This window comes from Salvelinus namaycush, chromosome 32 (assembly GCF_016432855.1).
Source record: "Salvelinus namaycush isolate Seneca chromosome 32, SaNama_1.0, whole genome shotgun sequence".
NCBI lineage: Eukaryota > Metazoa > Chordata > Actinopteri > Salmoniformes > Salmonidae > Salvelinus > Salvelinus namaycush.
The window spans coordinates 13128799-13186905 of NC_052338.1; the positions used below are offsets into that span (position 1 = coordinate 13128799).

At 42.4% G+C, this 58107-nt stretch overlaps 3 protein-coding genes and 1 pseudogene across 5 annotated transcripts; 3 read left to right on the forward strand and 1 right to left on the reverse strand.

Annotated features, from left to right (window-relative positions):
* The first annotated feature begins 18203 nt into the window (after positions 1 to 18203).
* Positions 18204 to 22368, forward strand: LOC120026875 (translocon-associated protein subunit beta). Of its 2 annotated transcripts, none has more exons than XM_038971603.1 (6): positions 18204 to 18328; positions 19371 to 19528; positions 19745 to 19843; positions 20169 to 20277; positions 20889 to 20966; positions 21669 to 22368. In XM_038971603.1, the coding sequence occupies exons 2-6, from the start codon at positions 19371 to 19373 to the stop codon at positions 21777 to 21779; spliced, it is 555 nt and encodes a 184-aa protein (XP_038827531.1). In that variant the 5' UTR covers positions 18204 to 18328; the 3' UTR covers positions 21780 to 22368. The 2 variants fall into 2 exon arrangements, with proteins under 2 accessions (XP_038827531.1, XP_038827529.1); XM_038971601.1 differs by having other exon boundaries at positions 18324 to 18351.
* On the forward strand, positions 21266 to 21395 carry LOC120027548 (annotated as a pseudogene).
* LOC120026874 lies at positions 22236 to 31134 on the reverse strand. Its single transcript, XM_038971600.1, has 9 exons — positions 31021 to 31134; positions 29151 to 29353; positions 27905 to 28080; positions 26467 to 26556; positions 26205 to 26379; positions 25801 to 26013; positions 25318 to 25696; positions 23051 to 23199; positions 22236 to 22867 (listed from the first exon to the last, which is right to left on the reverse strand). The coding sequence occupies exons 1-9, from the start codon at positions 31046 to 31048 to the stop codon at positions 22706 to 22708; spliced, it is 1575 nt and encodes a 524-aa protein (XP_038827528.1). The 5' UTR covers positions 31049 to 31134; the 3' UTR covers positions 22236 to 22705.
* Positions 31135 to 35171: 4037 nt separating this feature from the next.
* Positions 35172 to 55386, forward strand: LOC120027368 (death-associated protein kinase 2-like). 2 transcript variants are annotated; one of them, XM_038972285.1, is made up of 12 exons: positions 35172 to 35300; positions 44136 to 44313; positions 44726 to 44947; positions 47310 to 47448; positions 47927 to 48056; positions 50293 to 50341; positions 51033 to 51059; positions 51249 to 51401; positions 51853 to 51898; positions 52012 to 52101; positions 53411 to 53497; positions 54027 to 55386. In XM_038972285.1, exons 2-12 carry the CDS (start codon positions 44249 to 44251, stop codon positions 54099 to 54101), a joined length of 1083 nt encoding a protein of 360 aa, XP_038828213.1. In that variant the 5' UTR covers positions 35172 to 35300; positions 44136 to 44248; the 3' UTR covers positions 54102 to 55386. The 2 variants fall into 2 exon arrangements, with proteins under 2 accessions (XP_038828213.1, XP_038828212.1); XM_038972284.1 differs by having other exon boundaries at positions 35174 to 35300; positions 54021 to 55386.
* Positions 55387 to 58107: the final 2721 nt, after the last annotated feature.

Here is a 58107-nt window from a genome sequence, read left to right on the forward strand (position 1 = left end):
AATGAGAGAAGAGAGAGACGACAGGGTAAAGGAGGTTGAATGAGGGAAGAGAGAGACGACAGGGTAAAGGAGGTTGAATGAGAGAAGAGAGAGACGACAGGGTAAAGGAGGTTGAATGAGAGAAGAGAGAGACGACAGGGTAAAGGAGGTTGAATGAGGGAAGAGAGAGACGACAGGGTAAAGGAGGTTGAATGAGAGAAGAGAGAGACGACAGGGTAAAGGAGGTTGAATGAGAGAAGAGAGAGACGACAGGGTAAAGGAGGTTGAATGAGAGAAGAGAGAGACGACAGGGTAAAGGAGGTTGAATGAGAGAAGAGAGAGACGACAGGGTAAAGGAGGTTGAATGAGAGAAGAGAGAGACGACAGGGTAAAGGAGGTTGAATGAGGGAAGAGAGAGACGACAGGGTAAAGGAGGTTGAATGAGGGAAGAGAGAGACGACAGGGTAAAGGAGGTTGAATGAGGGAAGAGAGAGACGACAGGGTAAAGGAGGTTGAATGAGAGAAGAGAGAGACGACAGGGTAAAGGAGGTTGAATGAGAGAAGAGAGAGACGACAGGGTAAAGGAGGTTGAATGAGAGAAGAGAGAGACGACAGGGTAAAGGAGGTTGAATGAGGGAAGAGAGAGACGACAGGGTAAAGGAGGTTGAATGAGAGAAGAGAGAGACGACAGGGTAAAGGAGGTTGAATGAGAGAAGAGAGAGACGACAGGGTAAAGGAGGTTGAATGAGGGAAGAGAGAGACGACAGGGTAAAGGAGGTTGAATGAGGGAAGAGAGAGACGACAGGGTAAAGGAGGTTGAATGAGGGAAGAGAGAGACGACAGGGTAAAGGAGGTTGAATGAGAGAAGAGAGAGACGACAGGGTAAAGGAGGTTGAATGAGAGAAGAGAGAGACGACAGGGTAAAGGAGGTTGAATGAGAGAAGAGAGAGACGACAGGGTAAAGGAGGTTGAATGAGAGAAGAGAGATGACAGGGTAAAGGAGGTTGAATGAGAGAAGAGAGAATAGTGAGAGAGGCAAGAGATTGGAAAAGAGGGGAAAGAGAAAGCAGTGAGGGACAGAGGGAGTGTAGGAGAGATAGAGGAGAGAAGGAGCCTTGAGGGACGGAAGAGAGAAGGGTGAAAGAGAACAATTCAAAGGGAAAGAAGGAAGAGGAAATAGCAGAAGGAGGAGCAGAGCAGAGGGAGGGAAGAGGCTGCTCAGAGAGGACAAAGTTTTAAAGAGGTTGAAAAATGTCACTGCATTTGTTTATTCATAAAACACACCTAATACAATATAACTCAAACAATGATGTACTATCACTGTAATATGAAAAGCATCTCATATAAATACAAGCTAAAACATCAGGTGAATTGTCAGAGAGCTATAGTGCAAAGATTTGCAACCAGTACATTCAAATTCAATGTCTTATATAAGCTAGCCTATATCTTGTACATGTGTATCCTACAGGTGGATTCAAGTGAGAGGGTACGACAATGGGCATGGCACCTTTCATTCACAGTAACTTTAAGCACAGACCATCACTGAGATAACTTTAGGGGAAGACCGTTTCAAGTTCAAGTCCACTATGTGGCACAAAAATATTTAACCCTACAATTGAATTCCATTGTAGTAGCACATTGAATATATTGTAATAGCACGAGACACAGCTTTATGTAACTGAGCTAAGATCTAACTGTAAACTCACTCCACAGCTAGCTTTAAATGCCAATGGAGCTATCCAATTGGATCTCTTTGTACAGCTCAATCGGTTCACATGTTGTCAAGTGGGTGTTCACATGTATTGACGAGGTAGAGGACCCTGGTTCAAGCCCAGTCAGACGCAAGTTAAGGGAGGCAGCACTATATGCCAAGCTATTACGCTGAGGCCGGTTATATTTACACATTTGAAACCTACTACTATGTTATAGCCATCTAATATCCAAGACTGTTGTCCCCTCATTAAGTCATTTAGATTACATGTATATAGGGGTGTAATCTTAGCACCCCCACATTTCTGTATGGCACCTCTGGACACACATTGATAATACAGTGGCAGACAAGAGTGACAGGGACAACTCTAACCCTTTGCAAATCAATAGCGGCTCATCAACCGAGGGGGTTCAATAAAGACAGGCACGTCCAGAGACGGCAAAAAAAAAAAAAGCGACGGTGACATTTCACTCGCAACATTTTTTATTTTTTGTTTTTTTAAATTTTTATCCCCTTTTCTCCCCAATTTTCGTGGTATCCAATCGCTAGTAATTACTATCTTGTCTCATCGCTACATCGGGAGAGACGAAGGTCGAAAGCCATGCGTCCTCCGAAGCACAACCCAACCAAGCCGCACTGCTTCTTAACACAGCGCGCCTCCAACCCGGAAGCCAGCCGCACCAATGTGTCGGAGGAAACACCGTGCACCCTCCCCCCTCGGTTAGCGCGCACTGCGCCCGGCCCGCCACAGGAGTCGCTGGAGCGCGATGAGACAAAGATATCCCTACCGGCCAAACCCTCCCTAACCCGGACGACGCTAAGCCAATTGTGCGTCGCCCCACGGACCTCCCGGTCGCGGCCGGCTGCGACAGAGCCTGGGCACTCGCAACATTTTAATGGAGAAAGATTAAAAAATATGGGTATTGACATGTGACATGCGGCTAAGACCTCCTGGTGTTACCCTCAGTCATTGTTAGAGCTTGTCTCTTTTGCATGACTGACGAGTTGCCTTGTACCTCCTCCAACTCCCACTTCTCTCGTGACACAGCCCAAGTAGTGTAAAGTACAACGCAGACAGCTACAGTATACAGAGCAGGAAAAAATGCCATTGAACATGATAATTCAGTTATTTTCTGGTTGTAAATTTCTTTTTTGGTTGTAGAGACGTCAGATTGACTTACTTACTTAAACCTCTTGGCCCCCTTGGGAGCATAGGGCATCCACCATGGCTCTCCACCTGTCACACCCTGACCTTAGAGATCCTTTTTATGTCTCTATTTTGGTTTGGTCAGGGCGTGAGTTGGGGTGGGCCTTCTATGTTTTGTTCTATGTTGTCCTTTTCTATGTGTTTGGCCGGGTGTGGTTCTCAATCAGAGGCAGCTGTCTATCGTTGTCTCTGATTGAGAACCATACTTAGGTAGCCTGTTCCCACCTGTGTTTGTGGGTAGTTGTTTTCTGTTGTGTGTCTGCACCAGCCAAAACTGTTTTGGTCGTTCACTTTGTTATTTTTGTTATTTCAGTGTTCATTAAATAAATATGGACACGTACCACGCTGCACCTTGGTCCTCTCCTTCCAACAGCCGTTACACCACCTTACTCTCTTCTGTACAAGGGCTTTTTCCTCTTGCCAGGAGATCCCCGCTTTACTTTTCTTTTTCCTTTGTGGGTTTTCCTTGTGAGTTTCATTGTGTTTTTCCTGAGTGTTTGTCCAATCCATATCCATTTCCTTCTCCTGATCAGACTGCTTATGGCCTCTTGTTTTTCAATTTCTTCCAGGTCATGGTTGGTTATTTTATCTGGCCACCATATCCTCAGTATGCAACGTAGGTAGTAGTTGATGAAGACTTATATTTTATTGATTAGGGGTTGTGTGGTTTTCCAGGTTTCGCAGCTATAGAGGTGGAACAATTTTACATTTGTTTTAAAGATGATGATCTTGGTGTTTGTGTTTCAGAGATGTCAGATTACCAGTTTACAACCATCTAGAATAAATGTCATATTTTGGGCATGATCTTTTCCAGGGCCGGCCCTACCAATAAGCGACAAAAACGGCTGCTTAGGGCCCCGAGGCCGGTAGGGGGGCCCCCAACTTGAATTTTTTTTAATAAACTCAGTCGGGGTCTCAACTAACTGTTGAGAGATAGAATAGTAGAATACACAAGCCCATGTCAGCATTATTTCTATTGCTAGGTAAGCTGTCTAGCCAGCTTGTAGTAATCATGGCCGAATTAATGATTGGGCATGCAGGGCACTTGCCCAGTCCTCTAGGGGGCCCACATTGATTTAGTTAGTCACTCAGATATCATATGAAAATGGCATTTGTTTTGGAAAAATCTGTAGATTTGCAGGAAATTTGCTTTAAAAATGCAACATTTTCTCTTCATCCTATGGCAAAATGTGTAGACTTTCAGGAAATTTGCAGAAAACTGTAAAATGTTCTCTCCACCCCATGGCAAAATGAGCAGAATCACATTTAATTGGTTTTAAAATGGTTCCATTATCTCACCATCTAATTGCAAAATGTGAAGAATTGCAAAAAACATTATTTAAAACTACAACATGTTTGTCTACACAAAATGTGTAGAACTGCAGGAAATGTACTCTAAAATATATATATTTTTCTCTTCACCGCCAAGAGGGGGGCCTTTCAAATGTGTTGACAGCGAGGTGGGGGTGACCTCCAACCAAATCTCGCTTAGGGCCCCAAAAAGGCTAGGGTTGGCCCTGATCTAGTCAGATAACAAGAATAAAACCAGTTAAATGTTTATATTGTTTTACAATCAGTATGCGACCTGACGTCCCTGTAAGTAAAGATAGTACGGTAAAGTTTGGGGTCAATTCAGGAATTAGTTCAAAGTTCTATGTTGCAAAGAATGGGTACATTTAAGTTCATGATTTAGTAGACAAGATGTTATAGGATCATACACCAGGTTAATAGATGTATCTCTAATTTTTAGTGAGATTCCTGGTCATTATTAAGATTATTCGAAAAAGACAGTTCTGTCACTACTAGGCCTAACTCACTTTCAAACCAAGTTGCATAAACTATGGAGCAAGCTGAAGATGGAAAGATATTCAGCAACTCTTGGTAGGACAATGGATCTTTCCTTTAAAAATAAATAGTTGTGTATATGTTACACTACCAAGGTGTAAGATCAAAACACATGGACCCAGATTTACTAAGCATTTGCACCAAGTACAGATGTCTGTTTAAACAGCAAGGGATTAAACACGTTAAAACATGAAATTGTGATTATTTAAAATGTAACTTACTGCTTTATAATTTCATCTGTCTTCATTTTACCTTAACATGTTTACCTTTTGATTATGCAAACATTTGCAAAAAGAATTGTGCAAACATTGATTAAGTAATTTCATCCACCATGATCCGACCAAGATAACTCTAATCACTAATAAACCCCATTAACCTCTCATACAACTGTCCTCCAGTAAGCATATCTGTCAATGGTGAAACAGTTCATTCACTCCTGAAAGAAAGGAGAAGAAGAGGAATCACTCCCTCTACTGGGTAAGCAACACTTCAAGCAGCAGTAATAGGAAGCACTCCCTCTACTGGGTAAGCAACACTTCAAGCAGCAGTAATAGGAAGCACTCCCTCTACTGGGTAAGCAACACGTCAAGTAGCAGTAATAGGAAGCACTCCCTCTACTGGGTAAGCAACACTTCAAGCAGCAGTAATAGGAAGCACTCCCTCTACTGGGTAAGCAACACTTCAAGCAGCAGTAATAGGAAGCACTCCCTCTACTGGGTAAGCAACACGTCAAGCAGCAGTAATAGGCCCTCATCCTTTCATCTCACCAACAAACCAAATTGTCACTAGTATCAGGGAATGCTAGAAAGTGGAACTGTTACGTGAGGGATTACTTGATAAATAAGAATAACTAATGTAGCCATACTATACCACTTTTTTTGTATAATGAGGTGAGATTCTCAGAGCTAATTATTAAAAACACAAGTTCATTAAAACCAGGAGCAAGAGAATAGTAGACATAGTTACAATGCAACAGTAGTCAATTTCATTTCCAGTTCCCCAAGGAAGGGACCTAAATGTTATAGAGCTCAGATTAGTAGGTCAATCAACGATGCACCTACATCTTTTGAATCTTCTTTAGACATATTTTGGCACATTTTGGAAACATTCTTGCTTGGCCACTTTATAAGAGGTTTTAAAGGCAGTTTCTTAATAGAGCTATTTGCACTCCATTACAAAAACTCTGAAGGTGATCTCCTTGTTGCTGCTACTTAATCTGAGTTTCATTAGAGCGACCAATAATGGGTCCTCACAGCTCAGACATCCACACCCTACTTCCACACTGTTCTTTAGATTGTTGAGAATCCATTCAAAAACTGCAGTAGTCATACCAGTGAAAACAGAAACTACAATCCTTTTTGTTAAATAAACCTAAAAGAAAAACGTACATTTCTGAGCGTTTCTTTTAGTTTGATGTTCTCGTCTTACATTAAAATGTTGGTCATTTAGCTGGCCAGACGCTCTTATCCAGAGAGACTTACAGTCAGTGTATTCAACTAACCATGTTTCTAAAGATCAAATCACTGAGAACAATTGTATAGAAAAACATACACAAATTTAAATTATAAAACACCCATCTAAAATAGTACTTCTGTGGAGCCTTGTCAGCTGGGGTAGAGCTACCACCATAAGTGCAAAGCCTGAGACAGAGGGGATGAGTGAATGTGGTCTGAACTCTGTGGAGGAGGCTGTACTGTAGATTGGACAGAGTACCTGCCTTGTGATCAATCAGTGACTCAGCAGGAATGGTGCTGGAATGTACAGTACCAGTCAAAAGTTTGGATACACCTACTCATTCAAGTGTTTTTCTTTATTTTTTTACTATTTTCGACATTGTAGAACAGTGAAGACATCAAAACTATGAAATAACACATATGGAATCATGTAGTAACCAAAAAAATGTTTAAACAAATGAAAACGGTAGTAGGCTTAATTACCAACAACGACGAGACAGCCTACAGGGAGGAGGTGAGGGCTCTCGGAAGTGTGGTGTCAGGAATATAACCTCTTACTCAACGTCAACAAAGCAAAGGAGATGATCGTGGACTTCAGGAAACAGCAGAGGGAGCTCCCCCCTATCCAAATCGACGGGACAGCAGTGGAGAAGGTGGAAAGTTTTAAGTTCCTTGACGTACATATCACTGACAAACTGAAGTGGTCCACCCACATAGACAGCGTGGTGAAGAAGGCGCAACAGCGCCTCTTCAACCTCAGGAGGCTGAAGAAATTTGGCTTGTCACCTAAAACCCTCACAAACTTTTACAGATGCACAATTGAGAGCATCCGGTCGGGCTGTATCACCGCCTGGTACGGCAACTGCAGCGCCCACAACTGCAGGGCTCTCCAGAGGGTGGTGCGGTCTGCACAACACATCACCGGGAGGAAACTACCTGCCCTCCAGGACAGCTACAGCACCCGATGTCACAGGAAGGCCAAAAAGATCATCAAGGACAATAACCAACCGAGCCACTGCCTGTTCACTCCGCTTCCATCCAGAAGGCGAGGTCAGTACAGGTGCATCAAAGCTGGGACCGAGAGACTGAAAAACAGCTTATATCTCAAGGCCATCAGACTGTTAAACAGCCATCACTAGCACAGAGAGGCTGCTGCCTACATACAGACTTGAAATCATTAGCCACTTTAATAAATGGAACACTAGTCACTTTAATAATGCCACTTTAATTTTACATATCTGGCATTACTCATCTCATATGGTTTCTATATTCTATACTATCTATTGCATCTTAGCCTATGCCACTCTGACATTGCTCATCCATATATTTATATTTATATATTCTTATTCCATTCCTTTACTTAAATTGGTGTATTAGATATTTGTTGTGGAATTTTAGATATTAAGCACAAGCATTTCGCTACACATGCAATAACATCTGCTAACCATGTGCATGTGACAAATACAATTTGATTTGAAGAGAAATTATAGATAAAACGTATCGGTGCTCATCGGCCATTGGACATAAACATTACACAAGTTGTAATTCGCAAATTCACAAATGAGTGGTTTGTAAGGAATCAGTGGCTAACCGCAGGCGTTGCAAAGCAATCACTATTTTACTTCCCCTGCCTGCTATTCGGTGGAGAGTGTGTGGTCCAAATCTGTCTTTAAGGGTCTTTTCCAAGCTTCAAAGGATAAACATTCACATGCAACACCATGGGGCAGAAAAGGTTGAATACATTGGCCATGCTGTCAATCAAGCATGACTTCTGCCGGGTTCAAAACAATTGGAAACTTTTTTTTGAACGGTCATCCAAATCGGGAACTCTGGCCTCTTTCTAGAGCTCCGACCTGAAGATCACTGACGTCATGATTTAACCTTGTTTTTTTCTGAGTTCCAAGTTGTCTTGAAAGCACCATAAATCCAGAGAACAGACTTTGATGACAAAGTTTCATGACAAAATTTGGCCACAAGGAGGACCGGCGCGCCACATTCCTATTCAAGTAAGCACAGCACAACCACGTGAGTCCAAAAATGTATTGTATAATGCTGCATAAATTATGTGATATGCTAGAGAGATATGTATACTGTAGCTAAGAAAGTAATATTAAGTGTATGTTGTGTAGTAAGCTGTTAGTAACCCATGTGCCTCACCCTAATAATTTGATCCCTTTCCCCCTCATAACTTAGCCTACTGTTCTGAGTTGGTGGTGCACATTTAGCCTATAGCCTGTTTTAGAGAAATGTCATCATTGAATATTGTAAGAGCTTTCATTGTCTGCTTATATGCCCCCTTTATTTATCCTCCGGTTCTGACTTGGTTTACAGGGAGAATACTGTAAGAACGGCCCATGTTCTAAATTCTGTCGCTGTACATTTCAAAAGTGCTAAACAAATAGTTATATTGACTACGTCCGTCTTAGCTCGCTCATTAATGTCTTAATCGAAATTACAGATTTCCTCTTATCTGCTCATCGTTCCATTATGCCATAGTTTGTACATCTAAATTGTCAGTAGAAACCACATTTGTTTAAACAATTCAGACCCATCAGCTGTGTTTTTAAAAAAGGCAGTAAATGAGGCTGAATGAACTGTTTCGCTGCCAGACAAGGCTCCGCTGAAAGCCAGGTGTTCACTCCATGGTGTGGAAAAGAAAACTCTGCTATTGGGACAGCTTTATTTAGGCCCTAACAGTTTGTGGGCTCCGTTTGTCACTGTTATAGTTCAAATAATGTATTGTTTAGTATTCTGTTATGTAGTGGCTTTGCTGGCATGCATAAAAAATTGTTTGCCCCACCAAAATGTACATGCTAAAATCATCAATGCTTCTGCTAACTAGCTTGGTAAGAGATAGGTTTGTACTAGCTATGCTGATGATCATTAATGTTTTTTCTTTGCATCAGTTTTCACTGAGACTGGATTCCCCAATAGACATGCTATTCAGCTGCCCATGATTGTCTGATCTTAGTGTAAGTAGATCCCATTGAAATAGCATCGCTTCTAACAATGTGTTTGTAAACCAAATAAAATATATTTTTTAACTCGCCTTCTTTTTCAGGTGCAAAACCCTTGTCCTGATTCAACAGACACCTTGGTGAGTCATGTAAAGTTTCTCCCCTTTCTCTTTTGCTCATTCTCCCTGTCGCTCACTCAAACTCACACATGCGCAGTTGGAGAGAAGAGGAAGAGGTTTGCCAATTACACCCATTTTTTTAACAATGCTTGTTGCTGGAATGATTATGTAACTTTTGAAAAATATAATATTTTATTGTCTCTTTACTGTCTCTTTACACATACTTGCATTTACCTTTCTTTTTTAAGACTACCAAGGTGTTCTCAGTTGGGGGAACCTCTGCCCGGGACAATGTCCTCAGGATTATGTAGCGGTGTTTATAAAAAAGTTGTTTGAATATTTGAACAGGATTAAACAAAACTTGAACATTTAGAGATTAGTAAAAAATGGTCATTATCTAACTACTGACTAATTTTGATATCCTCTTTCTTAAAATGTTTGAGGTTGATGACCAATGAACTATTGTCCCACTTCAATACGAAGGGAGAGAGGAGCAATTTAGCAATTAAACACTGGAGTGATAGATGTGCAGAAGATGAATGTGCAAGTAGAGATACTGGGGTGCAAAGGAGCAAAAAAAAACAAAAAAAAATATGGGGATGAGGTAGTTGGATGGGCTATTTACAGATGGGCTATGTACAGGTGCCATGATCTGTGAGCTGCTCTGACAACTGATGCTTAAAGTTAGTGAGGGAGACATGAGTCTCCAGCGATTTTAGCAATTCGTTACAGTCATTGGCAGCAGAGAACTGGAAGAGGAAGAATTGGCTTTGGGGGTGACCAGTGAAATATACCTGCTGGAGCGCATGCTACGGGTGGGTGCTGCTATGGTGACCAGTGAGCTGAGATAAGGCAGGGCTTTACCAAGCAAAGACTTATAGATGACCTGGAGCCAGTGGGTTTGGCAACGAATATGAAGCGAGGGCCAGCCAACTAGAGCATACAGGTCGCAATGGTGGGTAGTATATGGGGCTATGGTGACAAAGCGGATGGCCCTGTGATAGACTGCATCCAATTTGCTGAGTAGAGTGTTGCAGGCTATTTTGTAAATGACATCGCCGAAGTCAAGGATCGGTAGGATAGTCAGTTTAACGAGGGTATGTTTGGCAGCATGACTGAAGGATGCTGTGTTACGAAATAGGAAGCTGATTCTAGATTTAATTTGGATTGGAGATGCTTAATGTGAGTCTGGAAGGAGAATTTACAGTCTAACCAGACACCTAGGTATTTGTAGTTGTCCACATATTCTAAGTCAGAACCGTCCAGAGTAGTGATGCTGGAGGGATGGGCAGCGATTGGTTGATGAGCATGCATTTAGTTTTACTTGCTTTTAAGAGCAGTTGGAGGCCACGGAAGGAGAGTTGTATGGCATTGAAGCTCGTCTGGAGGTTAGTTAACACAGTGTCCAAAGAAGTGCCAGAAGTATATAGAATGGTGTTGTTTGCGTAGAGGTGGATCAGAGAATCACCAGCAGCAAGAGCGACATCATTGATGTATACAGAGAAAAGAGTCGGCCCGAGAATTGAACCCTGTGGCACCCCCATAGAGACTGCCAGAGGTCTGGACAACAGATTTGACACACTGAACTCTGTCTGAGAAGTAGTTGGTGAACCAGGCAAGGCAGTCATTTGAGAAACCAAGGCTGTTGCGTCTGCCGATAAGAATGTTGTGATTGACAGAGTCGAAAGCCTTGGCCAGGTTGATGAATACAGCTGCACAGTATTGTCTTTTATCGATGGCGTTATATCGTTTAGGACCTTGAGCGTGGCTGAGGTGCACCCATTACCAGCTCGGAAACCAGATTGCATAGTGGAGAAGGTACGGTGGGATTCGAAATGGTCGGTGATCTGTTTGTTAACTTGGCTTTCGAAAGACCTTAGAAAGGCAAGGTAGGATAGATATAGGTCTGTAACAGTTTGGGTCTAGAGTGTCTCCCCCTTTGAAGAGGGGGATGACCGCGGCAGCTTTCCAATCTTTGGGGATCTCAGACGATACGAAAGAGAGGTTGAACAGGCTAGTAATAAAGGTTGCAACAATTGCAGCAGATAATTTTAGAAAGAGAGGGTCCAGATTGTCTAGCCCAGCTGATTTGTAGGTCTCCAGATTTTGCAACTCTTTCAGATCAGCTATCTGGATTTGGGTGAAAGAGAAATGGGGGAAGCAATGAGATATTTTGTAGATTCTGTTCAAGATATTTTTCTGTGCGTTACTGTTCTGTCTTGCATATCCACATTATGCCAATCATGAATGTATTTTATCCTCTTTTTATGCTTACAGTAAGTGTCATAAAAAGCCAGGAAACTCAGGAGGTTGATTGTTACGCACGCCTCTATGAAGAGTGAACGCAACTCCCTGCTACAACTCAACTCTCCGTGAAGTGAAAGAGGTATGGACTGTAGGTGCGAGTAAGGATGACAAAAAGGCAGAATTTACCATTTACTAGGATTTATTCCTTTACACAGTAATATGGGGAAAAGGGGCTGGACAGAACCAAAGCAAAGAAAGTAAATGTCAAAGCCTCCCCCTTTCCTATCTAACCTGCCTACCCACTACTTACCTAACTTAGCACCACCTGGTGCCCTAACCAAAATACAGGGGGTGGTCCACCCAGATCTTACCTAGTGTGCCTAGACAGTGAATATACTACGGGTATATGTATGCCCACGGGCCTCTTGCCTAAGCACTCCCAAAGTGCCTTCACCTTCCCCCCTGGGAACAAATGAAACAGAATAACAAACAATCCAATTCACAACAAAACTGAGAACTCAAGTCACTAAAGAAGCTCTGACAAAGCAACAAACACAGAACATAGCAAAGCTGCTACCAACAACAACTAACATAGTACATACTCACGACCAACATGCTACGACCAACATGCTACGACCAACATGCTACGACCAACATGCTACGACCAACATGCTACGACCAACATGCTACGACCCTCAGCCATAAACCTCTCTCTCAGCAATGATCTCAGCCTGCCTATCGCTCAGCCAGCAATGATCTCTCTCTCCAATCATCTCTTTTATAGCTTCAGGAGTCTAATTGGATACAGCTGCATCTTGACGAGGGGGCGGGGTCAGCTCCAATTATCAATTGGGGCCGACCAATCAGCTGCTTGGGAAGAATTCAGGAAGCCATCTCCTGAAACACACACACTCAAATACAAACTAAAACACAGAAACTGGGGAACGTAACATTGATGTGTTGCGGGCCCTCTGGAAAGTCCTCAAATGGTGAAGGATGAGAAGTATGTACTGTATATAAGCAAGTTGCTCTTTTCTGTAGACATTTCTAAGGTATAACTGCCACAAACTTCTTCAACTAGTACCATTGAAATACTTTTAGCCAGCTGAGTCCACAAAGTTTCTTCAGGAATGTCCTCTCTTCATTGCAGATTTGACCCATCACACCACTCACTAATCAAGAGGGCCACTATGCTCCAGATCGCCTTCTGTGCCCAAGGGTCCTTCATGAGGATCTACCCCATCACAACACTCTTACTAATCATTAATAAAATAAAATAATGTGTCTTTCTATGCATATGTAATGTCTGTGGGTGAATTATGAAACAATTAGTGTATGAAGATGTTCCCAAAAAATGTGCTTGATCTATTTTAAATGTAAGAATATGTTGCAGATTTTCTGCAACAATACTTCCTCAACAAAACCTTTTTTCAGATCAGGTAGCGACTACTCTTTTCATTTGGAAGGGATGTAAATACAGCACTAATTTTTTTTATAAAAAAAAAAAGGTAAGGACGCCACCCAGTGCTCTCACTATCGCCCTCTATCTTTTATAAACACAGATATTAAACTATTTTCTAAAATTCTTTCGTCACCTCTCGAAATATGCTTAACTAAATTGGTACATCTGGACCTGTTAAACTATCCTCAGATAACCTCCGTCATCTATTACATATCCTACATGCTTCATCAGAAACCAAAGCTCCTTGGGCAGTTATATCCCTCAACGCAGAAAAAGCTTTTGATAGACTATAATGGTCATATCTTTGATCGACGTTGGAACATATAACATCATTAATATTATTTAAGTACTAAATGCCAGTGCCTCAGCCATAGTAATAACAGACAATACCTGCTCTGCTCCGTTCAGAAGAACTAGAAGTAGCAGGCAAGTTCTCAGGCCAAAGCATTTCAACAATTGAAAGAAATTACACCAATATCTCTCAATTCTACAGATCACGTCATCTCATTAAAACGATATATCTTACTTTATCTAGAAAATGTATCTCAATCCCTCCCAAAGACTTTCATGATCATAAACATATTCCGCTCCATCTCAAGTTATACAATGAATCTAACCAAATCGACCCTACTGACCCCGATGGAGGACTCCATCTCTACTTATGGAATCCCAATCGTTTCCCATTTAAAATATTTGGGAATAGATATATTTCCTTCCTTAAATATCCTAAAATCATTGCCAGAAAAACTTTAACAGTAGATGGACTAACGTCCCAGTTACGTTAACTGGCAGAATATCAATATATCATCTATTGTCAAAATGAATATATTGCCACAGCTGAATTTCTATAGTTCAATACTTCCCTAGTCTAACGCTCCTGGCTATCGGGGGAAAAAAATACATAGTGCGGTTTTGAAATTTATATGGCAAGGTAAGCAATCCCGGACGGCACAACAGAAGGTTATTCACCTAGTCTGCTCAGTGATTCAAACCAATGACCTTTTGATTACTGGCCCAATGCTCTACGCTAGGCTATCTGCCTGCCGTATCCTCGCTGATATCATGGTCAGTAAAGGTTTGAGAACATTCCAAGATTTGAAAGACCCATACACAACTCCTTTTCTCAATACTTACAATTTACTGTAGGTCAGCTATGCTGGCCAATGGAGTCCCTTGGGAAACGTAACTACCGAATCATCCAGTGATGGGATTTATAAATAAATGATCTGGGCTCCAGAAAAAAGGACTTCTCAGTAATATACAAACAACTTTTGGAAAGCTCATATTCTGAGCTAGCCATTAAAAAGTATGGTCCACAGATCTAAGTGAATATGAACAACCCTTTAACTGGAACAGAATATGGAAAAATATGACCTTGGCATCGCGTAGTCCAAACCATGAACTTTGTTCACAAACAAACCTGTCCCACCGCTCATTGACTCGGTGCTGGTACCCCCGTATATAGCCTCATTATTGTTATTTTATTGTGTAACTTATATAGATTTTTTAAACTTTTGTTTATTTAGTAAATATTTTCTTGAGTCTTATTTTTCTTAAAACTGCATTGTTGGTTAAGGGCTTGAATGGGTGGGGTTGGGGGAATAGGGTGGGGGGTTGGGGGAATAGGGTGGGAGGTTGGGGGTGGAGGCTGACCTATTTTTTCCTCTCTGTGTATTGTTACTTTTTGGCTCTGTGATGCATTCAATTATATTAATTTCTGTATTGTGCATGTAGCCCCCCCAACAGGAATAATTTAGAAAAAAAGCTAATAAAGATTTGGTCAATATCCAACTTTATCATCTGCAATAGTTTTTACAGTAGGCAATAATCTACAGTCAGGTGGTCATTACCAGGTTATCATGAGGTCTTAATCAATCAAATGTATTTATAAAGCCCTTTTTACATCAGCCGATGTCACAAAGTGCTATACAAAAACCCAGCCGAAAACCCCAAACAACAAGCAATGCAGATGTAGAAGCACGGTAGCTAGGAAAAACTCCCTAGAAAGGCAGGAACCTAGGAATAAACCAGGCTCTGAGGGGTGGCCAGTCCTCTTCTGGCTGTGCCGGTTGGAGATTATAACAGTACATGGCCAATATGTTCAAACATTCATAGACGACCTGCAGGGTCAAATAATAATCACAGTGGTTGTAGAGAGTGCAACAGGTCAGCACCTCAGGAGTAAATGTCAGTTGGCTTTTCATGGCCGAGCATTCATAGTTAGAGACAGCAGGTGCGGTAGGTGCAGGCAGAACAGTTGAAACTGGAGCAGCAGCACGACCAGGTGGACTGGGAACTGCAAGGAGTCATCAGTCCAGGTAGTCCTGAGGCATGGTCCTAGAGAGAAAGAGATAGAGAATTAGAGGGAGCATACTTAAATTCACACAGGACACCGGATAAGACAGGAGAAAAACTCCAGATATAACAGACTGACCCTAGCCCCCCGACAAAAACTATTGCAGCATAAATATTGGAGGCTGACACACTGTGGCCCCGAACGACGATACCCCCGGACAGGACCAACCAGGCAAGATATAACCCCCCCCACTTTTTATAGCCCCCACACCACTAGAGGGATATTTTCAAACCACCAATTTACTATCCTGAGACAAGGCCGAGTATAACCCACGGAGATCTCCCCCACGGCACGAAACCGAGGGGGGCGCCAACCTGGACAGAAAGATCACGTCAGTGACTCAACCTACTCAAGTGACGCACCCACCCCCGTCCCAAAGCACTCACAAGCGGCCCAGTCCTCACCCAGCAGTCCCTCCCAGCTGCAGTCAGAGCAGGAGATGTTCACCCCTCTGCGTCCAGACTGCAAATGAATCGCGCATGCGGGAAACCGACGCTGGCTGATCCCGCCCTGGCTTACGTTCAGGGTGGGATGTAAATGTAAAATGTTCTTTGTCTAAAATAAATCACTGCATTTGACTCACACAGCCTCAGTCACTTACTCACCTTGTCCACTGTGTGTGTGCCTCTCTGTGACATAAGCTAAACATCTAGCTGGCTAGCTCATCATGTCGCAGTCTAAACTGTACACTCAAAAATACAGAAAGGAGTGGGAATCAAACCCTGAATTCAAAGGCTAGTTGAAGCCGTTTATTGGAGATGATACACGGGCATACTGCCTGTACTGTCAGGCCGATTTCTACGCCAAACTTAGTGATGTAAAAAAACACATGACAACTCTAAAACATACTCAAAAGGCAAAGCCTTATAACAGTTCCACCCAAAACAAGCTGCCATTTATGGTTAAAAAAAATTGACTGCAAAAAAGGCTGAGGCCACCATGGCATTAGCTATCGCTGAACACTGTTCCATGCTGGCATGTGATCACATTGGAGAAGCATGTAGAGCTGCTTTCTCAAGACTCCACTGCTGCTACCCACTTCAAAATGCACAGGACAAAGTGCACAGAAATGATAACTGGTGTTCTAGCATCATACTTTCTGAAAAAGTTGGTCGCAGATGTGGGTGACCAGCGGTACAGCCTCCTCCTCAATGAGTCCACAGATGTAAGTGTTTCTAAGTACCAGGGGGTTGTGATTAGGTACTTTAGTGACACCAAGCAGACAATTGTATCAACATTTCTGGGGCTTGTTGAGTTGGAGGGAGGAGGCTTTCCTCGAGAAGTGTTGTCTTAAAAAAGAGAAACTCCTGGGGATAGGGACTGACAATGCCTCTTATGACGGAGATTAACAATGGGGTCCATAAAGTGCTGAAGGAGGAGTATGGCCTCAAATATCTGGTTCTTATTCGCTGTGTGTGCCACTCTCTGCAGCTTCCTCATTTGTAGTTCTAAACATATTTAGGGTGTTTTTTAACTCACTTTTTGTCTCTCCCACGACGTTATTTCTCTCTCCTACAGCGTCCATCACAATTACATGCACATGGCCAATTATGTAAATTAGGCGATGACATCATTTAGCTACTTTTAGGACAGCCAATAGCTACTTTCCTTACTGAGGAGTTGGCAACACTGCTCCTTGGGACGGCATGGAAGGGCACTAGTAAGCCAGTGACTCAGCCCCCGTAATAGGGTTAGAGGCAGAGAATCCCAGCGGAGAAAGGGGAACCGGGCCAGGCAGAGACAGCAAGGGCGGTTCGTAGTTCCAGTGCCTTCCGTTCACAACCCTGGGCCAGACTACACTCAATCATAGGACCTATTGAAGAGATGCGTCTTCAATAAAGACTTAACGTAAACTCACGTAAACTCGTACATCGCCTTGGTCCGTACAATTGCCCTTATTTTAGCGCCCCAAAAACGTAATAATTCCAGATCAACTGTAATGTCAATACCATTGTAAAGCACAATTTCTCCCCTTTCCAACATTATCAATTACATGACCTAAACGCTGCCCGTTTCTGCATAATTCAAGCAGGCAATGAGCCCCGTCGGGTCTTTTTAAAAATGGCGGGTGGGGAAGCGAAACTAATGCGTGATAGTGAGAAGAGAGATGTTGTGTGGGGAAATTGCTTTTTTTCACTCGATCTGTCCAACTTATCACCTTTTCGCCTCTTAAATGTAAATAAAACACTATAAAGAGTTTATATAATGTGTCATTACATACCTATTTGAAGGTTTGTGTCGAATTTGAATCGGGTTTTTAGGGCGGTGCTAAAGTGATCTTAGAAGTAAACAGCTGCTTTGAGAATGATGACGCAAAAAATGACTAGGTGTGCCCCCTTACCCCGTCACTGTCCATTTCTTGTTTTTAAAGGATGAGAGAAGTGTTACACCTGGTGGAGAGAGATTGTAAGACAGAAATAGTTGCTTTATGCGTGCTGTACTTTACGACATGACACGGAGGGTCCGTTTTTTAAACTTTTCTCCAATATTATAGAGCCATTACCATGTCGATCAACGCTTGAATAGAAACGTAGTTCACACCCCCGATTTTGAAGTCAACACAGTCGCTACAGTCCAATTAGTTTTCTTTGTTGTCTCGTTTGAATGTTGCGGTTGCGCACATTTGTACGGAATGGGGTGAGTTTACGTTAAAGGTCGAGACCGAGTCTGCGTCTCTCACTCACATGGACAGGCAGACAGACCATTCCATAAAAATTAAGCTCTATAGAAAGCCCTGCTTAGCTTCGACTGGTGGAGGTCCTGTAGAACTATGTCCAGATAAAGCGTCCGGGGTGAAAAAGTTGAATGAAAAAAGTTGAGCGAGGGAAAAAGTGTAACATTGGCAGGTAACAAAGTAACGTCAACAACAAACCGCACAGCAGCACGTAAACCGGAAAGACGTCACTGACAACGTCACTCCAAACGAGGGCTGAAATATTTTGAGCATGCGTGTTGACTTTCTTTGCTGATTTGACAGGAAACGACAGGAAGGTGAGACTGCTTTATCTATTATGGTTTGTATCGTTTTATGTGTTTTACCCTGTTATAATATAAAACAGACTGAAAGGAATTCACGCTTTTTAATACATTGTCAAAGATTTACGTATTATTTGTAAATATACAATTTGCAAGTTGGCTACATTCTTGACTGCAAGTCGTCGACCCAGTTAACGTTAGTTAGCCAAGTACACGTACACGTAAGCCTGCAGATTTTTTTTGCTATCTAGCTGCTAACTGGCATCTCGTAGTGTTAATTTTGTCAAATTGTGGCTAACGCTTTATTGAACGTGGTTTTTGTAATCCATTCAAGAAAATGGCAGCTAGTTAGCTAACTAACGTTCTTTCAATTTAACATCTGGGTGTAGATAATCTAACTAGCAATAACGTTAGCCACCGTAGCTAACTAGGCAGGCTAACACATCTCATAGCGCCTAGTTCAAAGTTGACACCATGTACACGTATGCTTTGGCTGTTTTTTTTTATCAGAAAATTGTGGTAGATTGGACTATAATTTTTAACGTCATTAGCTGACGTTAGATGGCTGTATTTAATTATCCAATACTATGTTGAAATCTTTTTGACACGAATGGATCAAATATTGGTCCTTTTATCCTCACTTAGCATTGCTAGTTGGCACTTCACTTTATCTTATCATACAAAGTGGATGAGTTTTACAATATTTAGAAATATAACATTAGGCATATAACGTTAGCCAGATATGAGGCAGCAGGTAGCCTAGTGGTTAGAGCGTTGGACTAGTAACCGGAAGGTTGCAAGGTCAGCTCGGTGATTCGATGAGGTAAAAGTCTGTCCCTGAACAAGGCAGTTAACCCACTGTTTATAGGCCGTCATTTAAAATAAGAATTTGTTCTTAACTGACTTGCCGAGTTAAATAAAGGTAATAAAAAAATATGCTACTTGTGTATTTTTGTCAGGGATCAATGATTCTTTGAAACAACTGAAGTACACACGCCACTTTTTCACTGTAATACCACGAGAGTTTGTATTGACCACTTTTCCTACTCTATTGCAGATGAGGGCCCTGTACGTGTTTGCTCTACTGGGTCTGCTGGGTCTGGGGACAGGAGAGGAGGGGGCTCGTCTGTTAGCGTCCAAGTCCCTGTTGAACCGTTATGCCGTTGAGGGCCGTGATCTCACACTGCAGTACAACATCTACAACGTTGGAACCAGGTATTGAAAAATTACATTGAGTGTTAAGACAAGCCATTGAATGTCCGTGTGCTGAAAATGTATCTGTTTTTTTGTTTGCTTCCCAATTCTGTACCCTTATCCCAGAGTGTGAGTTTTCTCAATCTGCCTTAACTCTTTCTGAATACTCGCTCCACAGCGCTGCCCTAGTGAGTTTTCACAATCTGCCTTAACTCTTTCTGAATACTCGCTCCACAGCGCTGCCCTAGAGGTTGAGCTGTCTGACGACTCCTTCCCCCCTGAGGATTTCGGCATCGTCTCTGGGATGCTGAACGTGAAATGGGACAGGATCGCCCCGTATCCTTTAAAGCCACAATCCTAAAATGTTAAAGCTCAACGGCTCCTAAGCACCAATCTTTTACAGCGAAGCCCACAGCATACTCTGAAGTTGTATTGCAGTTTCTCAAGTTCAGTTGTCAAACTCATTCCACGGAGGGCTAGTGTCTGCGGGTTTTCGCTCCTTCCTTATACTTAATTGATTAATTAATTAGTAAGGAACTCTGAACTCTCGACACCTGGTTGTCTAGGGCTTAATTGAAATAAAAAACCTGTAGACACTAGGCCTTGCATGGAATGAGTTTGACAACCCTGCTCTAGTTGTTTATACCTTAACCCTGCCCAGTGCCAGCAATGTCTCTCATACTGTGGTACTGCGCCCCCTGAAGGCCGGATACTTCAACTTCACCTCTGCCTCCGTCAGCTACCTCGCTCAGGAGGGAGGACAAGTTGTGGTAAGGGAGAGGAGAATCATCTACGCAGATCAGGGCCTGTATTCATAAAGCATTCTAGCAGTAGGAATACTGATCTAGGATAATGTTTTCCCTTTTACATCATAATGAATAAGATTGCATGGACAGCGTGGACTTGATCCTAGATCAACACACCTATACTGAAATGCTTTATAAATACGGGCCCTAACCTGGGTTGAAATTATATTTTAAATCTTTCCGATACTTTGAGCGTTTGTTTGGCATGTGGTCAGGGTTTGAACTTTTTGTGCTTTTGTATTGATTCCATTGCAATAGGTAGTTCCATCAAGCAGAGCTGAAGTATTTGAAATGGTATTTGAACTCCTGAGAAGAGCTCCTCTGTTCTCTTTTGCTCTCTCCAGTCTGGACATTTTTCTCTGCTACATTAATGTGCAGAATGTAGCTTAACATCAATAGCCTATTAGGCTGGTGTTGATATTTCCTGGCAATTGTTTTTATGCATTGTGCACTTGCACACATCCTGTTATGGATTTCAAATAATTGGAAACTCTCGTCAATTCAACTAGACTGATGCAGAGTAGTAATGTTTGTGACCTTTTGAGGAAATTAAACCCCCTTCTGTCTTCCTACAGGTTGGCTACACCAGTGCCCCTGGACAGGGTGGGATTTTAGCTCAGAGGGAGTTTGACAGGCGTTTCTCCCCCCACTATGTAAGTAATTTGTCCTTTCAAAGCATTATGGTTGTTATAGACCTCTTACAGGAGTGTTTGGTGATATACCACATATTTGGAGTTTTTAACTTGATGCCCTTCGGGCTCATTTCCTGGACCCAGATTACTCTTATTCCTAGTCTTAAATGCATGCTCAATGGCAAACCTTTATTGGAAGTGCTTTTTACTTGAGGAATGTCTCAATCTGAGTCCAGGAAACCAGCCTTTGTTGGACAGAGGCCTAGACTAAAATATCCTTGCAAAAATATATGGCTGTAGTATGTTCATCAAAGAACTAGACTCCATTTCTTGGCATACATATAGTTGCTCAGTATTTGTAATGTATGGAGGTAGAACAAAGCCAGTACTATGTCTTCGGTACCAGTGTGTTATCGTCTCCAGGTCCTATCCTCAATTGCTGGCACACTTGAAAATAAATGACAAGGCCTCTGTTCACCAACCAGTTACCAGCCACCTCAAACAAACTAGACTACAAACAGCCATGTTTAATTTTGTTTAATTCTCCATGTGTTGTTTGTTTAAAATGGAATCCCACTTCAGTAGGGTTTTGCAAGGTTTTTTACCCCTATTTTTAATGGACAAGTACTTCCCTGTTCAAAATGGTTTCTTGCTGAATTTGACCCAAGCCTTGAATTGGCTGTGACATCACATCTCCTTCCCTCACCCCCCCTCTCTCTCCAGCTGGACTGGGCCGCTTTCGGTGTAATGACCCTCCCCTCCATTGGCATCCCCCTGCTCTTGTGGTTCTCCAGCAAGAGGAAATACGACTCGCCCAAGGCCAAGAAGAACTGAACGCTCTACTCTCCACTGTGGAACTAGCTAGGGATGGGGTTAAGGTTTAATAACTTGTACCTTTTCACACTATTGTGCTGACACAAACTGCTGGCTCAGATATTTTCTTGTCACTTTGTCCTTTCCAGCATAGTTTTAGCAACCATGCTGGATGTGTAACCAGACTAATGCTGTACATCTCAGCTCTGCTCAGTAGTGTGAAAAGGGTATTAGTAGATCGGGAGGCGAGTGACTGTATTTTTCTTTTAATGGCATAATTACCCATATTGGGGGTAAACGAGAACATGTAATGAGTGATCTGGGAAGATGTGCTTCCTTGTGATTGGGAGATTGAGCTTTGTGGACTATAGCGGTCGATGATGGGCTAGAGGTTTCATTGCTGTTTTTTCTATTCCATACACGCACATGCATTACATACAGTACACACAAAGTCCCACTACAGCCGCAATGCAAGAATGATAAGAATGGCTGCCTTTTTATTTTGTAATTAATTTGAAACCCTCAAGGTCATTTCTACAGAAAGTAATTTCCCAGGTGGCTTGGAACTTCATGTTTTGGAAATAAACAAGCTGGGTTTTATAAAGTGAGATTCTTGTTTACCATTCTCTTTCAATCTTTTTGTGGGGTAGTGCGCAAGTGTACTCTTCAAGGGTAGATTGGGGCAGAACTTCTGTAGCTGCATTTTTGGCACACAGACTTGACATTCAGGATGATCAAGCCTTGAGTTAAATAAATATACCTTAATATGTTTTAAATGTACGGTAAGGCTTATTTCAAATATATTTGATATTGGTGTTGTCAGTACTTTGTTAAATGATAATTGCAGAGAGGGTCTTGGGTGAAGAGTGCTTAGGGTTTATAGTTTGATATAGGGTGGTCATTAAGGTTTACAAGGAGTTGTATGATAGGGTCTTAGTAAAGAGTGGTCAGGGGTTGGGTGGAGGCAGTGAAGGCTTTGAGCTGGTTGGCCTCGCTGGGATCTGTTCGTATATGCTGGTGCCGGGGTCATCAGTCAAAGGTCGTTCTGAACGAGGTGGCAGAAAGACCCCAGGTCGGGATGGGGAAGAATAGATGGCATCACCACATTGCTAGAAAAGAGAAAAAAAGATGAGCCTAAAAAACAAATATTTTATGAAATATTTCTTAAACATTTCAAAGTAAATTCCAATTTCTATTTTTTTACTCTATTGAAAAAGCCTGAAACATTTATTTACAACCAGCTTATTATATTTGACAAATAGATATGCACAACCATATGTTTGTTCCAGTACCTGCACACTTCCGTCTGATTGAGGGGGGCAGGTAATGGCCCTGCGAGGCGGTCGTAAAGGCCGGTTGGGGGCTGTCCTGGCTGGAAGGGGAACATGACTAGGGGCCTCTCTCCTTAGGTTCAGCTCTGAATAGAGGTGATGCTGGGGTTCTGCAAATGAGACCAGATATATTGTAATACATGTATACTGTCATACAGTTCCTTCGGGAAAGTATTCAGACCCCTTGACTTTTTCCACATATTGTTCGGTTACAGCCTTATTCTAAAATGTATTACATCGTTTTTTCCCCCGTCAATCTACACACAATATCCCTTAATTACAACAAAAAGTTTTAGCATTTTTTGCTAATTTATTAATAAACTGAAATATCACATTGAAATACACTACCAGTCAAAAGTCAATACCTAGTCATTCAAGGGGTTCTCTTTTTGTACTATTTTCTACATTGTAGAATCGTGCACACAACTGGGAAAAAAACTTAAGGAATCGTGTAGCAACCAATAAAGTAAAACAAAGCTAAATATATTTTATATTCGAGATTCAAACACAGCGACCCCTTGCCATCTTTGCACCCTTTCGGCATTCTCTCAACCAGCTTCATGAGGTTGTCACCTGGAATGCATTTCAATTAACAGGTGTGCCTTAATAAAAGTTAATTTGTGAAATTTCTTTCATTAATGCGTTTGAGCCAATCGTGTTGTGACAAGGTAAGGGGGTATATAGAAGATAGCCCTATTTGGTAAAAGACCAAGTCTATATTATGGCAACAGCTCAAATAAGCAAAGAGAAATGACAGTCCATCATTACTTTAGGACATGAAGGTCAGTCAATACAGAAAATTAAGAACTTTGAAAGTTTCTTCAAGTGCAGTTGCAAAAAACATCAAGCGCTAAGATGAAACTGGCTCTCATGAGGATCGCCACAGGATCGAAAGACCCAGAGTTACCTCTGCTGCAGAGGATAAGTTCCTTAGTTACCAGCCTCAGAAATTGCAGCCCAAATGAATGCTTCAGAGTTCAAGTAACAGACAGCATCAACTGTTCAGAGGAGAATCAGGCCTTAATAATGGTCAAATGGCTGCAAAGAAACCATTAATAAAAGGACACCAATAAGAAGAGACTTGCTTGGGCCAAGAAACACAAGCAATGGACATTTGCCTTGATCCCCACAGCATGATGCTGCCACCACCATGCTTGACCGTAGGGATGGTGCCAGGTTTCCTCCAGACGCGACGCTTGGCATTCAGGCCAAAGAGTTCAATCTTGGTTTCATCAGACCAGAGAATCTTGTGTCTCATGGTCAGAGTCTTTAGGTGCCTTTTGGCCAACTCCAAGCAGACTTATGTTCCTTTTACTGAGGAGTGGCTTCCTTCTGGTCACTACCATAAAGGCCTGATTGGTGGAGTGCTGCGGAGATGGTTGTCCTTCTGGTAGGTTCTCCCATCTCCACAGAGGAACTCTAGAACTCTAGATCGGGTTCTTGGTCACCTCCCTGACCAAGGCCCTTCTCCCCCCGATTGCTCAGTTTGGCCGGGCGGCCAGCTGTAGGAAGAGTCTTAGTGGTTCCAAACTTCTTCCATTTAAGAATGATGTAGGCCACCGTGTTCTTGGGGACCGTCAATGCTGCAGACATTTTTTGTTACCCTTCCCCAGATCTGTGCCTAGACACAATCCTGTCTCAGAGCTCTACGGACAGTTCCTTCGACGTCATGGCTTGGTTTTTGCTCTGACATGCACTGTCAACTGTGGGACCTTTATATAGACAGGTGTGTGTCTTTCCAAATCATGTCCAATCAATTGAATTTACCACAGGTGGACTCCTATCAAGTTGTAGAAACATCTCAAGGATGATCAATGGAAACAGGATGCACCTGAGCTCAATTTCGAGTCTCAACAGCAATACTGTTTTTTATTTTCAATACATTTGGAACATTTTCAAAAAACCTGTTTTCACTTTGTCATTATGGGGTTTTGTGTGTAGATTGCTGATGATTTTTTATTTATTTAATCTATTTTAGAATAAGGTGGTAACGTAACAAAATGTGGAAAAAGTTAAGGGGTCTGAATACTTCCCGAAGGCACCGTATATGTACATTGTTCATTCTAGGCATGGAGAAAAATGGGTCTGTATAAACATAAAATTAAGGAGCAGCTAAAACTTAAACGGAAAAATGTGTAATGGGTAATTTCAGGTCGAATCAGGCGTGCCTTGCTCAGGCCAATAACAATACCACCCCTGAAAGATAAGTGGCTAGTCTTGTCTTTCACCTTGCCCGCCTGCGCTCCTCTCGGCATCCCGCCAACGCCCCATGGCGTAGAAGTCGATGTGTTCCTTTGCCTCTTCTTCTTCGTGTTGGGCCAGATGAGGGGTTTTCTCGTAGGTGTGCAGGGGCTCCAGCTTCCAGTAACTCGGGTCCTCTGCGGAGCCACTGCTCGTGAGCAGGACGGAGGACGCTGCCACCCCCCTCTGGCCTGGTGGATTGCCCACATTGACTTTGGGAGTTATCTCTGCCTGGGAAAGCATGCTTGGTGGCTTGTTGACCTGGGCGTACAGTGCTTCGGTGTCGTCATCACCCCTCCCACATGCTCCTACACAGCTGACACCAGTTTTTGTCACATCTGGGGTGGGGGCGATCAGATTTGTCACCTGGAAAAAACATTGGTAATGTAGTCCGTAAATCCATTAATAAAGTAGACTTTTTAAGTGGGTTTGTTTAACTTACAAATGTTAAAGTGAGGATAGTTCCTCACCTCCATCAGTTCCCTAAATTGGCTTTCTGGTAGAGAACAGGACTTCTTGAGCACCTTCCTGACCACAGCATACTCTGGCATCCCGTCGTCTGTAGGGGCTGAGCTAGCCAATATCTCTTGAACTTGGACAGTGTCAGGAGCCGAGGGTGCAGTTGTCTCTCCACCTTCATCCTGCAACCCCAGTTTAACTGTACCCTCAAAACTTTCACTGAACTGCGAGAGAGAGTAAAAGAGATACAGAAAGATTGAGAAACAAACTGTTGCATTTGAGTTTACCAAAAAGGATAGTTTGCCACAAAATGTGTTTGTTAGATGTTTATAGGCAAATTAGGTTGTGCCAATGATTATTTCCCTTTCGTTCATGAAGGAGGTGTGGAATGAGGTGTGGAATATGTACTCGGCACCTCGTCACAGGGCGTGTTGAGAATCTCGTTGAAGGTCCCCACGGGATTCTGGGTGTAGTGGCTGACCAGCTCCTGCAGGCTTCTATGGCGACTCTCCTCCCCAGCGATGAGGTAACATGCCCCTCTGCCACCCTCTTCTTCCTCTATGATGAAATGGCGGCATCTATCCTTTCCTCTGGGGGGAAAATGATGTGTCTATCTAAAGATGTCTTTAGGTATGTGCATGTGTGTATGGTGTATGTGTGGTTTGTCGTGACTTTACCTGTACGAGAGTACAAAACCAATCTTTGACTCACTGAGCCTGATCAGAAAACGGCCCTGCTGTTTGTCCTTCAGAAGCTCCTCTGCCTCCCTATCCAATCAGTCAACAGACACACGCACGCATGCACACACACACACACACACACACACACACACACACACACACACACACACACACACACACACACACACAACCAGAAAGAAAAATTAGAACAATTCAGCTTTAACAAACTGCAAACTGCATAAGCTGTACAAACAGAGGACGTATGTGTCTTTGCTTTGACTCGTGTGTCTTTCTGAACTATTTTCTATTTCGTGTGCATACTGTATGTACACATAGCCGCGGGATGTAGGGGTGCTGAGGGTGCTGTAGCACCCCCTGAATTAAAAAAATTATTTAAAGAAACAAAAAATATTATTTTTATCACAAAGGTTGTGCACTGAGCCTTTAATAGTCCTGTATTAGCAGACCGATATAGCCTTCTGCTATGTTTTCCTCAGCAACCCCCGCCCCCTTATTGTATGTATGTGTGAATGTGTTTGAATATTAATATGACCTGTTTCATTGATTGAATTTATTAGACAATTTTTTAAACATACATAAGAGAGGGCTCCAGCTTCAGTGACTAAAAACAATGACAGAACAATTTCTGTTCGTGTCATAAAATGAGTCAATAGTACAGTTCCATTGCCATAAACAACACTCGACAGGTATATCACCCTTGTCTCATTTACCTCTAATATATACAGTACAACGATCAATCCCTAATATATACAAGACAATCACTTTTACACAATATACAACACACTAGGCACCAAAAGTCAGTCCATATGCTATCACGGGCATTATCTTCTCACCCACGTACTGTAGGCCTACTCCTCACTTTCGTGACATGCTACTATTCAGCCATTTTCTCAGTAAGAACTTGAAACCGACCATGGAGGTTACGAATTTCAAGTTCTTTGGAAGACTATTCCAAAGAATGGCAGCTGAGTACAAAAAATGTCCCTCCCCATACCATACTTATCAATGTCAGTTTCACTTCTTCTAGTGGAATAGTTGTGGTTATCCCTGACCAAGTGAAAGTAGTTACATAGGTACCTGGGGACCATACTGTGGACAATCTTATGGACAAGACACAATTTCATCTGAGAGAATCTCTCCTCCAATTTGAACCGTCTGAGGCTTCTTTCAAAGTGGGAATGGTCAAGATGAGTATGTGTATCCCTATATATGTGTTGTGTCATCTGTGGTCTTGTGTGCGCGTATGCATTTTATGTGTGTTTGAGTGTACGTGTGTGCATGTGTGTCTGTGGTCTTCTTGCATATGCACTTGTTTCCCTGGATGTGCAATGTTTCTTTATTTCTATTGCAGATAATGTGTACACCAGTATATGTTTCTGTGTGTGCTAGCAGTCTGACAGACAGACAGTCTAACCTGCGCGTGGCGAAGCCATGTAGCCAGCGGGGCAGGGGGTGGCCAGGCTGACGCAGGCGGGGGAGCTGCGTCCTCTCGAACCACAGCAGGGTGTGGGCCCGAAGGGACGGAGACAAGGGCTTCAGGGGCCCGGGGCCACCCAGAGTCAGAGCAGGAGACATCCTCTTCACTACTGTCTGAGATAGGCAGGGATAGAGGGAGATAGACATGGAGGGTTGTGAGATTTATAGGCATATTCAATAGTTTCTCTGTTGAGCTGTCTGGTATCTTTTCATTATTGTGGAGATTTTAAGGCCATATTGAAAAGAAAACAAAAAAGGTGAAACGGGAGATCGAAAGAGAACAACGCCCGGTCTAGAAACACCCCCTACCAACTACCACTTCGTGTAGATCTGAAAGGAAAGAGAGAGAGAGGTAGAGAGGGGGGTGGGAGAGGGAGAAAACGTCTGTTGTTCACACACGTAAGCTTGAATACGTTCCCACAGAAGTTACCTCAGCAGGAGAAGACAGTTATATTTTAAACACTTGATATACACTTGATATGCTATTCCATGCCTTTTTAATTCCAGCATGCAGTCAACTACATGGAAGTGGCCTACATGCCTCCCATCCTGGACATTGGGCCTTACCCGCAGCTCATCCAGTTGGTGCTCTCTGTCACAAACAGCAAGACACTACAGTCACCGGCATCTGATACAACATTACTATGTTGTATCAGGCCTATACAGTCGGTACGGTGTGTAAGTCAAAGTGTGTATGGTATAAACCTTCATAGGTCAAATAAACCCATCATAGTATTTCACCTATCCTTTCCCAATTATGCACATCAAACCGGTAGGATCTTCGAGAAGGCTCTAGAGACAGAATCTGAACTGGGCTGACCCATGCAACACTGAAGTTAGTAACTTTCAGTTCTCTTTGTTTTAACGTTTCATGAAATGGCTGTTTTTATTAACAGAGCCACAGGAAGTTGTGTGTCTATAACTGTACTGTGTGGTTTAGGGTGTAAAGTGTGGCTGATGGTTTCAGACCTGACAATCTGACTGGAGGCTTACGGGAAATCCTCTACAAAGACACAGACATTAGAAACAAGCATTCACACACAGTAGAAATACACATGTCAATTAATGCACAGATACTTGTCTGTGTCATGTCTACCAAGCATAGAAAACACTATTGAAAAGCATGCAAATTTGCTGATCTGGGATCTGAAGTTAAATCTAATGTCAGATTTAAATTCTGTTACCTCATTCTCCTGGCCATTGGTTGGTTTGGCTGGTAACGCCGCCACCTCCTTCCGAGGGGTTTTGGGGACCTTTAAGCTCCGCCTGGGTTTGATTGGAGGAGTCTGCCGGGTGGGCGGGTCTTGAGCAGAATGCTGGTGTGGTACAAGCTTTTGGGGTTGGATAGGCAGGCAGCTGATTTGCTCCTGTCGCCTGCTTTCAACATCTGCAAACCAACACAAAATAATCTATAAAGCTAACCATTAACCATCACAAAAGTGACGGCTACAGAAAGCATCTTTTTGACATTGAACTAACACAATGTACTGTATATATTTATATATTTTTTATATTGAACTTTTATTTAACCAGGTAAGACCCATTGATATTATCAACATATACAAACCAACATAAAATAATCTTATATAGCTAAACATTAACCATCACAAGTGACGGCCACTAACACAATATATTTTTTATTTAACCTTTATATAACCAGAAGACATTGAGTTTCACATCTCTTTTAAAAAAGTGAATCCTAGCCAAAAAGCAGCATACATATAAAGTGCCTTCAGAAAGTATTCACACACCTTGAATTTTTCCAAATTGTGTTAAAGCCTGAATTTAAAATGGATTACATTTAGATTTTGTGTCACTGGCCTGTCAATAATGAATAATATTGTTTCATTAATTTGAGTAGGGACAGATGCAATAACATAACATGTTAGCTTGCGCTAATTTACAGTGCCTGTCCCTAAACAGTGTTTAACATGATTTTTGAATGACTGCCTCATCTCTGTAACCAACTCATACAATTATCTGTGAGGTCCCTGTGTCAAGCAGTGAATTTCAAACACAGATTCAACCACAAGGACCAGTGAGATTTTCCAATGCCTCGCAAAGAAGGGCACCTACAGTATTAGTAGATGGGTAAAAATTTTAAAAGTAGACATTGAATATCCCTTTAACCATGGTAAAATTATTAATGACACTTTGGATGGTGTATCAATACACCCAGTCACTACAAAGATACAGGTGTCCTTCCTAACTCAGTTGCTGGAGAGGAAGGAAACTGCTCAAGGATTTCACCATGAGGCCAATGGTGACTTTAAAACAGTTACATAGTTTAATGGCTGTAATAGGAGGATGGATCAACAACATTGTAGTTACTTCACAATACTAACCTAAACGACAGATTGAAAATTTAGAATACATTCAAAAATATGCATCCTGTTTGCAATAAGACACTAAAGTAAAATTGCCAAAAAGATGTGCAAAGAAAGGAACTTTATGTCCTGAATACAGAGCATTATTCGGTGCAAATCCAATTCACTGAGTACCACTCTTCATATTTTCAAGAATGGTAGTGGATGCATCATGTTATGGGTATGCTTGTCATCGGGAAGGACTAGGGAGTTTTTTTTAGGATAAAAATAAATGATATAGAGCTAAGCACAGGCAAAATCCTAGAGGAAAACCAGGTTCAGTCTCCTTTCCAACAGACACTGGGAGACAAATTCACCTTTCATCAGGACAATAACCTAAAACACAAAGCCAAATATACACTGGAGGTGTTTACCGAGACAGCATTGAATGTTCCTGAGTGGCCTAGTTACAGTTTTGACTTAAATTATCTTGAAAACCTATTGCAAGATTTGAAAATGGCTGTCACGCAATGATCAACAACCATTTTGACAGAGCTTGAAGAATTTAAAAAAGAATAATGTGCAAATGTTGTACAATCCAGGTGTGTAAAGCTCTTAGAGACTTACCCGGAAAGACTCACAACTGTAATCACTGCCAAAGGTTATTCTAACATTTAAATGAATTAGTAATGAAAACATTGTTCCTACTTCTGACTGAATATAAAATTGTTAAAAGTATAAGCCTGACCTTTTAAGCGCTGGTAGTCGAAGTCCATGTTGATGTTTAAAATAGGTTGTCACAAGACAGCTGTGAAAACGGATGTCTGAACATCTTTCCTCCTCTACATCAACTGTAGTTTGTCTATTTGTGTCTACGAGAGAGAAAGAAAGGGAGAGAGAGCGAGAGTGACAGAGAGAGTGATAAGGAGGAAGGGGTAGAGAGGGAGGAGACATAATAGAGAGATAAACAAGAAGCGTTTTTGTGGGTGGGGGAGGGAAAATGTAATCTTTACCAATTTCTTAATTACATAATGACGTCCTAAGTTGTGCAAATATATACCATATGCGATATGTGCATGCATCTACAATTGACATGTATTATTTTTTCAATAAAATAGCAACTGCTCATGGCCGTCACTTTACCCATGCACATTCTGCATTTATCATGTTAGAGAACTGAGAACTGGTGTGTGGACCAGGGTGAGTCCATACACACACACACACACACACACACACACACACACACACACACACACACACACACACACACACACACACACACACACACACACACACACACACACACACACACACACACACACACACACACACACCCCTCTCTCTGTCTCAGTAACAGTACTGCATTCTGTCACTTCTTTCTCTCCACTTCCTTTCACCTAAAAATATCCAAGTGAGTCACAGCTGTGATTGTCTCAACTTGTCATGTGACTTACTTACTAATTATGAAGCATTTAGAGCTGTTTGTTTTTCTAAGAGCTCATATTATGTCCACAACTGTTCTGTTCCATCAATGTAGGTCTGCTTACTGTATATTACTGTATGAAAAAATACAAAATAATAATTTACTACATTTATTAATCAGGTGTATTCCATTCCTTTTTTATAATTAGTATTTATCTGGATATTAGGCCAAAGACTTGTGGTTATTCCAATGTGAAAGAACGTGAAAGGATGAAGAAAGAACTACAGTAGGCCTAAGCTACTTATAAAAAACAGTTCAATTTTACTTCCACAGAGTGGCGCAAGAACCAAACGCATCCCACAATAATGTTTTGGTGACAGTATGGCACACGTGCCATAATAAAAACATGACATCTTGTTACAAACGGTCATAGGCCAACTGCTTATCATCATCGTCATTATTAATCATCATCATCATCATCATCAATTCATGAATGTCGATTATCAAATTTCAATGAAGAAGTGAGTATAGCCACACCACAGGAAGCAAATGTATTAAAGATTTAAAACAGAAATACCATATTTACATAAGTATTCAGCTATGAGCCTCGAAAATGAGCTCAGGTGCATCCTGTTTCCATTGATCATCCTTGAGATGTTTCTACAACTTAATTCGAGTCCACCTGTGGTATATTCAATTGATTGGACATGATTTGGAAAGGTACACACCTTTCTACATAAGGTCCCACAGTTGACAGTGCATGTCAGAGAAAAAACGAAGCCATGAGGTTGAAGGAATTGTCCGTAGAGTTTCAAGACAGGATTGTGTCGAGGCACAGATCTGGGAAAGGGTAACAAAAACAGCATTGCAGCATTGAACCTCCCCAAGAACACAGTCCATCATTCTTAAATGGACGAAGTTTGGAAGCACCAAGACTCTTCCTAGAGCTGGCCACCCGGCCAAACTGAGCAATTGTTGGGAGAAGGGTCTTGGTTTTGGGAGGTAACCAAGATGGTCACTCTGACAGAGCTCCAGAGTTCCTCTGTGGTGATGGGAGAACCTACCAGAGGGACGACCATCTCTGCAACACTCCACCAATCAGGCCTTTATGGTAGAGTGGCCAGACGGAAGACACCCCTCAGTAAAAGGCACATGACAACCCGCTTGGAGTTTGCCAAAAGACACCTAAAGGACTCTCAGACCATGAGACACAAGATTCTCTGGTCTGATGAAACCAGGATTGAACTCCTTGGCCTGAATGCCAAGCGTCACGTCTGGAGGAAACCTGGCACCATCCCTACAGTAAAGCATGGTGGTGGCAGCATTATGCTGTGGGGATTTTTATCAACTGCAGGGACTCGGAGACTAGTCAGGATCGAGGGAAAGATGAATGGAGCAAAGTACAGAGAGATCCTTGATGAAAACCTGCTCCAGAGCGCTCAGGACCTCAGAGTAGGGTGAAGGTTCACCTTCCAACAGGACAACGACACAGCCAAGACAACGCAGGATTGGCTTCGGGACAAGTCTCTGAATGTCCTTGAGTGGTCCAGCCAAAGCACGGACTTGAATCCGATCGAACACCTCTGGAGAGACCTGAAAATAGCTGTGCAGCGACGCTCCCCATCCAACCTGACAGAGCTTGTGAGGATCTGCAAAGAATGGGAGAAACTCCCCAAATACAGGTGTGCCAAGTTTGTCAGACCCAAGAAGACTCAATGTTGTATCTGCTAGCAAAAGTGCTTCAATAAAGTACTGAGTGAAGGGTCTGAATACTTATGTAAATGTGATATTTCAGTTTATTATTTTTAATAAATGAGCAAATATGTCCAAAAACTGTTTTTGCTCTGTCATTATGGGGCATTGAGTGTAGATTGAGGAGGGGGAAAAAACTATTTAATCAATTTTAGAATAAGGCTGTAACGTAACAAAAAGTGGAAAAAGTCAAGGGGTTTGAATACTTTCCGAGGGCTTTCCTTGTTTGAAACAGCCTGGTGCGTGCATCAATTTCAGACCTCGGCTGGACTGGAACGACTCGTCACATCTCGGTGTGAAGCCACGAGGACAGTTTTGAAAACAGGTGAGCCCCTTTCCATTGCCTTACGCCTTTAGTGCGTAAAACGACGTTACCGTTATTTACTCATACCCCAGCTATGTGCTGCTTTTCTGTATCAGATAATGTTGCATTGCTGTGGTATGTCGGGACTCAAACGAAACAACGTTACCTGAATGATTATAATAGGCGATATTCCGAGAACAGGATTCCAATGAATTTCAGGTCATTATTTTCATTCAGATGAGTCCATTGTAAAATTAAATGCACACAGTTGTAAATACCGGTTGTAGTGTTTTGTACCACATGCCATTCTCTCCATGTAGTGTGTGTGTATGTGTGTGTGAGAGAGCGAGAGAGGGGGTACATTTTATATTGGTTATGCATAGGCTACTTTACAGTCACATTCTCTATCCGAGTTCGTGTTTGTGTGATACCCTACTGTACACCTGGTTGTGTGTGTAGTGGTACTACTTCGATGTGATGGGAATTGTGTGTGTAATTGAGCGAAGAGCATCGTGAGCTCTGCTGAGTTGAGCCTGCATGAGTTCTCTGCGATGCTCCCAGGGGAATGTGCTGTCTGTATTGTATCAGTACCACATACCAGGAGTCATCATAACATATTGTAATGACCCGGCTGGGTCATAAAGGAAAAAAGAGACGGACTCTAGGTGTGCAGGTCAGAACACAGGTTTATTCCTAAACTGGGCTATTGTTCAGGCCACAGCCCACGCCACTAAATGCCGAACGTACACAATTATACCATGTCGAGTTAAGGGTCACTCTCATAGGAACAGATCAAGGGCCCGAACAGAAGAAAGAAAGATGAGACAGTAATCCCTATTTATGCATTTCCAAACCCCGCGGGATTACCCATCATACCCCCCCAACCTTTCCATCTGTCCTGACATATTTAACCCCTGCTAGTAGCCATGAGAACCATAACACACCCACAAACACAGAACACAAACCCGGTCGTTACAATATTAATTGTGAGAGTTTCAAGTCCATACGTGTGTAATATTGCGTGTGTGTGTGTGCGCGCGCCCAGTTTCCTTGATCAATGCATGACTAGAATGAAGAACTCGTGGCATCATCATTGGCGACCACAGCCACAAAGTCATAATTATGGCTAAACCCGCCTATTTAAAAAATGTATCTTCTTAAAAATATTTTAACCTTAACCACACTGCTAACCTTATACATAACCCTAACCTTAAGTTAAGACAAAAAAGCACATTTTAGTTTTCATACATTTTTATGATAGCTAATTTGGACTTTGTGGCTGTGGTAACTAGTGACAACCGAGGCAACGCAGGGCTGCACCTAGGCAAGCGAGCACTCCCAACAAAGTTACACAGAAACTGAAGGAGGGGCAGAAATAAGGTGAACTTTTCCGCATTCCACGGCTAACTGAGAACTCTGGCTGTAGGCCTATTTACACATGGCACAGGAAAGTTTGCTACGTCGTTGACTAGTCGTCCTCGTACTTGTCACGAAGGAAAAGTAATTGCAACGCATTAGAAGACCAAACAGCATTCTGGCATTCAGTTGGGTGAGTGTTTCTCCTCATGTTCTTCTCGACGCATTTTTTATTTTCGGTATTTTCTCTATGATTTGTGCTTCTCTCTATATATATGTAATCCACCCAGACTACACACCACATGCTTGTACAATACGTTATTAACTCATAATTAAGTCATATCACCCATTTTCTCTCAAAGTCCATTGCGCATCACTGCAGCAATCATAGCGCTCTGTCTCTCGCTCATTCCCGACTAGTTGAGTTTTAAAAACGGTGGAATACCTTTGGAATATATATATTTTTTCCGGGTTGTGTTCTGCTATGACCTGATGGTAGTAATGGATTGACAGAATCTGAAGGTTGGTCATTTGAAAATGAGAAAGCTAGGCACGTTACCCACCGTTTCTTTTGGATACATTGTGCGCGTCGATGTTTGGTGTGAGTTATGGGATTTGTTTTTCTCATACCTGGTTAATCTGAGCTTCTGATTTAAAAAAAGTTTTGCTTTGCATAAAGTTTAGGCACCCTTACTTCTCTTTCTCCCCATTGGCTTTCGTATTTCCCCAATTCCAACCTATTCAGCTTTCATATCATTATTGTGGTATCCACATGATCATAATCTTCTCTAAGTATTTTGCTCTATGTGGTGATCACTTCAGTTAGGAATTCATAGTAGTATTTTCTACAAATGCATTCCAATGACTAGCTGGTCAACGACTTTATATGCACACGCATGCACACACACGAATGCACACGCACAAACACACACCACACACACACAGAGGGTAATACTGTTAATGTTAATGTTTCATAATGTTGAAAAATGAACAGATCACATTCACTTAGACACACAGGTGTGGTCAGGGTCTGCAGTAGCCCAGTAATGGATTGAAGGAGCCTAACGTTACTCCTTATAGTCCAACGACCTTATATGTTCTGTTTAGAGGCAAATTGGCTCCTGCAGCCGAAACATCTTCCTCACACTTATTCTTCAGAATAGAGTGCCCTAGGGCTCCCGAGTGGCGCAGAGGTCTAAGGCACTGCATCTCAGTGCAAGAGGTGTCACTATAGTCCCTGGTTCGAATCCAGGCTGTATCACAGCTGGCCGTGATTGGGAGTCCCATAGGGTGGGGATAAGTTGGCCCGGCGTCGCCTGGTTTTGGCCAGGGTAGGCCGTCATTGTAAATAAGAATTTGTTCTTAACTGACTTGCATGGTTAAAAAAATATGAAGCAGTAAGCCACAGTCTGTCTGTTTTGGCACATGTTCAGGAGCGAGGCCTCACTTTTAGCCACTTATCGGACCTCTTGACATGATGACGTCATAGTGCACCATTCAAAGACAAGGGCCATTGTGCCACTGTAGTGCTATTGGGGGAAGAGGTGCTTTTGTAGTTGCGCGGGAGCTGGTTCTTGAATCAACACAGTTGTTCTCAGGATGTTGTACTTTTGTTGACTTCATGGTATTGGGGTAGGAAGCTGGGGGTGGATCACGAGGGGAGTCTCGGGAATCTCTTCTTGGTAGAGTCTGGCATTGGATTTACTGTTACACATGGGAGGCAACAACATCTAGGAATGATTTTTAGCACATGGCTGAGGGGAGGGGGGGACATGCATAAATACAGTCAGAGTCCGAGAGTGAAAGAGAGTATACAGGAAGACTCACATGCTGTCACTAATAGACACATTTCCCTTCTCTGATACACAGACAGACAGACAGGGTATGGTGTGTTCAACAGTCACTTGACCACTTCTCGTCCCCTGTTGGTATCATCTCCGACCCACTCTTTCTTCAGAGAGCCTGCGCTTTCTCTCTCTCTCCGATCCAGCTCTTCCCTCCGATCCAGCTCTTCCCTCTTCTGTCTTATGCCTAAACATATCTCCCTTCTCCTCTGTCTCGTCCTGCGAGAGGTCATTAGCTCACTCTGTCTGTCTCTCTTGTCTGTATTCTTATGTATTTTATACCTCTTTTATTACTTTTTATTTAATTATAGTTTTTTTTACTCTGCATTGTTGGGAATGGCTCGTAAGCAAGTCTACACCAGTTGCATTCGGCGCATGTAACAAAGCCAATTTGATTTTCCCTTGCTCCCTCTCCTACTTTATATGATTGCAAACTGTTAAAGTTGACCCGTCTTGTCCTTGCTCTCTTTTTCTCTCGTTAATTCTCTCTCTTTCTCCCTTTCTCATGCCATATTTGGCTTTTGTCTGTCTGTCTGTCTGTCTGTCTGTCTGTCTGTCTGTCTGTCTGTCGTTCTGTCTGTCTTTATGATGCTGGTTTATTGTCAGCCTTTTTTTTCTCTTTCTCCCTCCCTGCATTTGGTTAATTATATTAGGCACAACTGGACGTCTTCAAGGAGAATACTTCCCTATAGTTAATATCAGTAATCATTTCAAAACTGATCACCAATGGGTTGATTTACTTTGACACTTGAGGCTTTCTGAGGGTTTTAGCCTGTTATTTTAATCATGTTTGTTTTCACACCATGGGTGGAAATAGGAGACAAAGGGCTGTGAGACAGAGGTTTAATCCTAGAGACATTAAAAGTGGGATGTATACAGAGGGTGCGGGGCAACAGAAGACAAATAGCAGAGGGACTAAGGATTTTAGAGATTGGGAAAGGGCCAATAAAGGGGTTGTTTACGGGACTCTACCCGGAGGGGCAGATCCCGGGTGGAAAGCCATACCCTCTGCCCGAGACAATAGCGGGGAGCTGGGGTCCGGTGGCGGTCCGCCCGTTGCCGATACCTGGAGGTGGTCTTGAAAAGAATGGACCGGGTTCTCTTCCAGGTACGGCAACAGCGGCGGACAAACATCTGGACAGAGGGTATGCTGACTTCTTCCTCAGTGAAGAGCGGGGGCTGATATCCCAAGGAACACTCGAGAGGGCGAGAGACCAGCGGCCGAGCAGGGAAGGTTGTTGCGGATGTATTGCACCCACACGAGTTGCTGGCTCCAGGTGGTGGGGTTGGCGGAGAGGAGAAAACAAAGAGCTATCTCCAGGTCCTGATTGGCTCGCTCCGACTGGCCATTAGACTGGGGGTGAAAACCTGAGGACAGGCTGGCCGACTACCCAACGAGAGTGCAGAACGCCTTCCGGGACGAGAACTGAGGACCGAGATCAGAGACCATGTCGACCGGAAGTCCATGGATCCGGAAGACGTGTTACATGAGCATGGCAGCCTCCTTGGTTGAGGGTAGCTTGGGAAGGGGAATAAAATGGGTGGCTTTGGAAAACCTTTCCACCACCGTAAGGATGGTGGTGTTGCCATCTGATGGAGGAAGACCAGTGACGAAGTCCAGGAAAATGGGACCAGGGGCGGTGAGAAACAGGGAATGGTTGAAGGAGGCCAACCGGAGCTTGCCGCGGGGCCTTATTCTGCACGCACACAGTGCAGGCGGTGACGAAAGAGGAGACGTCAGAAACCATGATGGGCCACCAAAAACGTTGTCGGAAGAAAGCCAGGGTCCGACGGGAGCCAGGATGGCAGGTGAGTCTAGAGGAACGTTCCCATTCCAGGACCGGGGATTGGGCAGAGTCCTGGACAAACGTCTGGTCAGATGGTGTAGCAGTGGGGCTATACAGGTGTGAGAGCGTGTCAGGCTTCCCATTCTTGGACACAGGGCGGTAGGAGATAGTAAAGTTAAAACGAGTGAATAATAGGGCCAATCGAGCCTGCCTTGAGTTGAGGCGCTTAGTAGTTTAGAGATATTCCAGGTTCTTATGGTCAGTCCACACTAAGAATGGATGTTCCGCACCCTCTAACCAGTGCCTCCACTCCTCCAATGCCATCTTGACCGCGAGTAGTTCTCGATTTCCCACGTCATAGTTCCTCTCAGCGGGGTTAAGATGATGGGAAAGGAAATCGCAGGGATGCAGCTTTTGGTCCTGGGCAGAAATGGATGGATTAATATGGGGGCTCTAGTGAATTGATGCATGAGGTCCGAGAACGCCCGGTCAGCTGCTGAAGACCAGGTGAACAGAACCTTGGGAGAGGTCAGTGCTGAGAGGGGGGAAGGCAGGGTAATGTAACCCCGGCTGAAGTGGCGGTAGAAATTAGCAAACACCAGGAAACGTTTCAGCTGCACTCTGGATGTGGCTAGAGGCCAATCCACCACCGCTCTCACCTTGTCCGAATCCATCTGAATATTTCCTGCAGCAATAACGTTTCCTAGGAAGAAGATGGTGGAGCGATGGAATTCACATTTCTCTGCTTTCACAAAAAGCTGGATCTCCAGGAGATGCTGAAGGACCTGTCGGACGTGGAGGACGTGCTCTTGAGCTGAACGGGGGAAAATGAGGTAGGCAAACACAAACCGGTTCAGCATGTCACGGAGCACATCGTTAACCAGGGCCTGGAACACTGCGGGAGCGTTGGTCAGTCCGAACGGCATAACAAGCTACGCGTAGTGCCCGCTAGACATTTTAAAAGCTGTCTTCCATTCGTCTTCTTTCCCGTATCAGAACCAAATGGTAAGCGTTCCCGAAGGTCCAACTTCGAGAAGATCATCACCCCCCTGGAGAGACTCGAAAGCCGATGAGATAGGCCCCGGTAGGATTTTGTCCTTCTCCACAAAGAAGAACCCTTCACCGGTGGGGGAGGCAGATGGATGAATATGCCCTGCAGCAAGAGAGTCCTCAATGTTCCTTTCCATAGTATTGGTCTCCGGACCAGACAGAGAATAAAGCCACCCCCGAGGCGTAGTAGTGCCCAGGAGAAGGTCGATAGCGCAGTCATAGGGTTGATGCGGAGGGAGAGATGTAGCACGGGCCTGGCTGAAACTCCCGTTGGTCCTGGTACTCTGCGAGAATGGCGGAGAGATCCGAGGCTTCTCCCAAGCCCGCAGGAAGACGTCCCGTGGCAGGCTGCGCCGACTACAGGCAATGCGAGTGGCAGAACGGGCTCCAACCCATGATAGAACCAGTAGCCCAGTCGATCAGGGGACTGTGCCTTTGGAAAACCCCAAAACCGTGGGTACAAGAGGAGATTCAATGAGCAGGAACTGCATAGACTCACTGTGATTACCTGACACTCGCAGGTTGATGGGAACCGTATGGTGGGTGACTCTGCCAATAGAGTGCCCATCCAGCACAGTGACGTCCATGGGAATGGAGAGGGGTTGTGTGGAGATACCCAGCTCCGACACCAGGGTAGTCTCCATAAAACTGTCGTCGGCACCAGAGTCAATGAGCACCCGGAGAGATTTGGACAGGTCACCCCACAGCAGGATGGCATGAAGAGGGGTACGAGTAATGGGAGATTGGAAGCTCACCAGCATGCTCATACCTGCTGATGAGCCTGGTCTTTTAAGGAACAGGTAGATATGTAATGTCCTGTAGTACCACAATACAGACAGTTCTTGGTGCTCAGTCTACACAACAGTTCAACAGGAGACAATCTAGCCCTGCCCGATTGCATTGGTTCTGGAGGAGACGAGTCGACAGCCCTCTGTGATTCCCGAGGGAACTCGGGTGACATCGGATTCTCCCGGCAATGTAGACTTCGGGAACGTCCGGGATTCCTCGGAGGCGAGGTGGGAATCGTGGACGAGCGAGTGTGACCGGGATAGACCTCCTCTCCTTCCTACGTTCCCGTAGCGTCCAATCGATCTGTATGGTCAAGGCTATGAGAGAGTTGAGGTCCACTGCATAGTCTGCCACACTACGAGAGTCTTGGCACAGTTCAAGTAGCTTACGAGCAGCCGCTCTCCCTGACAACGGATTATCGAACACCTTTCTTACCTCCGCCACAAACTCCTCCAGGCTGAGGCAAACAGTGTATTGATGCTCCCACACCACTGTAGCCCAGGCTAGTGCTCTCCCGGACATGAGAGTTATCAGGTACGCCATCTTCGAACGATCTGAGGGAAATGAAGAAGGCTGCAGCTCGAGGATGAGGGAGCACTGGGAGAGAAACGCTTGGCAGGTTCCTGGATCTCCAACATAGCGCTCCGGGGGAGGTAAGCGGGGTTCAAGGTAAGCCGGGGTAAGCTTGGGAGAAACACAGCTTGTAGCGGGGTTACTGAGAGCCTGGGAGGTTACTGTAGTAGACACAGGAGGCAGATATTACTTTTCAGAATATTTATTATAACAAAGGGGGCAGGCAAAAGGCAGGTCGAGGGCAGGCAGGTACAGGACGGCAGGCAGGCTCAGGGTCAGGACAGGAAGAAAGGTCAGAACCGGAAAGACGCTGGTAAGACCTGACAAGACAAGACGAACTGGCAACAGACAAACTGAAAACGCAGGTATAAATACACAGGAGATAATAGGGGGAAATGGGAGACACTTGCTGGGGGGTGGAGACAAGCACAAACAGATACAGATCAGGGTGTGACAGAAACTTTCCATACATATTTGCCCATGGTAGAAGTGGTCAGAACTGCCAAAACATTTAGGAGATGGAGGTGCTCAAAGTTGACCCATTTTGCCCACTATCCCACTATACCATGAGACATCCATGTCTTCATCACTGGTAAAGATAAACAGTTGAGTTTGATACCATTTAAAAACTTAAACAGGGTTGTCAAAGTATTTTATAATTTCTAGAAAAAGGTGTTTTTTAAATACAAATTGTCCTTTTTTTTGTTATATGTCAATTATCCAAAAACGTGTAAACTCAGATTTATTTTCATTTTCGCATATGTTGTAGTTTAGACCCTGTTTTACATAATCTGAAGTGTTTGTGTTGTGACCGCCATTGGTTGAGACACACCATACTCTTGAATACAGGGTGGGTAGCATTTCAATCATAGAAATATTATTAATAGAATGGAGATATCCCTTCAGACCACTGCAATTTAGTTGGTACATCATTGAAATTTTTACTTCAAATTACTTCCACAAAGATGGCCGCCGGTCCACCCACCATCGAACGTCAAGATAAATGGGAATGTATGTTCTATTATCTATATTTCTATGATTTCAATAAGCTTACTATGGAATATTGACAGTATAGTTTAAAACAACTGATTTTCCCATCAGGGGTTGGAACCAAAATATTTTTCCCATCATTCCATTCTGAGCAGAACTGCTATTTTGTTAGTCCCAGTATTCTTTAAAAAAAGGTGTATTTTACCCCCTTTTCATCCCCAATTTCTATCTTGTCTCTTCGCTGCAGCTCCCCAACAGGCTCGGGAGGCGAAGGTCGAGTCATGCGTCCACGAAACATGACCCGCCAAACCGCGCTTCTTAACACCCGCCCGCTTAACCAGGAAGCCAGCCGCACCAATGTGTCGGAGAAAACACAGATCAACTGACGACAGAGGTCAGTCTGCAGGCGCCCGTCCCGCCACAAGGAGTCGCTAGAGCACGATGAGCCAAGTAAAGCCCCCCCGGCCAAACCCTCCCCTAACTCGGACGACACTGGGCCAGTTGTGCGCTGCCCTATGGGACTCCCGATCACGGACGGTTGTGATAGACTCGGGTCTGTAGTGACACCTCTAGCACTGCGATGCAGCGGGCTTGGCTTGAAGCGCTGAACAGGACGTGAAGTGGAATGTGTTTACAGCATTTATATACTAGAAATTAGGAATATTTTTGGAACTTAAATCATATAGAAATTGAGAACGTTTTATTACAGTATTTTGTTACTTGAGCCAGTAAAGAGCGCTTTACGATTCTTGGGTACCGTAATCACTTTAGCTTCCCTCCAAGCCTGAAGGCACACACTTTCTAGTAGGCTTAGATTGAAGATAAGGCAAATAGGAGTGGCAAGATCGTCCGCCATTATTCTCAGTCATTTTCCATCCAAGTTGTCAAACCCCAGTGGCTTGTTATTGTTGATAGACAACAATCATTTTTTCACTTCTTCCACACTCACTTTACGGAATGAAAATTGACAATGTTTGTCTTTCATAATTTGATCACTTATACTTGGATGTATAGAGTCAGCGTTTGTTGCTGGCATGTCATGCCTAAGTTTGCTTATCTTGCCAATGAAAAAATAATTAAAGTAGATGGCAATATTAGTGGGTTTTGTGATGAATGAACAATCTGATTCAATGAATGATGGAGCTGAGTTTGCCTTTTTTCCCAAAATTTTATTTAAGGTGTTCCAAAGCTTTTTACTATCATTCTTTGTCATTTATCTTTGTTTCATAGTGTAGTTTCTTCTTCTTTTTATTACGTTTAGTCACATGATTTCTCAATTTGCAGTACGTTTGCCAATCGGTTCTGGTGCCAGACTTATTTGCAATTCCTTCAAAATGGGTGCGGTCCAGAAATTATTTAAATAAAATGGAACGACCCTTATGCCACTACTGTTGATTCATTGTTCTGTCACTGTTTATGGGTTTAAGTTATTTGTGCTGTAATAGAGCCCCCTGCTTATTATGAGCCAAATCCTAATTTCAGACATGCACGTAGGCCTACAACTCGAACTCAAGCTAATATCATCCATTGGCCTCAACTGAAGATATGTCTGAACATTTGAGTTGCGGGTGCACATCTGAAGCACATCTCAATATTGGTGGTATTATACATTTTGTCTTATAGATATGTAGTGGTGTTATGATATACTGTTTAATTTAATTATTTTGTTTGTTTTTTGTGTGATGTGCGTTGTGTTTAGACCCCAGGAAGAGTAGCTGCTGCCAAGGGTATCCATAATAAAGACCCCCCAAAAGTCAGGATTCAATTTATCCCCTATGCCCCTCAAACTCAACTCTGGACCTCGAAGTCAGTTACACTGTATTTTTTCATTGTTCCCCTCTAACCCGGGGCACCAGGTGTATGCAATTAATTATCAGGTAGAACAGAAAACCAGCAGGCTCCGGACCTCGTAGGGTAAGAGTTGAATACCCCTGCATGCTATCACGTTTGCCTTAGAACTCTGATATTAATTGTTTTCTTTCTCTCTTTGTTCAGGTCCCGACCTAGTGAAGCAATAGTTGAGTGCACCATGCAGTACTTGGACTTGAACCACCAGTAATATATAGTGGGTGGAAACGGAGGGATAAACTGGGGAGAAAAAGAGAAGTATGGCCGTCTTTAATATGCTTGAGAATGTGGAAGACCTCTATGAGATCGGAGAAGTACTTGGGAGGTAAGGATGGTCATTATAAAAGGTCTTCTTGTATGAGGCTGTTTAAGTGAGGAAGGTATTTTAACTCTTGAGTTCAATTACTTTTTAAGGTCAATTTTGCATATGCTGTCTTGCTGTGAACTAACGTGTGAACTAACATTCAAAGTAAGCAATTGGAATAATTCAAAAACTGACTGAATTGTGTATAGAAAGAAAATACTGAAATGTCAGAGTTTGTTTTTTTACCCATCTACCTATAAGGTGCCCTTCATTGCAAGGCATTGTAAAAATTACATTGCAATTACACAACATAAATAAACCTGTGTTGTGTTCAGTAGAAACACATTTTTATTGGACAAGCTCAGGAAGGACCTAGCCATTTCAAAACTTTTCCAAACAACAACTAAATTGTCTCACTCTGTCGTCACCCCAGTGGCCACTTTGGGCAGGTGAGGGAGGTGCGCGAGCGGGCCACGGGGGCTCTCTGGGCTGGGAAGTTCCTGAAGATCAGGAAGTGTGCTAGCAGCCGGCTGGGCATGGAGAGGAAGAATGTAGAACGGGAGGTTGAGGTTCTGCAGGCCCTACAGCATCCCAACATCATGGCCCTGAAGGATGTGTTTGAGAGCCGGGCCGAGGTGGTGCTGGTGCTGGAGCTGTGAGTGGAGGGAGGGGAGGAGGAGCGAGAAAACCAATACTATTTAATCCCAGGTCTGACATGAGATACATGCAGGGCAAGTCATTGATTCCGATGATGTGGCTGAATTATGTAGTAGAGTTAAAGGAAAACTCCACCCAAAAACTATCTTTTGGTATTTGTTTCAGTAGTCCATTGTTGATATAATCCCAAAATGTTTTGGATGTCAGCAATCAAGTTTTCAAGATATATAACTTTCAAAATACAGAAATACAGCCTGTTTGATGCATTTTGTTTGCATCATATGATGCTACTTGGGCGGTATCCAGATTGTCGTACCTTCAGATATTAGACAGCAAGGCTCTTGATCCAGGAGGGGATTCTCTACTGTTACCAAGTAAAGCTTGATTTTGGAAGAAGCTAGTCACGTAGCTAGATGGCTAACTAGCTACTAAATTAACACACCAAATGCACAACTGCAAATTGCGACAGGTGAAATGAAGAACGCAATCTTCTTTATATCCTAACGTATTGCACAAGTTGACTGCAGGTATTTCATTAAAAAGTAGCTGCAGATATTACAATTTATTTAAAAACATCAAAGAAATAGTTGCAATGGTTATTGACGGTATTGAAATACCATACCGTGGCTATTTCCAAATATACAGTGCCTTCAGAAATTATTCATACCCCTTGACTTATTCCACATTTTGTTGTGTTACAGCCTGAATTCAAAATGGACTTTTCTCTCTCCCCCATCTACACCCAATACCCCATAATGACAAAGTGAAAACATGTTTTTAGAAATGTTTGCTAATTTATTGAAAATGAAATACAGAAATATCTAATTTACATAAGTATTCATACCTCTGACTCAATATTTTGTAGAAGTACCTTTGGCAGCGATTACTGCTGTGAGTATTTCTGGGTAAGTCTCTAAGAGCTTTCCACACCTGGATTGTGCAACATTAGCCCATTATTATTTTCAAAATTCTTCAAGCTCTGTCAAATTGGTTGTTGATCATTGCTAGACAACCATTTTCAGGTCTTACCATCGGTTTTCAAGTAGATTTAAGTCAAAACTGTAACTCGGCCACTCAGGAACATTCTGTCTTCTTGGTAAGCAACTCCAGTGTAGATGTGGCCTTGTGTTTTAGGTTATTGTCTTACTGAAAGATGAATTCATCTCTGTGTCTGGTGGAGAGCAAACTGATCCAGGTTTTCCTCTAGGATTTTGCCTGTGCTTAGCTCTATTCCGTTTATTTTTGATTCTGTCCTTAACGATTACAAGCATACACGTAACATGATGCAGCCACCACTATGCTTGAAAATTTGGAGAGTGGTACTTACTCAGTAATGTGTTGTATTGGATTTTCCCCAAACATAACACTTTGTATTCAGGACAAAAACTGAATTGCTTTGCCACATTTTTTGCAGTATTACTTTAGTGCCTTGTTGCAAACAGGATGTATGTTTTGGAATATTTTTTTTTCTGTACAGGCTTCCTTTTTTCAGTCTGTTAGTTAGGTTAGCATTGTGGAGTAACTACAATGTTGTTGATCCATTGGCCTCATGGTGAAATCCTTCCTCTCCGGCATCTGAGTTAGGAAGGACGGCTGTATCTTTGTGACAGGGTTTATTGATACACCATCCAAAGTGTAAGTAATAACTTCACCATGCTCAAAGGGATATTCAATGTCTGCTTTTTTTATTTTTACCCATCTACCAACAGGTACCCGTCATTGCAAGGCATTGTAAAACCTCCCTGGTCTTTGTGGTTTAATCTGTGTTTGAAATTCACTGCTCGACTGAGGGACCTTACAGATAATTGCATGTGTGGTGTACAGAGATGAGGTAGTCATTCAAAAATCATGTTAAACACTAGTATTGCACATAGTGAGTCCATGCAACTTATTATGTGACTTGTTAAGCACATTTCTACTCCTGAACTTCTTTAGGCTTGCCATAACAAAGGGGTTTATGACTTGACTCAAGACATTTCAACTTTTCATTTTTAATTAATTTGTAAAAATTTCTACAACATGATTCCATTTTGACATTATGGGGTATTGTGTGTAGGCCAGTGACAAAATGTCTAATTTAGGCTGTAACACAACAAAATGTGGAAAAGTGAAGGTGTGTGTATGGTATACCACCCAAGCCTAGAATAGTTTGCTTGGTGAAAAAATGGCCTATATGTTGATCACACTGCCTGTATTTCTGTATTTTGAAAGTTATACTGTATCTTAAACGTTATTGCTGACATGCAAAACATTTTAGGTCTATATCAACAATGGACTAATGAAACAAATACCAAAAGTTTTTGGGTGGAATTTTCCTTTAAGTTCTGACACCTCTCCATTTCTCCTCGTTCCTCTTTCAGTATTAGTGGAGGAGAACTGTTTGACTTCATTGCTGAGAAGGAGAACCTGACGGAGAGCGACGCCATCGACTTCATGAAGCAGATACTACTGGGCGTGGGCTTTATGCACAACAAACAAATAGGCCATTTTGACCTAAAGGTAAATTATGCTAGTGTGTTGATTTGACATATGATCCAACTTCTTTAGTTTGTTACTCACTCTATATGATATTTAAGAATCCAGTGCTGCAATAGTCTGTAGTAGTGGTTTACACTAAGCTCCCCAATAACACTGCTAAAGTAGTATTACACATAAAAAATAGTATTACACAGCTTGTTCATTTATTGAATCCCAAATCCTAGACTTTTAGGTATGAGTGCTTAATGTGAAAAGAGCATATCTGTATTCATCCATCCCAGAACCACACAAACATGCTGACACTGCTACTTATTAGTGCAAGCGTCCATGTCGCATGCTCATGTTTGTATCCACAGCTGCCACTAAAGGGAGTGTGCCTGTGCACTAGGGTGTTGAAGAACATGCTGTTCACGGTCAGGTCGGTCAGCATCCTGTTGACCTTTATGGTCAGATTGTCCTAATTTTGCATGTAAAATGTGTACTCCCCCTCCACGATCAGCCGGAAAACATCATGCTGTCGGACAAGATGGCACCAAACCCCAACATTAAGATCATTGACTTTGGGCTGGCCCACTGCTTCCAGTCGGGGGAGGAGTACAGGTGCATGAGTGGCACCCCCCAGTACATTTGTGAGTATATGAGTTAGGTCCTGTTTAAATACTATGCAAATGCATGCATCCTTCCCCTCTACCTACAGTTGTTGTGAATAACTTATTGACATGACTGGATTCTTGAGGGCTATGTAGTGAAACCTATTGCTTACGTTATATGCAAATTGTCACAACAGTGATTACTTTTAGGAAGGAAACAGAAGAAAAGGACAGACTAAGCTACGTTCAGGACTGTTTCTGCCACCATGGTGCATCGGTCAGAATGCCAATCCGGAGATGTAGCAGTAATTCAGGTTTAGGGGTATTTATTACACAGTTGAACACGGGAACGAACAGAGGCACACGGGGGAGGGTTTGGAATGGAGGTAGGGCTTGTAAGGCCGGTAGGAAGGATGTGCTTTAGGATGTGGATTGTAAGGCCTTGGAGATAGGATTGGATGTGGTGGTCTGGAAGGGATATACAAAAGGGAAACATTAGAAACACATCAACATAAAAAGGTGCAGACAGGACAAAGTAGTGACAAGTGACTTACAGAGAACCACAAACTAAGGAGGCTGCCAGGACTAAACATAAAAGGTAATTATCATAGCATGGATAGAATGGATACAACATAAGTTCAGGCAGCATAAAATACATGTTTGACATTTTACTCCTACAACCTAAGGTACTTAATCATCACACGAAAGACAAGGCCACCCGTGGCATCACCAAGCAAACTATTCTAGTGTGTAGGAAGGAGCATGCTGGTTTAATAGGGAACTGAAAGTGGTGAAAAGGGCAGAGGGATGATTTGGGAGTGGAAACAGGTGTGGTGGAAAGGGGCAGATACGTTATTAAAGAATTGGAACAGGCCCCTTGTAATGCAGTGCCTATGTGGCTGAGGTCTCTTTTGTGGAAGTGAGCTCCTATTTCTAGGTCCAGGTGTTTCCATGGAGACAGTGCAAGAAGTGCAGTGTCATGATCTGTGTTGATGGTGTTACGGTAAACTAGGGTGGTTGCAATTCCAATTGAAACAGAAGCGATTTGGATGGTCTAGGAAAGTTGCCATTTCAGGTCATAACTACATTACCCTCCAACCCAGATACTTTCAGAAACCTCTTATCAATATAGTAATTATATTCTACATATGTAGTAATATATGACAAAGTAAAATTATCCTTAAAATCCTATTAGATTTTGAAACAACTGGAAGTTTGCCCCAAGACAGACACATCTCAAGCTGTTCTCAAATACTAGCTGCTTCAACACAGATTTGGTCAGCATGATAAGGTTGGCATGGTTACAAAGCTGGTCCTGTTTGGAATTCAAATGTGTTTGCCCAGCAGAAGCAGCTAAAGTACTATAGGTTTAAATAATACAATGCGACTGGTGGAGGAAGTTATCTCAAAGCCACTGGCGTTGTTCCTACCAGTCAAACAATCTATGAATGGTTTTCTGATAAATGCAGTGTTCAGTTTGCATTCTTGAAAATTAAAATGTTTCCTTCACAGATAGTGAAGGAATTTTCAAACTTCCAGGCCTTTGGGGTTCGCGTGTTTTTCATAAATGCAGCTACATGCATAGACAAGTCTCTCAGATTGCTTCATTGCCATGAAATACAATTTGTAGATATTGCCAATGCAGTATAGTGGTACAGCATTTCAGTAAATACAGTACAATGCAATGAGGATAATGAAATACAGTTCAGCAGTAATAATAGTACACACAGCTCCAAAATGATTGTGACAGTGACCCATTTTTGTTGTTGTTTGTCTCTGAACTCCAACACTGCATTTGAAATGATACAATATACTATGAGGTTGTTGGATGCATTTGCTGTTTGTTTTGGTTGTGTTTCAGATAATTTTGTGGCCAATAAAAATGAGTGGTAAATAATGTATTGTGTCATTTTGGAGTCACTTTTATTGCAAATAAGAATAGAATATGTTTCTAAACACTTCTACATTAATGTGGCTGCTACCATGATTATTGATAGTCCTGAATGAATTGTGAATAATGATGAGTGAGAAAGTTACAGACGCACAAATATCATAGCCCCAAGACATGCTAACCTCTCAACATTACAATAACAGGGGAGGTTAGCATTTTTGGTCAGGTATGATATTTGAGTGTCTAACTTTCTCAATCATATTCCAAACTTCATTGTATCATCTCAAATCCAAAGTGCTGGAGTACAGAGCCAAAACAACAAAACATTTGTCACAGTCCCAATATTTGTGGAGCTCACTGTATAATCATCTCTCCCTTTCTCAGCTTCTGAAGTGATCAACTACGAACCTCTGAGCACAGCTGTGGACATGTGGTGAGTGTGTGTATATATATATACAAAGAATGTCCCCCTTCCATCTTGATGAGTAAGCCCTTGGGATGCGTTCAGGCATGTGTAGGCACGCTCTCTCCTTTCCCTAAAAACACAGTGTGACTGTTTCTGGTTGAATGCATTAGCTTCACTCTATGAGTTCAGCTACTGTATAACAATCCGATTCTCTAGTGGGTTTCGGGCTGTGTTGTTTTGTTTTTTTACTGTTTTGAGTCTAAAGGTTTGGACTTAATTGTAGTACAGTGGAATATGAGTGTACCTAGACGCGCTACACCCCAGCGTTAATAAATGGTGCAAAAATGTAAGGACTTTGGGGGGAAAAACAACTTACCCCAGGACATTTCACATTGTGACTATCCCCGAAAAAGTAAATGATCATTCAGATGTCTGTGTTGATATTTTAGGTTTATTTTAGGGACAAACAAAGGCTTATGTTTTTGATGTGTCATGCCCCTCCCCCAGAGCCTCAGGCAGGAAAATGTTAGAGGTAGCTGATTATAGTACATTTGGAAATACGAAAGCAAACATTAAAAAACTACTCACCACAACAGCTCTGTCGACATCCTTTGGAATAAAGTTAAGATATTGAGATAAGAACTGAGCCTCTCTAGGCCTGTGAACAAAATAACCACATGACTGTTAGATCTTTGTTTGTGTTTACATCCCCCTATAGGAGCATCGGAGTGATCACCTACATACTGTAAGTTGAGGGAGAAAAGGGGGGTGCTACTGTACGTTTGGATTTACACATATCCCCAATTCCAAATCAACCCTTAGCCTACTATAACCCTATACAAATGTGACAATATTGCCATCTTCCTCTGTTGACTTGGAATTGGGCTATAGTAACAGCAACCTTCTTTTCCCCGACTCCACTTTATTTTTCCAGACTGAGTGGTATGTCCCCGTTCCAAGGGGACACGGACGAGGAGACACTGAGGAACATCATAGCCCTGAACTACAAGTTTGACGACCACTACTTCAGCATGACCAGCGCCATGGCCAAAGACTTCATCCAGAAGCTCTTTGTGAAAGATCAGAAGTAAATAATGCATTGGTCATGGGTAATTTGGCCTACTATGATGTCCTTTTACGATGTCAAGAACAAATATGGAACGGTGACTGGAATAGTGAATGGATCACTTATTTTGTGACTTTGCACCTATCGTAAATGGACAGATACTTGTTTTTTTTCAGCCACTATTGATAGAATAGGAACTCTGTATTGTATGAATATATCACCCTTTGTCTAGCTGTCTGTGGTTGCCAGTGTTTGTCTGCCTGTCTCTGTGTAGTAAGATAATGACAGCTGAGAATGACAGCTTTTTCCCCCAGCTGCTTTTAATAGAATATGAACTTACATGTATCAAATGAATAGATTACCCTTTGACTGTATGTGGCTGCCATTGTCTGCCTGCCCGCCTGTCTGCCTCTCTCTTTGTCTGTCTGTGTGCCGATCCTTATTGTCTCTCTGTCGGTCTGTCTCTGTGTAGTGAGAGAATGACCGCTGAGGAGTGTCTACACCACCCATGGATCAAGGTGAGGGTCGGCAGCACAAGGCTTTGCACCTGACAAACGGTTTAATATTGCACGTTTTATATGTGTACCTTTTTTTAAACCTCCTTCACTTATCATCGCTTCCTCTTTTTTAGCCTCTGACACGGAAACAGGTGGCCAACAGGAATCGCTCCTCCATCAACATGAAGACCTTTAAGAAGTTCAATGCCAAGAGGAAATGGAAGGTGAGTAGGATATATGTCCTATATTTGTCCCAACATTTTATGCCATATCACATATTATTATGACACTGAATAAAGCTCAAATCTTGAAAATGTGCATGCGTTTTATTACACAGAATGAAATCAAACTAAGGGCATTGATACACAGTCAATGCTCGTCTTGTGGAACTAAACTAACAAATAGGGCATGAACGTGAAGCGGTAATGTTTCGTCCGAAAGGCCCTTTTAAAGTCTACTCTGTCTATTAGAACACAAAGCACACTGACATTATAGTCTGAGACAACAGAGTACATGTTCACTAAATGTAGTTTACACAAGACAAACACAAAACCGGTTTTGAACGTACAGCTACATTGAGAAGCAGGACCTATACATCAGTGTCAGTTCAGCCGGTCGGTGCTCAAATAACACAACAGCAAATGTTGACACAGCAAGTGGGTCATAGAAACAGACTGAGCAGTGCTCAGAGCCTGAGACATAGATCTGTATGTTCATGTGCAAAGTTTAAATGAATTAAAGTGCGCATTTTAGCGAGGTGCTAAATATCCTTGCTAAGACAGAATGATATGGTATCCAGAATAATGAAATCATACCCAATCTTAAACATGTTCATGTATAGCCTCAATTATAAGGCAGGTTGATAGCGGTAATATAAAGCTATGTAGAGGTTGTGGGGAAGACACACTAATGAAGTTGAGGTGTAACTTGTGTGTAAATGACCTTTTAGCGCACTGTCAAAGACAATACAGTATGAAGATAGGCAGAAACAGCTCCTCAAATAGAAGTCCCCAATCACACTTGTAGGCGACGGCATGGCAACATTGGCTAGCGAAGGTCAAATTGATATAAAGCTGTTTTTGACGAAAATGAAAACGTGTCAGTTTGTCACTTTCACGAGGTTGGGGTGTTCAACTACTTAAGACATTGTCTCGAATCTAGGTTGTGCTTTTATATTTGTGAAAATTAAATTAATTAAATTAATTAATTAAATTAATTAATTAAATTTTTCGCTTCTCTCGCGAAGTTGCGCCTCTGGGTTAAGAAACTCTGTGCTACTGTGGTAGTTAATATTGCAGCTTGAAATATTATATTTTCAATCAATTTCTCTCGCGTTCTATTTTATTTTGCTCTCTGTCTTCGATATTTACTCTTCTGTTCTCCTGATCTGTCTTTTTCTGTCTAACATCTGACTCTTATGTTCTGTTGTCCCCTCTCTCCATCCTCCCCTTCTTTCTATCTTGTTTCATATCTCCTTTCCTCTGATCCTCTCTCTCTCTCTCTCTCTCTCTCTCTCTCTCTCTCTCTCTGTAGATGTCATATAACATGGTATGGGTGTGTAACAGGCTGCATCGACTGAAGCTGCTTTGTAAGACTAGTGCACTGGCGGGCGAGGAACTGGTGAGTAAGGCTGCCATGACAGTCCAACTAAGATTTACACTCGAACGAAACCCATTACATTGGCCATTAAGTGTGCCCCTCATTTCCAACCTCTATTGTTAAAAATGCTATTCATTGCAAAAATGCTATATTTCCAGGCTTTGAAAATGAACAGGTGATATAGCCTACTGTATCCTTAACTCAAATGGCTTATCATCCAAGCTTTGCTTATCTCTTGTTTTTATGTGTTTGATGACATCTATAAAATCACATAAATAAAGACTAAAAAGGGAGCATGAGGTAGAAAACATTGCATTGAACTTGACTGTATTCAAATTCCCTTTGCACACTACTGAGCCAAACTGAGCCAAGCAAAGTTGTACTGGACTGGCCTACATGGTTACGCATTCATCTTCGTTGCTTGAACTGTTCTGAAAAGAACAATGTGAAAAACAAAATAACCGAGCAAGCACACTATAATTTGTCTGCCCTATAGTGTGAATCCGATAAAAGAGAACTAAACTGCGATATCTCTCCTTGTCAGAGACAGTGTGAGAGTGACCAGGAGGACACAGAGACCAAGCCAGCCTCACTCATTCGCCGGCGACTCAGCAACAGTTCATAGACTCGACCACCAGGGGAGAGACAAAGCATCAAGCTGCAGTGCACAGTTTCCTTTACAGTGACACAACCAAGCCTACAGTATTTGCACTCCCCCTTTACCAGGCCTCGAGGGAGTGTAAGACCAAGACAGGCTGACACAAGAGCCGGGCACACAAGGAATTTTCGGGCTCTATGTCCCTACATGAGACTTCTCCTTGATGAAGTGGAATGGAATCTACGGCACAAGGCCTGTCAAGGCTCAACTTTATGCTCAATGCACTTCAGGTGGATTGGAGGTAATTCCAGTAAGAGCACAAGTACAAATGTGTGATGGCTTCCGTGAGTGAGCAGATATTTAAAAAGGCTCTCGATGGGGTAACATTTTAGAAAACCAAGCATGACTTGTTTTTAGAGCTCTGCTCAGTATTACTGTGGCTTATTGCATGTTTTTATGGTGCTATTGCAGTTGTAAAGGTCAACTGATAGCAGGCGGTAACATTATTGTTCTTATGGTGAAGTTACTGATTTGGGGATGAACAGTACTGGATTGCCAGTTTGGTCACCCGTGATACAAGTCAGTATTCGACGTCCATCCATGACGGAGGATGTCAGGAGGGGCAATATAAATATATTATATACAGTATAATAATACAATTATACTATATTATATAATGCTATACAATTATAAAATATCTAGTGTCCTAAACATGATTACCAAGTACTCCAATATTGTACGACAGACAAATGTTTTAAGATAACTGACCAGTATAAATAGCACAGCAAATGAACTTTTAAAGGTTCTACTCCTAGAAATAGGATAACGAATACATTCTAGTTTTACTAATCCAATAATGTCGTCCTGCATACAGTAAATACTCTGAACACTCCACGCTCTACTGCAGTGTTTCCCAACCCTAGTCCTCGAGCATCCCCCGCAGCACACATTTTTGTTTTAACCCTGGACAAGCACACCTGATTAAACTTGTCAACTAATCATCAAGCCCACACTGAGTTGAATGAGGTGTGTTTGTCAAGGGCTACCACAAAACTGTTCTGTTTTGGGGTACCCAGGGTTGGAAACACTGCTCTACTGAACTAGTAGCGTTACTGAAGATCATACATTGATGCATGACAAGTAACGTGACATGTTGGTCTATGAATGATCTTTTGGTGAGAACTATATACGTTTTCTGTTTCTCTAAGAAGTTTAAGAATTTGTGTTCTTTGATTATAACCTTGTGAAAATACCTTAAATCGACTGTCAGTGTTAAGTGTGGTTATTTTAAATAAAGGTACATTGTGGTCAACAGGTTTTGTGTATACATTTTGGAATCATCCTCCTTGCACACTTTTTAAATCATAGGGAATAGAACAATGGTGCAGGCCATGCTTTTTAATCAGCTCTTAATATTCTAACTTGGACCAGAGCTTTGCGCCTCTGCACTAGTTTAACTCTGCAATGTGTCATTGTTGGTCAGGGGGGACCTGAATGCTGTCAAGCAGCATTCTTAAAAAAGTGTCTGGGTAAATAGGAGCATGGCCATTGTGTAATAACCCATTCTTGAAGCTGTAGCCTATATTTTGAGGACCAAAATTAAAATAAGCCTTTGGGCTTTATTGTACTCATTATCCTTTAAAAACAGTCCTATGTAATTTATCCCACTGGAGCATCTTATTTTTCATTAAAATAGATACATTTATTAATTAAAAACAACCTTTCGGGTGAGTGCAGATTGTGGTTCCAACCGGGTTCCAACAGTCTTCGGTCGCCCTCTGCAGGAGTAAACCAAAAAGCACAAAAACGAATACATGGGCTGGCCCATCAATGATTTGATGAGAGATGATCAATACAGAAAAAAAACAGTAGTGAATTGATTACCTAATCTGGTCCATTATCAACCCAAAAACGAGTTGATATAATAAAGTATCTCATGAAATGTCTAGGCCTATAATAAAATTATAATTCTATAATAGAATACACTTTCGTGAGAGAAATCATTTTATAATTACATTTAAAGCTATAATATCATGTTTGCATATGCTACTATCAAAGAGTTGGTCCAAAAACAAAACATGAACAATAGAACAATATTTGATGGTGCACTCCATGTCATTTTCACGTATACGTAATTTCTATAAATCCTATCAATCGGTAATCAAGCGATAAGTTGAAATTCAAATAAAGTTTAATGGGTTTAACAAAATTACCAAAACGTTATTTATATTTCTTGATAAATCATGATTTGTAATAAACCCGTTAATTAAAAGGAGTACGCGCGCGTTTCGGTCCATAGTGCTTGAGCTGCACGCACGCAGTCCACAGAAGGAGGCGATGGGGGAGTGACGATTCTCGCAAGAAGACCAAGGGGCAACACGACAAGAAGTTCTTTGGCGACACTGCTGAGGCGGGTCAACAAACAAATGACCGAAGACTTCGTGTAAACATTCGACCTGGAAATCTTTGGCAATATTCTTACGAAGCAGTCTAGGTGGTGTCTTGAAGCTTGTTTCCTTTTGGATCAGGTTCTTTTCTCTGGAACTATTTATTGGGATCTCGCGCAGAAAGAAACGGATTGATTTAAATCAAAGAAGAAAGGTAAAAACCGCCGACAGAACTTCTCATTCAAAATATAACTAGGAACAAAGAGTTTATACACCACCAAATTATTGTACAAACTTTGAAACAAAACAGTAGTCCATTTGTATTTTAGTGAGTGAATGTTTCATGGAGTCAGGTACGAGCATCTTCCATAAACGTGAATTCGTCTTAATTTGCATCGATATAACCAATGTTTTCAGTTAGACGGATTTTGATGACTACACTATTTAGGCTAAATTAGCCTACATACAATTATACTGTAGCCTAATTACTACCTTGCTTGCAATATGCTACGACTTGCTTACCTCTCAATTTAGAGTTAAATAAAATGGCAATGTCTTGACGGTTCAGAGCAAATCTAACAGTGCGGGTGGCTTACACTAAGTGAAATGTATATCTAAACCAATACTTAGTTTTGAAAGTCTTGTTTCTCCTGGATTGTTCTTCTAAACTAAAACGATACACAAGGCAACAGTAAATATGTCGTCCCCTACGAATGATGCAGCGCCCCTCTCCCGTCTCCAGTGTAATTTTGTAAATGCCAGATCTCAATGACAAGACACATCATTCACCTCAGTTTCGTAACATTTTTGCCGGTGCTGTCAGAGATATCACGTACAGACCGAGACAGATCCACAGTACTCCCCGATTTCATCGTAGGGGGACAATTAAACCTAGGAGCTGGAGACAGAAAGTACAGGAAGTTATTAGGATGCCACCTGTTCAGAACACTTTTCTCATACAAAACTATGCATACAAAAGTATGCTTTAGCATGTATTTCATTATTCTAAAGAGAATGCTAGACTGCTATAGTTTTACAGCGATAACTCAACTCAGCTCTTAGACTCATACCCCATTCATACAGAGGGCTTTAACTACAAAGTACCTTCCTTTTGCAGGTTCAGAATTGTGGGGGGCAAACATAAGGGATTCTAACAATGTGCGTATTTAGTCAATCAGACTTTACCTTAGTTGTGTAGGCCTATAGGCAACAACCAGGCAGCAACTGTAGCAGAAGCCCTTTCCTCAACGTGTGTGTGTCTGAGTGTCCCCATTTCCATCCTAAAGAGATTAGCTAATGAATGCTTGGAGTCCTAGGGAGGTAAGGTGAATTCAAGACCCTTTGGCCATCTCTCCCCCAGGAGTCCCAATTGAGTAGAATCTGTAGATAGTCACGCTCAATGTTCAGCTAAGAATGTGTATCCCCCTGAGAGCGAGAGAAAATGAGTAACACATCAATCCTGAAACTCTTTAGCTGTTTTGTGAAGGGCCCATGTCTTTGTGTATTACGGTACATCCCCTAAAGCACTTGTTACCTGAGACTAAACCATCCTCATTGTACTGCCTGGCGGATTTCACGCTTGAAGTGTGCTACTGACCAAAACCGAGCTGTCGGGATGAAAGAGGTCAGAGAATGAAGTTGTCGAG

Coding starts and splice junctions, on each gene's coding strand:
- LOC120026874 (XM_038971600.1), bottom strand. CDS start 31,048: ATGGACTTCGACTACCAGCGCTTAAAAG. Junction 29,354..31,020: donor CGACTACCAGCGCTTAAAAG/GTCAGGCTTATA, acceptor GTTGGTTTGCAG/ATGTTGAAAGCAGGCGACAG. Junction 28,081..29,150: donor CCAATGGCCAGGAGAATGAG/GTAACAGAATTT, acceptor TGCCTATCTCAG/ACAGTAGTGAAGAGGATGTC.
- LOC120026875 (XM_038971601.1), top strand. Junction 19,529..19,744: donor ATCTACAACGTTGGAACCAG/GTATTGAAAAAT, acceptor CTCGCTCCACAG/CGCTGCCCTAGAGGTTGAGC. Junction 20,278..20,888: donor AGGAGGGAGGACAAGTTGTG/GTAAGGGAGAGG, acceptor GTCTTCCTACAG/GTTGGCTACACCAGTGCCCC.
- LOC120027368 (XM_038972284.1), top strand. CDS start 44,249: ATGGCCGTCTTTAATATGCTTGAGAATGTGGAAGACCTCTATGAGATC. Junction 44,314..44,725: donor ATCGGAGAAGTACTTGGGAG/GTAAGGATGGTC, acceptor TCGTCACCCCAG/TGGCCACTTTGGGCAGGTGA. Junction 44,948..47,309: donor GTGGTGCTGGTGCTGGAGCT/GTGAGTGGAGGG, acceptor TTCCTCTTTCAG/TATTAGTGGAGGAGAACTGT.